Source organism: Martes martes (assembly GCF_963455335.1).
Source record: "Martes martes genome assembly, chromosome: 13".
Taxonomy (NCBI): Eukaryota; Metazoa; Chordata; class Mammalia; order Carnivora; family Mustelidae; genus Martes; species Martes martes.
The window spans coordinates 147161-218238 of NC_137901.1; the positions used below are offsets into that span (position 1 = coordinate 147161).

The 71078-nt window shown below is 52.0% G+C and overlaps 1 protein-coding gene and 1 pseudogene across 5 annotated transcripts; one reads left to right on the forward strand and one right to left on the reverse strand.

Annotated features, from left to right (window-relative positions):
• Positions 1–611: 611 nt before the first annotated feature.
• ADNP2 (ADNP homeobox 2) lies at positions 612–32016 on the reverse strand. 4 transcript variants are annotated; one of them, XM_080821247.1, is made up of 4 exons: positions 31917–32016; positions 23289–23344; positions 9695–9784; positions 612–5256 (listed from the first exon to the last, which is right to left on the reverse strand). In XM_080821247.1, the coding sequence occupies exons 2-4, from the start codon at positions 23328–23330 to the stop codon at positions 2062–2064; spliced, it is 3327 nt and encodes a 1108-aa protein (XP_080677373.1). In that variant the 5' UTR covers positions 23331–23344; positions 31917–32016; the 3' UTR covers positions 612–2061. The 4 variants fall into 4 exon arrangements, with proteins under 4 accessions (XP_080677373.1, XP_080677371.1, XP_080677372.1 ...); XM_080821245.1 differs by having other exon boundaries at positions 23223–23344; XM_080821246.1 differs by lacking the exon at positions 31917–32016 and adding an exon at positions 29456–29483 and having other exon boundaries at positions 23223–23344.
• LOC308354456 (CCA tRNA nucleotidyltransferase 1, mitochondrial-like) lies at positions 15690–16598 on the forward strand (annotated as a pseudogene). The gene has a single exon. The product of its transcript is annotated as a CCA tRNA nucleotidyltransferase 1, mitochondrial-like (transcript).
• Positions 32017–71078: the final 39062 nt, after the last annotated feature.

A 71078-nucleotide genomic window follows, 5' to 3' on the forward strand; every position in this document is an offset into this window, starting at 1 on the left:
CTGCGCCGGCTGCCGGGCCGCCGTGCTCTGGGCCTCCTCCAGCCTCCCGCTACGTTCCAGCCCATGCCTCTGCCCTTCCCAGGCCATCCACCTGCGGCTTTTTGACCAGAACGTTCGTGAGCCTTCAGGTGAGGCTGAGACCCAAGACGTCACGTCCAGATCCCTCAGCTGTGAGAAGCTGCCGTTCCGTGATTACGGGAAACGGACCAATGGGCCTCCCGAGAGGGTCTGACTGGGAGGCGGAGTCCCTGGTGGAGGCGGCATGCTGATGGGGGGGCGGCGGGGGTACGATCAAAGGAGCGTCAACCAGCGGAGCAGCCAGCACGACACCCGGCACACTGACACTACCCGGCGCAGCCTCGACGCAGGCAAGCTCGTGGCTACCCGACATCCGCTTCGACCGCTGGAGGCCAACATTACAGAAGCATCAAGAATCTCTAGCCACGTCTCTTGTGGGGACAGAGGTGACTCACCGGCCCTTTTGGGTTATGCTTTCACAGTGACAAGTAATGTCTTTAGCAAATAAATGTGGTGTCTATTTCCACATTCAGATTACTCTTGAGTCACAGTGACGTACCTGTTGAAAGAATTAAACGGTTCTGTTTGCAGTGGTATAACAAATTTTAATTCAAAATAGACACTCTGAAACAATAGGTTAAAAAAAAAATAAACTTCAACAAGCTCTTTTTGGATTTACAACAGAGCACACCAACAATCACAGACCAGTTTCACAACTGCCTCAAAATGCACATTATAGCAATTACATGCAAGTATTCTATGTTTTAAAATCCATATGGTAACATCATCTTATTTCCCAGAGACTGTCACATCCTCTGAGTATGCTGGACAGGTGCCTCTGCCGGGTGTGACCAGGAATAGGACTTAAGGTCTAACCTGGCTGGTCTCGACTGCTGGTTCCGGTGCTGTGAGTTATTCTGTGTGGGGGAGGGGAAAACCCTGGAGGTTTAACTGCACAGAGGACAGCAACCCAGTGGAGATCCCTAACGACGCCACATCCCATCAAGCCAGACCACTGGGCTACAGGAAAGCCCATTTCTCCAAAACAAATGTGTTTACCTCTAGAAAACGGTCACAAGATTTAATATACCAACACGGAGACAGCTCTCCCTCTACTCACTTCGCTTTGCCCCCTGAAAACCTATGTCTACATTTCAGTTAGTAACCACACTCAGGGGTAAAAATTTGATTCCTGAGTAACATGGTCCTTCCCCTTCACTGGTTTTATCAACTTTCCGGTTAGGAGGAGTTTGTGTGTGTGTTCAGCATTTATGCTAAAGGCACTAAAAATTTATTGTCTTACTTTTGAATGGAAAAATGACTTACGACCGTATAAAAAGGGAGAAAAGTCTACACCAAAAAGCATTTCTGCACCCACCGAATTGCTTTATTTGTAAAATTACTCTTATGAGCTAAATAGCGGGCTTCAGATTCGGCACAATCTTAACAAAGGAAAACATTTGGCTTTCTAGGATTTATAACAAAACAACAGCTGCTAGGACAACCCTGAAGAAATGTAAATCAAAATCATCACCTAGGAAGCTAGTACCTCGCGAAGAAGCAACCAGCGTGAGTTAATGCATCCTCGGGGAACCACACGCATCAGCGGGTGTGAACTCACTTCTCAGCACGGACGCTCACCACTGGCCGCCGCGCGTGAAGCTAACCGAGGGAGCTCAACGCGGTTACGCAAGTTCCTTCAACGAAGACACAGACACAGATATCCGCTTTCATCCTACCACACTGACACTACTGGGAAACAAGACGTGCATGGAAGATCCAAGGATTTAATTTACATGACGGGGAAGAACTAAAAATACTTGTTACAAAATCAAACTGCAGGAAACAATAAATCTGAAAGAACTATTGGCTTCTCTTACGTAGAAGTCTTTCCGAGCACCTGAAATAAACCTACAGAGCAGCATAAAGACCACTGGAGTTGATTAGTTTGACATACAGTGAAGAAAATAACATTTTAAATCTCCATGGAGAAAAACCACTAATTAATTATCTAGTACTTTAGATTGCCTAATTTGTTTTTTTTTACAGGTTTTGTGGCTCATACTCAAAGTTCAACCTGTGTTTAACATTTTTAAGTTCAGACATATCAAAGCCTAAAAGTACGGAAGGCTTGTGATTTTTTATTGCTTTCATGCAAATGTATCTCCTTTTTCCAAAAAATGAAGCCACGTCGATTTTCCACACCCACAAGAGCGAAGAAAGAAGTTCGATTTCCTTTTTACTAGGATACGGTCTCTTGTGGAAATAGTCTCTAAGAAACTGCTTTTTTTCTTCATACGAACGGTCTTCGTACTTCTTAGGGTTTAAAGCTAAAATCTGCAGCGCGTCTTCACTAACGAGCGGCCCCTCTGTCCTCACTTCACTCCTCTGTCTTTTCAAAGGCACCGCACTCGCCACCTTCTCGGGAGCCGGGGCCACGTCGCTGCTGACGACGAGAGGTCGCTCCTCCGCCTCCCTCTGGTCTTCCGCCCCGGAGTGGCCATCGGGCAGCTTTCTCTTCACGGAAAAACTGGAGTCGTGGACCACCTCGCCGTTGACTAAGAGCACTTCGCTGTTCTCGAGGAAGCTGGGCGGCACCTGCAGGTCCGAGCTGCTGTCCTTCGGGGCACTCCGGCAGCGCAGCAGGTGGATGGCGATGGCGGCCAGGGTCATGTTGCCGGTGTAGACCCCACAGCAGTGGATGCACTTGAACGCCGGAGACTTCAGGATGGTGTGGACCGTCGGTGTGATGTGGTGCCTCTCCTTCAGATGCAACTCGTACGCCTCGGTCGTCACCAAGGTACCAAAGCAAAAGGGACAAGTCAGAGCTTGTTTGCCGGGGCTCCCGGGGGCGGCCTCCGTCTGGGGCCTCACTTTGATGTACACGGGCACGAGGGACTTGGAGTGTATCCCAGCCAGCACGGCCAGGTAGACCTCCCGCTCCCCAAGCTCTTCCTTGGGCAATATGGTAATGAAATCGAGATGCGGGAACATCAGGTTGCCGTTAGCATCGAGATCCAACTGGAACCCTTTGTTACTGTAATCCACAGGCAGCTTCTTCTTCCCTCGGTGCACAGTCCGACTGTGCTCGGAAAGGCCTTTGATGTCGTGGAAAGTGCACGGACAGAACAAGCAGCCCAGGCCGTGCATTAGCAAGTGATGGATGAGCTCCTCCTCGGACACCAAGCACTTACAAGAGAGACAGCGGACCGTCTTCTCTCTCATCCACTTCAAAAACGGGGCGCACGCGGCCAGTTTCTCGGGCTCCGGTCTCTCAGCAGCCTTGGACTCGCTGTGCTTGTGAGCCACCTCCATGTGAACCTGGTAGACGTTGGACGGGAAGAGCTCGTTGCACACCGGACAGGTTTTCCACTGCTTCGCCTGTTTGAGAGCCTGGTTCGCTTCCGCCGCCGCCGGAGAGGCCTGAACGAACATATTCTGGGTGGCGCTGACCACCACCGGAGGCGACGGCATGCTGGCCATGGAGCCGGCCATCTGGGCGGCCGTGCCCGACTGCAGGAGCTGGATGGGCACCTGGGGCGGGGGGACAGTGGCAACGCCTCCCGGAGGCACGGGCAAAGTGACAGACACGGGGGCGAGCGTGTACGTGGGAATCCCATTCACCTGTTTCCCTGTAGGAATGAGCTGTCTCAGAATAGAGCCCGACGTGAGGAACGTGGTGTTCTGAGAAGCGCCCGGTCTCACCGGCTGATTTGCGGGCAGAATGCTGGTGCTCACGGACTGGTTAAGCTGCAGGACCCCAGGTCTCACCGGCTGGCCCACAGGGAGCACACCGGACACGACAGGCGGACTAAGCTGAAGAACCCCGGAATTGACACCTGGGCTCACAGGCAAGACACCTGACGAGGCTGTCCGGCTGGGAGAAAGGAGTCCAGGTGAGACCACCTGGCCTGCAGGCAGCACCCTCAGCGGGACCGTCTGGCCAGGAGGGAGAACCCGCGATGGAACCGTCAGCCCAGTGGGGAGAACCCCTGAGGGGGCCGTCTGGCCGATGGGGAGAACCCCTGACTGGACCACCTGGCCAGCAGGAAGAACCCCAGAAGTGGCCGTCTGTCCCGAAGGGATCACGCCAGCAGGGGTCATCTGGCCTGCGGGAAGGACCCCCGACGGGACCGTCCGGCTCACGGAAATCACCCCCGGGGACACTGCCTGAAGCACGCCGGGGGTGACAGACGGATTGACGGGAAGGACGCCGGGCCCAACGGGCTGGCTAAGGGATAAAGCCCCGGGGCGGATGGTCTGGTTTACGGGGAGGACACCAGTTCCAACGGGCTTATTTACAGGTCCCACTGGCTGACTCAAGGGCAACACAGGAGGGTTTGCTGACTGAGGAAGCGGGACTCCACGAGAAAGAAAGACGGGCTGCGGAGCGGGGGGAGGCAGAGGACTGGAGACCAGAGTCACGTGGGGCTGAGCCACGGCGGGCGGAGAATGGGTGAGGCTCGCAGAAGCGCCCGCGGCCACCGTCACCGGCGGGACCGGGCCCTGCACGGGCTGGACCACGGTCTGGCTCTGGCCGCTCTGAGGCAAGGTGAGACGGAAACAAGGGGACGCGGCCGCGAGGCCCGGAGCACTGCTGCTTGGCGGCACAGCCAACGGGGCCGCTGGTTTTGGAGCGATGTGCATTTGCTTCAAAAGTCCAGGCTTCTTAATGTGTTCGGAAATCACGGATCTAAGCTTATTCTCCAAATCCCTGTGTGTGTCCGATGTCAAGATATGGTACATTAAAGCGTCCTGGCTGCTGGCCTTGGCGCTGCATTTCTTACAATAATACTTGTCAGACGGGGGCATCTTCTCGGCAGAAAGGCTGTCCTCAGCGTTGGGCTGCTCGCCCACTTCCTCGGTCCGCAGGCCGAAGTAGGAGCTAATTAAGTAGTGGAAATGAGCGACCAGCACGTGCTTCTTCATGCTGTAGTACAAGGTGTTCGAAAAGTTACATTTTAAACATGTAAAACTTATCACATCACTCCTCGAAGATTTCGTTTCCCCTAAAATATTCACCGTGTAGTTCTGGACTTTCCGAACAGGTGCATGGAACATCCTGAAGTGCCGCCCCACGGTTTTGGGTTGAGAAGAGAAGCCACAGTTCGGGCAGGGGATCACCAGCTCCTGGTCGATGTCATCCTCGTGGCACCGATGTAAATGAGTCTTGAACGAGGCGAGCACTTTCGTGGAGTATTTACAGAGGCTGCAGCAGTACGGCTTCGTGCGGTATCTCTGTTAAAACAAAAGACAGTCAAGCAGACCTCAGTAAAAAAGTCAGGTCCTACACCCTCCAGAGGTCAGAGCCCACAGTTCTTCTTCACTGACTGTGCTGGGTAACGCGACACCATCACCCCTCCGGGAAGAGGGCTTTTGCGAAACCAGGGCAAGCTCTTTCTTCAAGGACCAGGGAGCAAACACTGCCCCTACGCCAACCCCTTGGTGTCGCCATCATGACCCCAAAACTCCCACAGACGACATGCCAATGTAGGAGCATGGCTCTGTGCCAGCAAAACCACAGACACGAATTCCAATTTCATGGAGTTTTCACGTCACAAAACTATTCACTTCTTTCTTCTCGAGCATCTAAAAACGCACCAGCTACTCCCGGCCACCGACCGTACACACAGGACCCGGCCCCCCCGAGCCTGGCTCCGGACCCCCGCCACCCCATCTCCTGAGCCACAGTCTCGTCATCCCAGCACAAGAAATTCACTCAGTTCTCTGGGAGGGAAAGTTCATTTCTCATCCCACTTCCCATGGTTCTGATGCTGTTTTCACTCCAAACTCTAAAACCTTTAGAATTCATCTGCCAATACCCTAACACGCCAGTGGTTAACCCTGTCATTACCTCTACTTCCCTCGTTCCCAGAGAAGGTAAGAGCCAACCACATGCAGGTGCCCAGTAAACTACATGAGAAGTGGGAAGGGGACAGGCTGTACCTAAGGCACCACGACAGCCTTGAGGGAGTTCCAGGCCGGAACACAGACCAACAATGCTGAAGTCCTCTCCAGGGCAAACGGGGGAATTCCACAAGCTTGGGGTATGAGGACACACATCCCTACACGAGCCGGCCAGCCAAGGAATGGGATGTCGAACAGCCAAACATCTGCAGGTTTGTGAAGGTTTGAGAGTCACAAAGGCTTTGGTCTCGAGTCTCCAGACCCCAGAGCTGGTGAACCACAGAATTCCTGGCTCTGGCTTCATGGGACAGAAAGGGAAGACCTGAGCCCACTAAACGCTTCACGTAAGGTCCCGCCATCGGTGGTGGGAAAGACCTCCTGCTACACTGCTTCTTGCTACCGCAGCGGCTCTCCCCTCCCTCCTAAGCCTGTGCTTCGAGTCCCTGCCAGATGTAACTTGGCGGTTTCGGTCACTCTCTTTCCTATTCATGCAGGTTTCCCTCTTGCCGCAAGTCCAGAAATCACCCAAACGTGTTCAAACAACATGGATTTACCATTTCATTCCAGCATTTCTGATGGGGTCTAGAATAAACCTACGGTAACGGCTGGTGCTAGACCACAAACTAAAAAAAACAATAACCCATATTTCACTGTTTCTAAAAGACCTTTTTTCCATATTTTTCCCATATTTTACTATCTCAGAAATCTGAATATACCTTACAACTAATACTTCAGTGTTACCAGAGTAACACAGCTTGAATGAAGTATCGCTTTAGCTTTATCAGAAGTTCATTAGAAAATGGTGTCTCAGAACATGGTCAATAATTTCGTAGTAACGTATGGTAACAGACAGCAATTATACTTATCGTGGAGAGCACTGAGAAATCAAAGTTACTGAATCACAGTTGTAGATCTGAAACTAATACAACACTGTATGTCAACTATACTTGAATTACACATTTTTAAGGATCATTTATTATTTAAGTTATCTCAACACCCAACATGAGGCTCAAATTCACAACCCAGAATGAAGAGTGGCAGGCTCCACCAACCCGGCCAGCCAGGCCCCCATGATACATTTTTCTAAATGGTGTGTTTTATACTCAATGAAATACTACTGTAAAAAACCAGTTAGTCAATGAAAATTACAGAAATTACTGACAGGTGTATGTTACTGTTAACATTGAACAGGTCTCTGGGTTAAGGAAAGATGTTTCAAATATGAAAACATAAACATGATGTACACAAGAAAAAATCGATAAAGTGGGCCTCATCTAAGTAAGAAAGCTTCTACTCTGTGAGAGACACTGTTTAAAAAATAAACAGACAAGCCACCAGCTAGGAGACAGTATTTGCAAACATCACACCTAATAAAGGACTCATATCCAGAATACACGTAGGCACGTTCAAGTCTCAACACGAAAAAAATAACCCGATTTTTGGCAAATGGGCAAACGATCTGAACCTTTTCCCAAGAGGGTCTCTAGAGGCCAAATAAACAGGACAAGATGCTCCAATCCTTAGTCACCAGGGAAACTGACACCAGAGAAGAAGCCACTACATACCTACTAAAATGGAAACTAAGCGGGTGAACCCGTAAGCACCGCAACCCAGCAGAGCCAAGTCCAGCCGGGCCCTGGAGGCAGAGTAACCAGGCCTCCCCCATCGCTGGGGGAGAAGCCAAACGGTAAAGCCGCTCTGGAAAACAGCCGGCAGTTTGTTACGAAGATAAACGTGTACTTATTCACCACAGGCCTTCCGGCGCGTTCAAGCCCAGGCGCTCACCGACGAGAAGCGAAAGCCCGCACTCCCCTAAAAGCGTGCTGGGAAAGCTCGGGGATGAGCGATCGCTCGGGAGCGGGCGGTGCTGGCAACAGAGGAAGAGCAATGAGCGGGCCCGCGGCAGACCAGCAGGCCGAGGGGGACCGGGCGCTGCCAGAAATCCTGCCCGGCTGTCCGGCTCTTCCTCGGGTCCCACACTAACAGAGCTCCACAACCGAGGAGAACCTCAGCAGGTCTGTGTCCCCAGAACCCAAACGTCTAACAAACGTCTGTTCTCTGAGCCCCCGAGGACCCCGCCGCCGTCGCAGCAGCCGCCGCGCACTTCAGCCCGAAGGCGCGCGTCCGCCGATGGGGAACGGAGAGGAAGTGAGGCCCAGTCTCCGCCACACCGGGCAGCGGGCAGCGGTGGTTTTACTGAAGACAGCACCCAATCAACAAATTCAACCTCTACCATTTCAAGCGGTTATTTAACACCTTATGCCTACGCCCTCTTCACCCCAACAAAAACAATCTCCTTAAGCGAACTCCCCGACCTGTACCTATCTGCATCAGGCACTCAGAAAGCTTCACCTACTTTGTAGCAGGTACTCAAAAGGGGTTTCTTGGTGAAAAGCTTATAATCATATATTATACTGCATGTTACTTTATAAGATCTTCTGAGAATTCAGAAGAGAAAAATCAGTGAGACATAAAAGATTCAAGAAGTCAAGGTCTTCAAAGCAAGGCGTAACTAAGCAGCCACGTGCTGAGTCAAGCAGGAGAACAACCGCATCAAAGTGGTTTCGAGACATCTTGTGTCTGACGGTAGAGAGGGGAGTGCTGGGGCAAGGAGCACAGGAGACCGACAGGTGGGACACAACACAGAAGCAGAAAAGTGGAACTCAGGAGGACGGCTGGCAACAGAAATGTTAAAGGGGCGCCTGGGTGGCTCAGCTGGTTAAGCCTCCGCCTTCGGCTCACGTCATGATCTCAGGGTCCTGGGATCGAGCCCCGAGTCCACCTGTCTGCTCAGCGGGAAGCCTGCTTCTCCCTCTGCCCCTCCCCTGCTCATGTTTCCTCTCTGGCTCTGTCAAATAAATAAATAAATAAATAATTTTTTAAGTGTTTTTAAAGAAAACTGTGACACAACAATGACCGACTAGTAACAGGAAAAATTTTTTTAATGCGGAAAGTTCCAAGGCCAACACGGCTTGAACAAACGGAGGGGAGAGGTGAGAGTAACGGTGTGGTGGAGACTGGGACAGTCATGTCAAATCTGGGACATGCTGAGCTTGATACCGAAGGTGCTCATGTTACGGATGGCTGGGTGGTAGCAAAGGTTTTCCAGAAGAAAACACTTTAATAAGGAGAATTTAGCTTCAATCTGCTCAGGTTTGAAGTCTCAAATTATTATAAATTGTGTTCCTCATCTCGAAGATCCATTTTTTTTTAAGATTTTATTTGAAAGGGAGAGAGCGAGCGAGCAAGGAAGCGCATGTGCACGTGAGAGGGGCAGAGGGAGAAGCAGCAGACTCCGCACTGAGCAGGGAGCCCGATGCAGGGCTCGATCCCAGGACCCACAGATCATGACCTGAGCCGAAGGCAGATGCTTAACTGGCTAAGCCCCCCGGGCGCCCCACCAGAGATCCGTATTTTTAATGAGCTTTCTGAAACCAGGATGAACCTCCAACACATATAATGACATGGCAATCCCTTTCACTCAGAACAGTTATGAACCCAAGGCCCTTCTTACATGAGTGGCATCTTACGATCAAGGACAAATAGTAGTTTCACTACATCACATTATTAACTTTATATACAGAAAACTCTCAAAGTAACAATTTTATACTATAAGGCATTTGACTTTGTTTTTCTTTCTCCTTCCCTGAATTACAGGCCTCCCCCTTATTCATCAGTGATCCCAGTATGTGTGATGTTCCTCAGAACTGAAGTGACATGTACCCCCAACTTCTGAGGAAATATAAAAATCAAATATAAAAATACGTACCACTTTCTTTCCAGAAGGTTCCCAAAGAGAAATATCTCCCCACGATGTGTTAAAAAAGTACTTCTCTCCTGGATCAAAGCCTTTAAGGTCCTTTTTAAAAAGGGAGAAAAAGAGAGATCATTAAGCAATTTCAGAAGGTAATATTTAATAACCTGAAGGGATTATTTAGCACCTATGAAATCTGCATGGGAAACTGAAATGAGCGGCGGGGTACCCATAAAGCAAGAGAAAGGAAGAAAAGGCTGAAACAACCCAATTAAAAATTGAAGTTTTAAATTACAGTTAAATATTATGGTTTTATAAGAAATAGAAGAGATTTCCCACCTATAATTTTTATTTATTTTTTTTATTTTTTTTTTAAAGATTTTATTTATTTATTTGACGGACAGAGATCACAAGTAGGCAGAGAGGCAGGCAGAGAGAGAGAGGGGGGAAGGAGGCTCCCAGCTGAGCAGAGAGCCCGATGCGGGGCTCGATCCCAGGACCCTGAGATCATGACCCGAGCCGAAGGCAGAGGCTTAACCCACTGAGCCACCCAGGCACCCCTATTTATTTATTTTTTTTAAAAAAGATTTTATTTATTTGACAGAGAGAGACACCCCGTGAGAGCGGGAACACAAGCAGGGGGAGTGGGAGAGGAAGAAGCAGGCTTCCCAGTGGGCAGGGAGCCCGATGCAGGGCTTGAACGCAGGACCCTGGGATCTTGACTTGAGCCGAAGGTAGATCCTTAAGGACCGAGCCACCCAGGTGCGCCTCCCAACAATAATTTGTAAAAGAGCAAAGCTGCATGAGTGAACACTGTCTTCCATCAGTGGTGAGCACATGGGAAGATTTGCCAGGAGAGTACAAAGTGGGTGGTCCCGGTGTGTGCCTGACTGAGGACACCTGGAGTCAACCCTGCGGAGGACGGGCGTGGACAAGGGTGTGGCTAACACAACAGAAAGGGGGTGAGAAGGGGTGGGGGGTGTTGGACACTGAGAACCGAACAACCAGATGCAACGGGGTTCACACTGAACCCTGGTTAGACAAACCAAGTGTAAGACATCTGGAGGAAATTGGAGATATGAATATGGACTGGGTGTTAGGTAAGAAGGACGAACATTTAATGGACAGAGAAAGATGAAAGTAACTGAAAAGGTAGTAAGAAAGCATGATCGATATGAGCTCACTGTGGAGACCACACACACACACACAAACGCGCGCGCGCAAGCTGTGGCTGAACAAGAAGATGTTAATAGCAGTAATCTCTGAATGGCAGGAACGTGGCTTTTTAAATTTTATTTTCTAAAGAAATGACTACCTGTATTTTCTAACTTTCACAGTTTATATCGCTGTTTAAAGATTTATAATATAAAAAGGAATTAGTTAAGCCAGATAATAATACAACAATTGCCTTCAAATATACCTATGCTAATACACCACTTACCAAGTCAATTCAGAACCAGAGAAAAGTAGAATTATAAGGATTTAATCTGCAAATAATGTATTTTGAGGTTTGTAACATATATAGAAATAAAATGCATGGTAATAATAACACAAAGGCTGGAATGGGAAACAAAAGCCTAGCACTGTAAGGTTTTCTTTTTTTAAAATTTTTATTTATTTTTTAAGTAATCACTACACCCCACATTAGGCCCAAACTCATAACCCCAAGATCAAGAGTCGCACACTCCACCAACTGAGCCAGCCAGGCGCCCCTTGTAAGGGTCTTATATATGAAGCAGTATATTAGAAAGGTAAACAAAAGCAATAGCTAATAAGCCAAAAATGGGGTTAAAATGGAATCATAAAAAATATTCAATATTTTTACGTAGTTTTTAAGTAGAGGAAGAATAAAAAAGAAAAACAGAAAAGACAAGTAAAAACAAACAGCAAGATGGGAGATTTAAACCCAACCATATCAATAACCATTAATTACTATTAAGTACCAGGGGCTGGAAACTCCTAAAGTAACGGCCAGAGAAGAAATATTTAGGGCTTTGCCAGCCGTTCAGGCTCTCACACAACTCAAGGCCACCAGCGTGCATACAAGCAGCCATAAACACTAACAAGCATGGCTACATTCCAAGAAAGTTTATTTACAAAATAGATAGCAAGCCAGGTTTGGCCCACAACCATAGTCTGCCTACCCCTGGTCTAAATATTCAAATTAAGAGGCACAGGCTAGCAAACAAAAACAAGGTCCAACTACATGCTGCCTACAAAACTCTCACTTTAAATATAAAGACAGAAACAGGCGAACGGTAAAAAGACAGAGATGTGTCATGCTATCACTGATCAAAAGAAAGCTGGAGGAATGACATTACCACCACACAAAGTAGATTCGGGGGTGGGGGGCGCCTGGGTGGCTCAGTGGGTTAAGGCCTCTGCCTTCGGCTCGGGTCGTGGTCCCAGGGTCCTGGGATCGAGCCCCACATCGGGCTCTCTGCTCTGCAGGGACCCTGCTTCCTCCTCTCTATCTCTGCCTGCCTTTCTGCCTACTTGTGATTTGTCTGTCAAGTAAATAAGTGAAATCTTTAAAAAAAAAAAAAAAAAAAGTAGATTCCAGGGGTAAAAAAAGAATATTAACATGGACAGAAATTCACTTCCTAATGGTAACAGTGTCCATTCATTAGCAGAACAAAACAATCCAAACATGTATGCACTTTAGAAAGTACATGAGGCAAAAACTGAACTGAAAAGAGAAACAGTCAAATTTAAATTTATAGTTGGAGACGTCAACACACCCTCTTTCAACAAGTGGTAGAACACGCGCACGAAAGTCAGGAAGGATAGAAAGGACCAAACATAATCAACCAACCTGACCCAACACTGACAGACTCTCCACCCAGTAAAAGCAAATACACAGGAAATATTCACGAAGACAGAGCTTAAGCAGAGCCATAAACTAAGTCTCAATAAAGGTACAAGGACTAAATACGGTCTCTAACTAAAGCAAAATCAAACAGAAATCCGTAACTAAAGCTATCTAGAAAATTCCCAAATCCTAGAAATGAAACAACATCTTTCTAATCCCTGGATCAAAGAAGAAATCAGGAGCAAAATCAGACAGTATTTCCAAACTGAATGAAAGTGGAAACATAGGAAATAAAATCTGTGAGACACTTCTAAAGCAATGCATAAGGGAAATTTACAGCATTAACTACTGAGAAAACGAAGACCTAAAAAACAAGATCACCACAGCTCCTATAGAAAAGGAAATAACATGAACTTTATGCAATAAATACTACAACTTAAGTTGAAATGGTTCAATTCCTCAAAAGACAAACTACCAAAGCTCAAAAAAAATTAGGTAACATGATAGCCGATATCTAGTCAAGAAACTGAATTCCTTCTTAAAATCCTCCCACAAAGTAAGACACCTGGGTGGCTCAGTCAGTTAAGTGTCTGACTCTCTATTTCCGCTCAGGTCATGATCTCAGGCTCATGAGATCGAGCCCCCGCATGGGACTCCATGCTCGGCGGGGAATCTGCTTGAGATTCACTCGCTCTCTTACTCTCTGCCCCTCCCCTACCCCCCACCCCAGCCTTGCTCATGTTCTCTCTACATATATAAAACATAAAACTAAAAAAAACAAAAACAAAATCTTCCCACAAAGCAAACAAGAAACATTATCGGGGCGCCTGGGTGGTTCAGCCGTTTAAGCGGCTGCCTTCAGCTCAGGTCAAGATCCCAGGGTCCTGGGATGGAGCCCCGCACCAGGCTCCCTGCTCGGCGGGGAGCCTGCTTCTCCCTCTGCCCACTGCTCCACTTGCTTATATTCTGTCAAATAAATAAATAAAACCTTAAAAAAAATTATCAATTTACAAACTTCCATAAAATAAAGAAGAAACAACTCCCAGTTCATTCCATGAGGCCAGAATTACCCTGACACCAAACCTAGACAAAGATATTACAAAAAATTAAAACGTCAGACTACATCACTCAAGAATACAGATGCAAATATCCCTAATGGAAATTTTACAAATCAATCCAACATATAAAAAGAACCAAGCAGCATTTCTCCCAGAGATACAAACTGGTTTAAGAGTTTATTTTTTAAAAAAGAAAATCAAACCACGTTGTTCACTATATTAGACTTAAAAAAGACAATGATCCTGATACAGAAAAATCACTTTAACAAAATTCAACATCTAGTCATAATTTTTGCTCTCAGCAAGGTAGGAATAAGGGACTTGCTCAATCTGAAAAAGCGTCTGCAGAGAACACACAGCTGGCAATCACACTGTATGGTAACAATGAACATTCTGCTACTGTAATATAGTTTTCAAAAAATTTTTTTAAGATTTTATTTATTTATTTGACAGAGAAAGAGATCACAAGTAGGCAGAGAGGCAGGGAGAGAGAGAAGGGGAAGCAGGCTCCCTCCTGAGCAGAGAGCCCGACGGGGGGCTCGATCCCAGGACCCTGAGAGCATGACCTGAGCCGAAGGCAGACGCTTAACCAAGCCACCCAGGCACCCCGTTATTTCAAAACTTTTTAGAAAACCAATTCCAGGGGCGCCTGGGTGGCTCAGCAGGTTGAGCCTCCGCCTTCGGCTCGGGTCATGATCTCAGGGTCCTGGGATCGCGCCCACATCGGGCTCTCTGCTCAGCAGGAGCCTGCTTCCCTCTCTCTCTCTCTCTCTCGGCCCCTCTGCCTACCTGTGATCTCTGTCTGTCAAATAAATAAATAAAATTAAAAAAAAAAAAAAGAAAAGAAAACCAATTCCACAAATGGTAAGGGTACAACTGAAACCCTTACACAGTACTGACAGGAGTGCAGAATCATACATCAGCCATTTCCTATAAAACTAAACAGATATTCACAAAAATACTTTTATAAGGAGAAACTTATTCATAATAACCAAAAACTGGGAACAGCCAAGGTGTCCACCATCCGAAGAAAGGACCAATAAACTAACCCATCCATGTAACAGAAACACTGTAACCACAGACAATAAGCTTCCACAGGAGCACATGTAATTCCATTTACATAAAACTGTAAAACAGGCAAATCTAATTTATAGCACAAAATTTCAGAACAGTGGTAGCCAGAGGGGTGGGGACAAGGACTGACAAAACAGGGCTTGAGGAAAACTTTCCAAAGCAATGGAACGGTTCTATATCTATTCTTTTTTAAGATTATATTTACTTATTTACTTGATAGAGAGTGAGAGAGCACAAGCAGGAGGGAGAACGAGAAGCAGACCCCCCGCCAAGCAGGGAGCCCAATGTGGGGCTCGACCCCAGGACTCTGCGATCATGACCCAAGACAAAGGCAGACGCTCAACCCAATGAGCCACCCAGGTGCCTAAGAACTGTCCTGTATCTCTACGGGAGACTTGTATTACTGGAGGACACGCACATCAAAAATCATCATTTGGAGAAACTTAAGTGCATTTCACAGCATATAAATGTCTTTCCCCCGGGGCGCCTGGGTGGCTCAGTGGGTTAAGCCTCTGCCTCCCGCTCGGGTCATGATCGCAGGGTCCTGGGATCGAGCCCCGCGTCGGGCTCTCTGCTCAGCAGGGAGCCTGCTTTCCCCCCTCTCTGCCTGCCTCTCTGCCTACTTATGATTTCTCCCTCTCTGTCAAATAAATAAATAAATAAATAAAATCTTTTAAAAAAAAAAAAAGTCAAGAGGCTCCGCAGGAAGGGCGCGGCAGCGACCCCGAGGGTTAGGGCTGCTGCATGGTCAGCGACTCTGTCCCCAGAGGCAGGGACGCCGGTCCCCTGGCACAGGCCGCCTTTCCCAGCGGTTCCCCTACAGAGGAGCAGCGGTCCCGGGTCGCAGCCGCACGGAGTCTGACAGAACCACCCGTCAGAGACCCTTGGGGAGGAGGAGCGGCGGGCGGAGACAGAGTAAGCCCCCAGAGTGGGTTCTGCGACCACTGCTAGCCCCGCTCACAGGAGGGACATGCCTGAGGCCGTCGGTGCTGCAGTGATGAACAGAGAGGAGGAAGGTATGGAAGTTACCGCCAGGCTTCACCAGGAAAACTCTGGAATTCCTGCAATGCGGACTGGCATCGTCTGCCGCAAACAAGCCGACACAGAAGGCACAACCAATCCGCAGAAAGATGCTGGACGCAGACTTCACTATAAACTGATTTTAGGTTCTGGCGATACCTTATTTGACTACTTCAATGGTTATGAAGATTTAAAAAATAAGAAAGTCAGATTTGCTGGGCACGCTAAACGGAGGCTACAAGAACTTTCTCTTCAACTTTTACAATATTCCTGGTTTCATGGGACAATGATGGACAAACCCGGTGACCACAACCCTGAGACTCCGGAAGCAACCGCAGCAAATGCAAAAGGCTTGGCGGGACTGTCGGGAGAGAGGGTTTGGGAGGACCTGGAAGAAATTTACTGGTAACCACGCAGATCGTTCCATTCACCTCATCTATGATCTTGACGTGGCTCCTTACACAAGCTAACCTGCTAATCCAAGTGAGAAGAATTTAACAAAGTTAGGAAAAATGTTGGTTTTTCACCAAAGCCAATGACTCTTCTTGGCTTTGTTATTCAAAGTACAGGATGAGGTCACCAAATTGGATCTGAGGCTGAAGACTTCAAAAGAAGAGAAGAACCTTGGCATATTCGTAGTTAAAAACAGGAAAGACTGAGTTAAAACAACAGACAATTCAGAGCCGCTGAAACCCATCAAGACGTCATCACAGATGCGAGGGAACCTGGCGCAAGGACCCGCACGCACGAGCTCCTGAGGCACCAGGGAGAGCACAGTCTTCTGCAGCAGACACAGCGGTGGCGCATCCCCCCGCTTCCCGCAAGGGGCCATGACATCAGCAACGTGGGCATTTCTCCAGGAAAAGAAACTAAGCCTGTGGCAGCAGTTGCAAGAACTGGGGAAAAAAGCAGCTACCAAATGGAGATGAACCCCAAGTTACATAAGGAAGAGTGAAAACTGACGAGAGCTGCCGCTCAACAGCAGCAAATTTGGGGTACGGCTAGGTTTTCTTCTCTCCCTCTCCGTGAGATTTAAGAGACTTCGATATACAGCGGAACAAAAGCTCGGAAGACCGTCCCAGACCAACAGGGCTCTTCCGTGGTGAGTTTCAGGCAGGAAACTCAAGTCTACCTCCTCTTAATCGCACTGACACACTTGGAACCTTGTGATTCTTCTGGGATATTCTGCTGTGAATGGTCTAATTGGCTTCCCCTGTCTTCATCTGTGTAGGCATCCCCCTACCCATGGCGCAGTGCACTACTGATCTTAAAAAGTGGTAACTGTCTTTAAGAAAATAAAGTGCGCGCCTGGGTGGCTCAGTGCTTCAGCGTCTGCCTCCGGCTCAGGTCAGGATCCCAGACTCCTGGGGTTGAGCCCCATATAGGACTCCCTGCTCTGCGGGAAGCCTGCTTCTCCTTCTCCCTCTCCCACTCCCCCTGCTTGTGTTCCCTCTCTTACTGTGTCTCTGTCTCTCTCTCTCTCTGTCAAATAAATAAATAAAATCTTTAAAAAAAAAAAAAACTGTTTAATGTTTGCAATTGGAAAAAGAAGAAAAAAGAAGTGAAATAAGCCAGACACAAAAAAATTCCACTTACATAAAACACCTATGGTAGGCAAATCCACAGAGCTAGGGTAGACTATAGGTTACCAAGGGCTGGGGTAGAGAGGATAGAGAGTTACTGTCTCATGCTCAGAGGTGATGAAAATGTTGGAAAAACAGTGGACCCTTAAACTACACAGGTTGGAACTGCATAGGTCCACTTAAATATAGATTTTTTTTCTCAAAAAGAAAAAATTACTATAAATGCATTTTCTCTTATGACTGTTTTTTCTCTCATGATTTCTTAACATTTTCTTTTCTCTAGCTTACTTTATTTTAAGAACACAGTATATAATACATATACATTTGTTGACTACTGATGCTGTCAGTAGGATTCTGCGTAACAGAGGACTATTAATAGGTAAGTTTGGGGGGAGTCAAAAGTTATACCCAGATTTGCCTGTGCAAAGGAAGGGGGGGTTGGTGCCCCAAACCACCATAATATTCAGGGTCAACTGTAAATAGAGCAGACAGTTGCAAAACAGTGTGAATATTAACGCTAATGAACTGTGTACTTAAAAATGGGAAAGATGACAAATTCTTTATTATATATATTTTATCATAATAAAAAATATCTTTCAATATGCTTGGAACATTTAAGAAAAAAAAGAGGGCAAAATACTTCATTACTTACTTTATATTGACTGCATACTGAAATATTTTTAATATATGAGGTTAAATGAACTCAATTATTAAATATTTTTAAAAATCTGGCGGCGCCTGGCTGGCTCAGTCGGTTAAGCATCTGCCTTTGGCTGCCTTTGGCTCAGCTCATGATCCCTGGGTTGTGGGTATGAGGAGTCCGCTTATCCCTCTCCCTCTGCCCCTCCCCTGCTCACCGGTCGTCTCTCTCAAACGCACGCACATCCGCACACACCCTCTCAAATAAATAAAATCTTAAAAAAACAAAACAAAACAAAACAGCCTGAGAAGGTCTTAGAAAATACCAGTGAGGGCTTCTCCAGGGGCACTGGACTAGTGATGCCACATAGAGCCCTGTGCTCAGAAAGGCCAGTGCTGGGGTTTAACGTTCTGTTGTCACCATATTGAAATTGTTAATAATTTTAAGTGTGAATTTGTATTTTATAAAAGTAGTCTGATAGGACAATGGGCCCCAGGTCAGGAGCCTGGAGCTTCAGCTCACACGTGGTCCTACCTCCAGTATTCCTGGGAAAGATTCTGCCCCGGCCCTCCATCTCCATTCACCCCAACCTCTCTCTCTCCGCCCTCATCCTGAAACCACTCCCTCTCCCCTGCACCGCGTGCCACAGTCACCGAGCTGCCACATTCCCTCACCACCTCCACTGGAAGCCTAGCGCAGACTGAGGGAGAGAAGAGGTCAAGGTGGGGACCTCGAACCCTGCCTGGATCCAGGTACCACGAGCGCAGCACAGGTACCACGAGCACCCAGCACAGAGGTGCTGTCCCTTGGGAGTCCCCACATGCTGTGGGCTGGGATGGGACAACAGGCCTGCGGGCCAGCCCAGGTCCACATTTTCACTGTGCACAGTGCCATACAAATTACAGAGCCAGTCCCTACTTTAACTGACCAAATGTTAGCTTTCAAAAAACTCAAGAGACTCTAATGAGTAAGCAGGGTTTAAATCTACTTTTAGAAAAGAAGATAAGGTTCTTGGAAGAGTCTGTCTTCCCAAAAGTTCAATTTTTTCTCACATAGGCTTTCAACAAGAACTCTATAGCCTAAAATTTGAGGTCTTAACTCTGGGGACAAATAGAGTCCAGGACACTTTGGAAATTGGAAAAGGCAGAGTGACACCTCACTGAAATTTGACATGCTGGGTAAGGAAGTGGAGAGGACCACGGACAGACATTCCCTCAGCTCCTTCAGTCTCCAGGGAAGACTCTGGAGGCCTCAGGTTTCCAGTAAATTCCCTTTTGCTTAAGTTGGTCTAGTGTTGGTTTCTGTTGCTTGAAACCAAGAAATTCTAAGTACTACGGGGGATTAAGAATAAATGCATCTGATGTGGGAAAGAATTCTTAATGTGAGATTCAGTGAAAAGACAAAACAAAGCTAGTAGAGTATCTCAGTTTAATCTCCCACTTAAAAAAATCTAGAAAGACATACAACAATGTTAACAATGGGTATTTTGGGTAACAGCTTACAAATGAGTCTTCTTGTATCTATGTTTCTGCATATATTTTCTAATTTTTCTAAACTGAACTTCACATTGCTTGAATTTTAAACAATTTTATACAATACAGAACTATAGATTTAAAAAAGCAAAACTTTTCCCCCAAAAGAATCAGTAACATTTAACCCAATAATTAAACTAACTTAATAGTTGTAAACCATTCAAATCTCTCAATTTTCCGTTGAGAAGTATGTACGTATCTGTGTCAGCACAAAGTAAATAAATCTTGAACAAATTCAGATGAATAGACACATCCTTAGGCTGACTAAGGAAGCAGAAGTTAGTGAGGAATATTGCTCTATACAATGTCAAAAACGAAGGCTACCAGGATGAAAACTTTTAGTTATTACTAATGTTTTATCTAAAAATAAAACAAAACGAATTTTGGAACAGAATTCCATTTAAAAAGTCAATTCACCTTCAAAAGAGATGAAAGAAAGAGAGATGACAACTGAAGGCCATGCCTGACCCTAGACTGGGTCCCTCCCAGACAGAGAGGAGAGCTATAAATGATCAGACAAGATAAAAATACCAGCTCACTTCAGCTGATAACCATCCTGTGGTAATGTAAGAGACCATCCTTACTCTTCGAAAACACACACTTGAAGTATCACACACACACACACACACACACGAACACGCAAGTGAGAAAATGTTACAGCAAACAGGATAAAATAAGAATGATTGGTTAGGGGCGCCTGGGTGGCTCAGTGGGTTGAAGCCTCCGCCTTCCGTTCAGGTCATGATCCCAGGGTCCTGGGATCGAGCCCCGCATCGGGCTCTCTGCTCAGCAGGGAGCCTGCTTCCCTCTCTCCCTGCCTGCCTCTCTGCCTACTTGTAATCTCTGTCCGTCAAATAAATAAATAAAATCTTTAAAAAAAAAAAAAAAAAAAAAAAAGAATGATTCGTTAAAGGGTAATGTGTTCCTGAAATCACTCAGCCTCGTTTGATGAGGGTTAACAAACTGGGTTGTGGTTTAAAATTCCATGTTCCTGGAATACCCTTTCTAATTCTTTCTACTGGGTAAACCTACCCATTCTTAAAAACAAACAAAACATGGTTCAAATCTCACCTCCGCAAAGGCTACTCTAGGGGTGCCTGAGTGGCTCTGATGGTTGGGCGTCTGCCTTCAGCCCAGGTCATGATCCCTAGGTCCTGAGATCGAGCCCCATGTCGTCTCGATCCCACTGGGGGGGGGGGGGGCGGTCCCCAGCTCACAGCGGAGTCTGCTTCTCCGTCTCCCTCTGCCTCTCCCCCTGCTTGAGCTCTGTCTCTGTATCTCTCTCAAATGTATAAATTTTTTTTTTAAAAACCTTAAAAAAAAAAAAAAAGGCTACTCTAGCTTCCCCAGCTAGAAGCGATCTTTCCCCATTTCTCACTATTATTAAGTTTGTCTCTCAGCTCCTGCTAAACCGTCATCTCTCTAACCGGCGAGAGGATCCTAGTACCCTAATTCTCTGTATTCCTTCACTGTAATAAGGACACAGGCCCAAAGATTAACTGATTTGTCCAAGAGCACATAATTAGCTACGAGCCAAGATTAAGATAAAAGGCATCTCTTCCCCCTCCCTCCACCCCGTGATCCACGAACATTCTCAGTCTGTCTACTGAAGGGCAGCACTATACCTTCAGGGTTCATTTCTGGAGCATCTACCACACGCCAGGCATCACTGTAGGGGGTTCCCATATATTATCACTTGAAATACCCGGTATCTATATACATACACTTGGGTTCTTAGCTTATTTATATACATATTCTCTACAAATACTACTTAAATACATGTACTTATTGTAAGAAAATGATTTATAAGAAAGTTGTAAGAAATGATTTATTTATAAGGTCATTCAGATGATCAAATATGTATTTCTCAGATAAATTTGGTCTTCATTCACAGTTTCTGAAAATGCTCAAAACCATAAAGGTGCAGTGGAGGTCTTGTTATTTGTGAAGGTGACTTGTAGATCCCACCCAAGAGCGCAACTGGTTCCCAGGAGGACCAATCATGTGATGAGAGGGCTGGAACCTTCAGGCCTACCCCAACTCCTGGGGAGGCGAGGGGGACTGCAGGCTGGATCAGTAAACAACTTAATCAACCTTGACTATGTACGGAAAGCCCCATAAGAATTTTATTCCCCACTTTGGAGAACTCCCACACACAGGAAACCAGAACACCTCATGTGGTGTCAGAACTGGGTCCAGGAGCTTTCCAAGAGTTAGCTATTACTAACGGACTATGTCTGTACCCACCTGCCCAATCTTATCTCCAAATAACTACCTTGCTTTCATCCTCACGCATCAACTAGGACTTCTAAACAGACGCAAAGAACTCTGCGGTTCTTTTGCTTCAAGACTGTTCCTGAGCAGGAGTGTCTACCAAGAGCTTCCACTCCGGGATCTCCCCCACCCTTTTATTTGCAAAGGACTTTCAGTAATAGTCTGTTATTAAAAGTACTGCTCTAGGGAACCTGGGTGGCTCAGTGAGTTAAAGCCTCTGCCTTCGGCTCAGGTCATGATCTCGGGGTCCTGGGATCGAGCCCCGCATCGGGCTCTCTGCTCAACAGGGAGCCTGCTTCCTCCTCTCTCTCTCTGCCTGCCTCTCTGCCTACTTGTGATCTCTGTCTGTCAAATAAATAAATAAAATCTTAAAAAGAAAAAAAAGTATTGCTCTACTTGGGTTTCTACTTTTGTTCATTCATTCAAAACTCACCTGTTAAAAAATATATATATATTTAATGCAAATATTAAAATATTGATATACATATATATATTGCATATCTATGTGCCAGACCACAGCTCTGATCACAGGTAATACAGTGGATTAACAAAATAAAGAGGTCCTTGTCTTCTTACATTCGGGGGGGGGGGGCGGTTTGGAGACAGAAAATAAATAATGTCAGGTACTATGAGAGCTTTGAAGCAAAACATAGTAGTTAAGACAACAGAGAACAGAGAAGGCAGCATTTCAGAAGGAAGAGCTCTCTGAGGTTTTTGGCAGTGTCTGAACAGAGAATTACCTAGGGTCCTTCAGACAGAAACTGGTACTTGTCTACTTGAGTGCAAAAATCAATCCTGGCCATTAGTGAGGACCGTGGTAATTACTAGTCTTTCAGTATTAGACCACCTCTTTATAAATAAAATCAATCTGGATGAAAGTCTGATATTTGAAAATTAAGAAACTGAACCCTTCCCAGGCCAATACTATGAACTGAATTGTTCACAAGTCTAAAAAAAATTTCAAAGTAGACATGATCCTAAACATGTATAGAATCACCAATGGCTTTAAAAATGCACACCAAGCCTTACATAACAATTTCTGTCTCTTTACTATAGATGCCAGCCATATATTCTCAAGTTATAAGAAGGGAAAAAATTATGAGAACACAACTTATCAGACTATGTGAGTGTGAACTTAATTTTTAAACTTTTGTTAAAACTGCACATATTAAGTTCACAAGTCACACCACATGTGCACCCCCACGGGGTAATTACTCCCAACAACCCAGGGGGTCACGTTAGGGTCTTCTTTTGCCAAGATAACAAATAATTCAACACATTCTCTTTGAAGATCAAAAACAAATATATTTGATAACTAAGAACTATAAAAAGACCCACGTAAAAGTAACTTTAAAAATTTGAACAGCTTAAAATAGCTCACTTAAGTCAGAAAGACATAAATAAGAACTAATTATGCTCTCATGCAGTCATTTGAAATATTAGCAATTTCCACCTTGAGGAACACTCCCAGTTCAGATCTCACCTCCATAAAGCCAACCCTGCGTCTCCAGTGTCACTGTCTTCTCTTCATCTCACACCTGTATTCTTACCTTCAGCAACTCCTTGCAGCTGTCAAGCCCAATATCCACAAGAATGCCTTTCACCTTTTTTCGTACCTTCCTGATGTTGTCAAGATTTTCCACAGGAATCTGAAACATTTTTGAATTTTTTCCTGAAAAAAAAGAAAAAAGAAAACAAAACTGAGTATCTACACTGACCTCTAAATATTTAGCTGAGCAGGTAAAACACTAAGAACAGAGTAATCTTCAGGGCGCCTAGGTGGCACAGTCAGTTGGGCATCTGACTTCGTTCCAGCTCAGGTCATCATCCTGGGGCCATGAGATCAAGTCCATCACACTCCACACGGGGTCTGCTTGAGACTCTCTCTCCCTCTCCCTCTGCCCCTCCCCACCTCCCACTAGCCCTCGAATAAATAAATCTTAAAAAAAAAAAAAGAGAGAGAGAGAGAGAGAACAGAGTAATTTCCAACAAATTATGCTAGGACGACTATATATCAACATGCCAAAGAATGAAGTTAGACTCTTTCCTTCCATCACACACAAAAAATAACTCAAATTGGATCATACATCTCTCTACGTAAGAGCTTAAACTTTTAATCTCTTAAAAGGAAACAGACATAAATCTTCATGACCTTGGATTTGGCAATGGACCCTTAGATAAGACACCAAAAATCACTAACAACTAAAGAAAAAGAGAACTGGAGTTCACCAAAATAAAACTTCTTAATATTTTTATTTATTTACTTGAGGGAGAGAGAGCACAGAAAGCGAGCGCGCGTGCGCACGAGGAGGGGGAGCAGCAGCAGGAGAGGGAGAAGCAGGAGCCCAATGCGGGGCTCAATCCCAGGACCCCGGGATCGTGACCTGAGTTGAAGGCAGACGCTTAACCAACTGAGCCACCCAGGCACCTCCAATAAAATACTTTTATGCTTCAAAGGAAATCATCAAAAAAGCAAAAAGAGAATCCACAAAATGGGAGGAAACATGTGCAAATCACATTTTTAATAAGGAACTAATATCCAGAATATATAAAGAAAAGAACTCTTGTAACTCAATAATTAAAAGACAAATAACCCAACTTAAAAATGGGCAAAAGAGAGGTGCCTGGGTACACAGCCTGTCAGCTGTCCAACTCGTGGTATCCACTCAGGTCATGATCTCAGGGTCATGGGATCTAGCCCCACATCAGGCTGGGCTCTGCACTCAGGGCAGAGTCTGCGTGAGAGTCTCTCTCCCTCTTCCTCTGCCCCTCCTGCTCAAGCTCATTCTGAAAAATAATACATCTTTAAAAAAAAAAAAGAAGAGAAAAAAAATGGGAAAAAGATCTGAATTTCTCCAAAGATAATATTCAAATGGCCATTAAGCACCTGATTAGATGCTAAGCAACATTAGCTGTGGGGAAATGAAACAAAACCACAATGAAATATGTAACTTTATGCTTACTAAGATGACCATAATGAAAGAAAGAAAGAAAGAAAGAAAGAAAGAAAGAAAGAAAGAAAGAAAGAAAGAAAAAACGCAAGTGTTGGAAAGGATGTGGAGCGACTGGATCTCTCACACATTGTGGTAATAATGTACAATGGTGCAGTCACTTTGGAAAAAAGTCTGGCAGTTCCTCAAAAGATGAAACATACAGGTACCATATGAATCATCAATTTCACCCAAGAGAAATGAAAAACATGCACCCAAACAAAAACCTGTTCACAGTGTTCACAGCAGCATTACTCACAAAAGCCAAAAGGTAGAAACAAGCCACATGGCCACCAACTGATGAATGGGTAAATGAACTGTGGAATGTCCACACGATCAACGTTTGGCCATAAAGGAAGCAAAGTACTGACAGGTGCTATGATGTGGGCTACCCCAGAGGGGCACTATGCTAGGTCGAAGGAGCCAGACGTGCAGGACCACACGTCGTGGACTCCACTCACAAAAACTTCCAGAACAGACAAATTTACAAAGATAGAAAGTAGAATATTAGTTGCCTGGGGCTGTGGAGGAATGAACGGGATGGCTAAGGGGAACAGGATTTCTTTTTGAAACAATCGCAATGTTCTAAAAGTCAAGTGTGGTGATGTTTGCACAACTCTGTGAATATACTAAACACCAGTGAACTATACACTTTAAATAGGTGAATTGAATGGTACGTAAATTACATCTCCAAAAAGCTGTTTTTAAAATACCTAAAAACGCATAAAATTAAACTAAACCCTGTGGCACCTGACCAGAATAGGAGGTACAGGTATGACCTCACTGTTTTTCATACATACATATATATATAAAAAACACAGTTGCAAATGTCCGTGTATATATTCCATAGCTTTGTTCACTAAGAGAGTCCCAAAGCACTTACACAACCCAACAGCAGGGAGCACTCCTGAGGCCCAAATCTTTCTTTCTTTTCTTTCTTTTTTTTATTTACTTATTTATTTGAGAGAGAGAATGAGAGCAAGTGGGCTGCGAGGAGGGACAAAGGGAGAGTCTCAAGCAGCCTCTGCACTGGGTGCAGAGCCTAACACAGGGCTCAATCTCATGACACTGAGATCACGACCTGAGCCGAAACCCAGAGCTAGATGCCTAACTGACTGCACCACCCAGGCACCCCCCAAATCTTACTTTTTAAATCACCTTCCATTAAAAAGAACCAGGGCTCCTCACAAAAATGGCTGATTCTAGGGCTGGAGCATGGAAAAGGCAAAACCTGACAACAGTGTCCTGTACCGGAAAATAAGAAAGAGTGGCTCAAAGAATGGTGAGTCATGTCAAAAGGACTCCTAAGAAACCAACTTAAACAAATTGCCGCAACCCAAACACGGGGCAATTCGGGCATCAAATAAATGACAGTAATAGATTACAACCTGTGGCACTGAATTTTCCAAACACAATGCCACAGTACCTCCCGCCCCCCAAGCTCTTTTATAGTATGATCTTGGGGCACCTGGGTGGCTCAGTCATGATCACAGGGTCATGAGATCAAGCCCCATGTCAGTGCCACACTGGGCATGGAGTCTCCTTAACATTCTCTCTCCCTCCCCTCCACATATGCTCTATTAAATAAATAAATCTTTTTGATCTAATAAATAATCTATATGATCTTGACCTCAAGATAATCTATATGATTATCTTGACCTCAAGATAATCTATATGATCTTGACTTTGTCCTCCCCCAAAGTCAGGCATTTATGCCCTATCCCCTGAACCTGGGCAGAACTTTGTGGCTGCCTCAACCAACAAAGTATGGCAGAAATAATACCACGTGACTTCCAAGACTACAGCATGAAAATGCTACTTGCTTCTGCCTGTTCTCTGGGGACCAACATTCTTAGAATCCAGGCACCATGTCATAAGGAAGTTCAACTAGGCCACATGAAAAGACCACATGAAGATGTTCCAACATCAATCACCAGACATGTGAGTGAAGGTACTTCCAGACCCCTGGTTGTCAAGTCACCCCAGCCTTTGACTCTTCCCAGATGAGGAACAGAAACAGGCCATCTCCCCTGCTCTGGTCTGAACTCCAGATTCAAAGAATTACTGAGTTTTAATCCAGTGTTTTAGTCTATGAAGTTCTAGGGTGATTTGGTATACATCAACAGTAACTAAAATATAACCCAACAGAATATAAACTTAAGTCCATGGGGACATACATAATTAAATACACTGAAAATCTGACAAAGAACAGAATATGTACGTGATTTCCAAGCACCTCCCTAAAAATTACTTAATAATAACCAAAGGAAAGGGGAGCCTGGGTGGCTCAGCCCGTTAAGCACCCAACTCATGATTTGGGCTCCGGTATTGATCTCAAGGTCATGAGATCGAGCCTAGTGTCATGCTCCACACTGGGCACCGAGTCTGCTTCAGATTCTCTTTCCCTCTCCCTCTGTCCCTCCCCACCCACCCTCTAAATAAATAAATAAATAATCGAAAGAAAAAGTAATTCACAGAAGTCTGGTAGACTTCTTAGCCTAAATTAATAGACACTCTACAAAATAACTAGCCTATAACATTCAAGGGTCCAGACCATACAAGGTAGCACTATCCATAACAGCCAAAACATGGAAACAATGTAAATGTCCTTCAAATGGTAGATGGATAAACAAACATGGTATACCCATACAAAAGAACACTACTTGGCATTAAAAAGGAGGTAGTGGGGCACCTGGGTGGCTCAGTGGGTTAAAGCCTCTGCCTTCGGCTCAGGTCAGATCCCAGGGTCCTGGGATCGAGCCCCACATCGGGCTCTCTGCTCAGCGAGGAGCCTGCTTCCTCTCTCTCTCTCTCTCTGCCTGCCTCTCTGCCTACTTGTGATCTCTGCCTATCAAATAAATAAATAAAATCTTAAAAAAAAAAAAAAACGAGGTAGTGATGCACGCCACAACACAAATGAAGCTCAAAAACATCATGCTGTGCGAAAGAAACCAGATGCAGCAGCTCTCACACTCTCTGACTCCATGTATGTGAGATGCTCAGGAGAGACAACTCTACAGACACAGAAGCTAGGTTAGCAGTTGGCTGGGAGTGGAAACAGGTTTTTTGGAGTGTGCCAGAAATGTTCTATCATTAGACTGTGGTGATGGCTATACAACTCTACATGAATTACACACTTTTAAAAAAAGATCATGGAAGGAAAACTAAGGAACTATTTCCCACTGAAAGAGACTAAAATAAATACCATGTGAAATTTTAAGTTCGCTCTTTCACCAGAAGTGTTATTGGAGCACTGGCAAAACTTCAGTGGGACCTGAGGATTTGACGATAGTAACGTATTGATTTCCTGATTCTGATAACTGCATTCTGGATATGTGGGTGAACGCTCTTATCGTTGGAAACAGGCAATATTTGGGGTAATGTGGCATCTTGTTTGGCAAGTTACTTTCAGATGTTTCAGGGGGAAAGTTCTTCCCATTATACTTGCAATTTCTATGAATCTGCAACTATTTCAAAGTTTTTTAACGTGTAAGCTATCAAAGCTACAAAACAGGCAAATCAGATTAAAGAACACCAGGTTAAAATAACCACGCCAACCTTTTATTATCAGAATGATAACTTTTAAAGATTGATCATCACTGGCAGTGAAACTAAGTAGAAAAATCATAATTTCTACATGCATAGAGGGCAATTTAGCCATATCTCCCCAGATTTTAAATGACAACATCTATGAGTCAGCAATTTCATTTCTGCAGCCCTCTTGTGACCCCTCCTCCCCCAGCATATACCTGGTGCCCCTCCCAGTTTATGCTTCTTGCATGGCACTGTGTTACAATGATCTATTTATGTATCTAGTCCTATTAGATGTAACCCTTTTAGGGCAGGAATCATGTTTTCTTTGCACGTCTGGGACCTATCACAGAGTGTAATATACAGCAAGTGTTCACAACAAGGGAACGAAAGAGATAAAATAAAACAGGGCAGGAATCATAAGACATGCAGAAAGTGATGGGGCGCCTGGGTGGCTCAGTCATTAAGCATCTGCCTTCAGCTCAGGTCATGATCCCAGGGTACTGGGATCGAGCCCCACATCAGGCTCTCTGCTCAGCGGGAAGCCTGCTTCTCCCTCTCCCACTCGCCCTGCTTGTGTTCCCTCTCCCGCTGTCTCTCTCTCGGTCAAATAAATAAATATTTTTTTAAAAAGTGCTAAAAGGGGGGCACCTGGGTGGCTCAGTGGGTTAAGCCTCTGCCTTTGGCTAGGGTCGTGGTCTCAGGGTTCTGGGATCGAGCCCCGCATCGGGCTCTCTGCTCAGCAGGGAGCCTGCTTCCTCCTCTCTCTCTGCCTACTTGTGATCTCTCTCTCTGTCAAATAAATAAAATATTTTTTTTTAAAAAGTGCTAAAAGGTTCAAAAGACTATGGGACCATTAGAGTTGGAGCCCAAAACAGTCTAGGCAAACAGATCAGCATCAAAAAATTACTGAGGTAAAGGAAAAGTCTCACTATATTTGGCCAAAAGTAAGTAAAACCAAAAAAGGTATAACGGAATCAAATGGGTGGGATTGGGGGAGGAAGGGTTAACAGGTGAGAGAGAGGAATTCCCAGTGGGTACAAAGGAAACACAAAATTTCTGAGAAGCTCATTTGGAATGAGTTTTCCAAATCTCATTATCTATGTCAAAGCAGATCTTGGGTTCAGTAGGAGGAGAGGCTGAAGGGCCATTTAGCATGTGATAACTGAAGAATATTAAATCCTAGGAAATAAAGTAAAAAGTTAATAAAATTACTAAAAGTGAAATGCACTGAATTGGGTTCTAGCCTTCAAAAGCCCCACCTAGCGGGCCCTGGGTGCCTCAGTCGGTTGGGCCTCTGACTCTTGATCTCAGCTCAGGTCTTGACACAGGGTCAGGAGTTCAAGCCCCAAAGCCTCACCTAACAGAGGCGCTGTCAGGACCCTCGTGAGGGCGTTCCTAAAAACGACACACAAGGTCACTTTCAAGCTCACACTGGCTTCTCCGGCCAGAGAAAGCCTCGATAAAAATTACTGTTCGATGCTTTCCACTCAACTGGGTCAGACTTGCTTTCACCTCCTCCTCAAAGCCCCATGACCCTCTCTGCGCTCCGGGTTCCTCCTTCCCCAGGGCGGGCGCTTAAACACAACTGTCCAAGGTCACGACCATCCCCCTCCTGCCTCCGCAAAAAGGGGCTGCGTCCGCGGCTTGCAGAGGACAACGGCGGTGCGGGGTGAGCCGGGCTCTCGGACCGCGACCTGAGCGGCGGGGCACGCGGGGACCCGAGCACGTGCAACGCAGCAGGTCGGGGCGGGCTGCCGGTCGGGGCGGGCTCCCGGGGCTGCTGCAGGCCGGCCGGCTCTCAGGAGGACACGGACCGGAGCCGTCCGGGAGCGGCAAGTGGTAAGCGGCCCGCAGTTACTCGTTCAAGGCTTGCGACAGGGCCAAGGAAAGGTCAGTCTTCTCTCCTGAATCCGGAGAACGGGAACTTCTTGCTCTCAGGCGTGAGCACGCGCACCTCCTCGCCACGCTACTGCGGCCAACACGCGCCCGTGCGGGAGCGCTCGGACACAGCAGGCGGGCGCGGCCGCCCTCGTCTACCAGCCTCGGTTCACAGTCCACGACCCCACGCCCGCGGCGGCTCACGCGGACCCGCCGAAAACGCCGCTCCTGCGCGCGCGCACGACTCCCACGGCACCGCGCCGTGCACCGACGCCCCCTTCCGGAAACGCGACCCGCACAGCGAGGGCTCCGCTCCGGTGGGAGCCACAGCTTCGAGCGCCCGCGAAATCTCAGCCGCCCCAGGGGCTCCCGCGCGCCAACGCCGCGCCACGCTCTCAGCAGGAAAGGGTCTGGGACGGCCCCTCCCGGGGTCTCGTCCGCCCCACAGCGTCCGGGCCGCGCACCCTCTGGCAGGTCAGTCCCGGCCGCGGGGGCCTGCGAGCCGCGGGGGCCTGCGAGCCGCGGGGCGGGGGCAGAGCGCGCGTGCAGAGCGGCCCGGCGGTGCCCGAAGAGCGCTCCGACTCCGACCTCGGGAAACGTCCCGACCCAGGCCCGGAGTTCAGCAGCGGAACAACACCCAGTGCTCGCGGCGTCGACGCGCGTCCCGCACCTTCACCGAGCCACGCGCCTCGGGCCTGTCGCGAGCGCCAGCGGCGCGGACACGCGTGACAGGCAGCGCGGAGGGGCCGCCCGCACGAACGCGCGCCGCAAGCCTGGGTACAAGGCGCCCCGGGATCTCACGCGGTTCCTGCCCCAAGTCCGCCTTCGCCGCCCGGAGCCGGCCAACCGCTGACCCGACGCAGCTCTGGGTCACACAGCCTGACAGGTGCCCGGGGTCCCCTGCGGCCCCCAGGACGGCACCGCGTCCGCTTCTGCGCGCGGGAAGACCCCGGCCCCAGCCCAACGACCCGCGTCGGGCCGCCGGGCCGCCCCGGGCGGTGACGCGCGCGTCCCCGACCTCCGACCCGGGACGACCGGCACTTCCACAGCCGGACGCGCGGCGGGCCCCCGAGGCCAGCCGCGCCGCCGCCCCCCGCGCTCCCGGACGCCGCGCCCCCAGTGCCCCCCGCGCCCCCCGCACCCCGTGCCCCCGCGCGCTCGGTGACAGCGCGCCGCCCGCGCCCCGAGAAAGCCCTCAGACGGCCGCCCGGCGAGGGGCGCGCCCGCCGACCCGCAGCTCCCGCCGACCCGCAGCTCCCGCCGACCCGCAGCGCCCGCCGCTGACGGTCCAGCGGCAACCGCGAGCGGAGGCGCCGCCAACAGCCGGTCAGGGGCGGCCGGCGGCGCCCGGCGAGAAGTTAGCCGGCGTCGGCGTGTGCACACCCCCGGGCCCGCGCGCGCGGAGCGGCCGCCCCTGCCCGAGCCCCCGCCCGAGCCCCCGCCCGAGCCCCCGCCGCAGCCCCGCGCCCGCGGACCGCGCGGCCGGCGTCGGCGGCCACTCCCGGCTGCTCCCCGCACAGGCTCCGGGCGCCCGGCTGCGGGGAGACGCGCCCGGGGGGCCGCCCAGGCCACCGCCCGCCCCGCGCCGCCCCTCTGCGCGCGGCCCGCCCCCCGCCCCCCGCCCCGGCGACCACCCCCGACGCCCACGTGACGCGGACGGGGACGGGCGCCGGCCGGGCCGCCCACCCCGCGCCGGGAGAGCGTCGCGGGCTTCGCGAGGCGGCCGCGGGCCGCGGGCTGTGGGCGGGGCGGGGCGGGGCGGGGCCGCCGTCGGGACTCCGCGGGCCTGGGCCGGGCAGGGCCGGGGGCGTCACCGCGGGACTGGGCCGGGGTCGTACCTACCGCTGGGCGCCCGGAGCGCCGCCGCCGCGTCCCCCGCCGCCTCTCGCCGCGCCGCTGCGGCCCGCCGGGGCCCCGCGCCTGCGCCCGCCTCCGCCCCGCTCGGCGGGACCCCCGCCTCGGCGCGCGCCCACCCCCGCGCGACCCCGTCCCCTCCTCCCAGCACGGCCAGAAAGAGAAAATGGCGCTCGATTTGCCTCCGGAAGTGACGCGCGCCCTCATTTGCATGCCAGTACAGCCAGCCAATGGGGGGAGAGGGTGCATGGGCCCCCCCCCCCCGGGCAGTGCCCCACAGGACCCTTGGGGCCCCTGTCTGAAGCTGCACTGGAGGCTCTGGAGTGGGAGGGGGGGGGGCCCTGTTGTAGACCCCGCCCCTAACCCCCTTCCTGCCACAGTGGGCTGGGCTGCCAGCCTCTCCCTTGCATCCCTGCAAACTCTCGAGAGAGTTTGAGTAGGTGATGACGTCACTGGAAGGGGCGGGGCAAGGGGCCGTTAACCACGTGACCAGTCACGTGGGCTCACCAGCGCTTTGCCTTCATTTGCATGGCATGGGGCGGGGCCGGTGGCCGTGGCAGGAAAGGGTGGCCCCGCCCACATCTCAGAGCCAATAGGAAGCCGGCTGCGAGGAGAATCCCGCGCTGCCATTGGAGAACACAGCTTGGGCTCCTGGAGGCGGGACCAGCGCGCCCTCGGAATTGACACCTCTTGGGGGGCGGCCTGGATGGGGGCTCGCGACCTCCGCGCCCTCGTCTGAGAGCCCTGCCCCCCTCTCCCGAGAAGTCTGGTGTCCGGGGCGGCCCGTGTCCGTCGCGGGGAGGAGGCGCACCGCGCGCCGGACCCTCCACCGGCCGCGGGCGCGTCGCGCAGGACCGGCCGAGCGAGGGGCGCCCCCTTCCCGCGACGGGCGCACGTGGCCGGGGCCCTCCCGCGGGGTCGGGCTCGCGCGGGACGAGGCCTCGTGCACCGAGACGAGGCCAGGCTGCGGCCCCTCCTCCTCCTCCGGCCCCTGCGCTCCGCGGGGACCGGCCCGGCCACGCCCGCCCTCCTCGGCCCCTCGCAGCCCCGGAGCCTCCTGCCCCCGAGCGCCGCGGACTCGGGCTTCCCGCCTCGCGGCGCGCCGGGCACCCCCGCGTCCGCAGCTGCCGCGCGGACCTTGGAGCCGGTTTAGGGCACGCGGCGCCCGTGCTGCCCCCGGCGCGTCCTCGCCTGGGCCCGCCCCCCTCGCCGGCCCCTCGTGGCCGCCCGGATGACCGCGTCCGCCGCCCCCCGTGGCGGCCCGTCCCTCGCTCCCGGGACCACCTCCCCAGCGCGGCCCAGAGGCCGGAGCGCAGCAGGCGCTGAAGCGCGGGACGAACCGGCACCGCGTCGCCCCCGCGTCCTGACGCTGCACCACGGCGGGGCAGCAGCGCGAGTCGCCGTCGGGGGGACCGCGATCCCCGCCCGGGTCGCGCTGGGGCCCGGCGCGGGGACGAATCGCGGAGCCGCGTGGGTGCGGGGCCCCGGTGCGCCCTCTTGGAATCGCGGGTGTGCTTCACGGTCCGGCCTCGGGGTCCAGACCGAGGTGCTCAAGGAGAGCCTCTGGCCACACTCTCCGCGCCGCCTGGACTTCCCGGACCCGCCAGCCTCGTGCTCTCCGGCCATGGCCCTCACCACGCGCTAGAAACTCCCGCGTCACCAGCGACCCCACAACTGGTAGACCCGAGAACAGAGGGGCGTCCTCCCCCTTCGTCTGGGGTCCCGCTCCCGTCCCTGGCCGCGCCCAGACGTGCCCCTTCACCTCCGAGCTCCGGCGGCGCTGCCCTTCACCAGCTTCTCTCCCGCAGCCCATCCTGGACTGGGGTCTCCGGCATGACGCCCGCTTTCATTCCTTTTCAACACATATTCTTGACCCACGTCCTACGTGCCGGGCACTGCGCTGGGTACTGGAAACCCCACCCCCCCACCGCATTACTCTGCACGCTCTCCCTTCTTAACATCAGTTGTAGATTCAAATTGCAATACTTCGATCCCAAACCAATGTGTGCACCTCTCTTGTAAGCTTCACTTTTATCTTTCTGGCTGCCAACGGGGCAGCCCCACTTGCCTTTCCCACAGGCACCTCAGATGTAAAATGTTCCAGACAGCCCATCAGCCGTCTTTGTAATTACAGTAAGCGGTGGGCATAACTGTCCTTCATTTTCCCATCTCCGGTGTTCCAATGTTACATCCTAAACATTCCTCAAATCTGTTGTCTGACCAGCACCTCGGAATTCTGGTCGCCCCTGATGAACACCAACATGAGCGTCCACCTTATCTCCAGCGTCGGCTCCTCGGGTACATTCTCTAGGCAGCCATCCCAGAGACGTAGCCAGACAAACGGAAGCCCGCCCTTGCCCTTCCTATCTTCAGCCATTCCACATCCTCCCAGGATCAAGCCCAGTGGTCAGCATGGCACACAAGCTCTCCAAGCTTGACCAGTCCCTGCCCATCTCCTGCCATCAGAAACACCACACAGGGTCCATGGAGTGCCTGCCCTCCCCAACACGTGAACCAATTTTCATTCCACTGCCATTCGAAGCCGAGTTCTGCTGCCCTCTCTTCCAGGAAGATCCCCCTGACCACCACCACGCCACACAGAAACATCAGAAAATGTGCCAGGCACTTCTCCTTGGTGTTCCAGAACATTCTGTGTGTCTGTCGCTGTCCTCACTGGGTTGTCCCATCACCAGCTGCTAACGTGTTTGTCTCTCAGGAAGTACTCTGGCGGCAGGAACCGTGTCTTCTTCTTCGCCATTGTACTCCTGATGCCTAGGTTACTTGAAGAAATAACATAAGTAAATATTTTAATACATACAAGACAACTTTAATAAATGTTGAATAAAAGTTTTTACCAGCTTATTATTAAAAATTTTAAACATATTGAAAAGTTGAAATAATTATACAGTGAGTACCATCACCAAGATCTTATCATGAACATTTTGCTCTATTTGCTTTACTATGCAGCTACGCACCTCTTGATCCAGCCTCTCTTTTCTTATATATACGTTCAAAAAAAATTGCCGACATCAGTCCACCGCATCCCGAAATACCTCAACATGGGTATATAATGAACGATGTTTCAAACTACAGTCCACAGCTCTGAGGTTGAGAGGACTGTCCCTCCCCACTACAGAAGGAATGGGCAACGGGACCCAGCGGGACTGGTCGAGATTATGCCCAAAGAGTCAGGAAAGTGCCCGGCGGAGATGTCAGCAACTCATGTCCCAGCACACGCGTGTTTGCTCTGCTTTTCCTTCACCCACTTGCCGTCGGTACAAGGACAGATGCTCTGATTTTAGTTCTTTAAAAGTGAAGATGCTATGCTGAGTCCTTCCTACTCTGTCATCTTGTTCACCCCGTAATCCAAATCAGCATTTGTGATATAATTGTCCCGCATGACGAGAGCAATCTGGGTAACCACAGAAGAGAGGAAAATCGTGAACTAGCCCCAGAGCCTGTGCTATCCTTGTGCACATTTAGAAGCAGGGAAGTCCTTGGGTCTTGTGCTGCCCAGAAGGCCCTAACCTCGGGACAGAAGTGTCATTATAAAGTGGCTTTGAATGTAAAGAGAGGACAGAAAGCATCCTTTCCTCTGAGACACAGACCCGGGTGAAGACAGTGGGCTTGATCTCAGCCGCACCCGCTCCCGCGGCGGCTTGTCCCCACGTGGAGTCCGCACAGTGCACAACCATATCTGGCAGCACTGGCTGATCTACGAACACACTGTAGACAAGCTCATCTACGATAAAATATATCGCTGTGGTTCGTCCAAAACCACTGGAATTTCTACGGAAAAGAGAGAAAGTTACTCTTTGTGAACAACTTACATCTAATCATGCCTTTCTTGCCTATGTTCTATATATACTTTTTGTGTGTCTACTGGGTGCCAAGGAGACAGTGATGAGCAGAAAACAAAAGCTTGGAATCCCGTGGAGGAGAACATCACTAGTGAAATAGCTACAGAGTGAGACTCTAATTATAAACTGAGGGTGGGGCGCCTGCGGGGCTCAGTCGTTTAAGCGTCTGCTTCAGCTCAGGTCACAATTCCAGGGTCCTGGGACCGAGCCCCCCATCGGGCTCCCTGCTCAGCGGGAAGCCTGCTTCTCCCTCTCCCACACCCCCTGCTTGTGTTGTCTCTCTCGCTGTCTCTCTCTCTCTGTCAAATAAGTAAATAAAATCTTTTAAAAAATAAGATAAAATAAGCAGAGGTAAACACTCCTGCAGCACGTGAGCTCTCCACGAGTCTGCGATGCAGAAACCCGACCTAGAGCAGCGGCCTTGCGGGAGCAACAACCCGAGGTCAGAAGGACAAGAAAACACCAGTGGATCAAGGCAGCGAGACAGGGTGAGGGGAGGCGACTCCAGCAGCAGGGACCGCCCCTGCAGAGGCCCTGGGCCCGGAGACAGCGCGCCCTAGGCCCGGAGACAGCTCGCCCCAGGCGTGCTGATGCAGGAAATCAGAACGGCCAAAGTGCAGAGCATGGGAAGAAAAACACTGCGAGAGTAGGTGAGGGACCAGATCATGCAGCCACTGGTCCTAAGACCACGGAGAAGCCCAGTAAGTGCTTCCACCGGGTGGGCTGATGGAACTAGATTTGTATCTGAAAAGTACAGGTGGCTACAGCGGGGAGGAAAGACTCGAGATGGGAGGAGGGAAGGTGTGGGGGCGAGAGCCCGGGACTTGCTGGACTGGCCCAGGTGGGAGAGCTGGGATTAGGGGAGGAGCTGGGAGGACGAAGAGAAGCAGACAGCTGGGAGAGATATTTAGGAGGCGAAGTGAGGAAGACACGGTGATAGTTCGGACCCTGCTGTGAGTGAAGAGTCAGGAAGGATAGCACTGAATAGCTTCACACTAATCAGCCTGACCGAATATGGGCAGAGAACCTGACCAGACATTTCTCCCAAGAAGACATCGCAATGGCCAACAGACACACGAAAAGAAGTTCAACGTCACGAATAATCAGGGAAATGCAAATCAAAACCACAAGGAGATATCACCTCACAGCTGTCAGAATGGCTAGAATCAAAAAGACAAAAAATAACCAGTGTTGGTGAAGACATGGGGAGAGGGGAACCCCCGGGCACCGCCGGCGGGAATGCAGACTGGTGCGGCCACTGTGGAGAACGGCACGGAGGGTCCTCAAAGTATAAAAATTAGAAATACCACATGACCCAGTAATTCTACTGCTGGGTATTTACCCAAAGAAAACAAAAACACGAACTTAAAAAGATACGTGCACCCCTGTGTTTACAGCAGCATTATCTACCGTAGCCAAGATCTGGAAGGAGCCCAGAGCCCGTCCGCCGATGAACGGGCAGAGAACATGCGGTGCAGATCTGCCGTGCAGCAGTAGTCAGCATGAGAAGGAATGAGATGGTGCCGTCTGAAACACGGACGGACCTAGAGGGTATGCTCAGGGAAATAAGTCAGACAGAGAAACACAAATACTTTATGGTTTCACTTACACCTGAATCTAAAAAGCAAAACAAATGAACACATCCATAAATACAGATCACAAACCAATGGTTGCCAGAGGGAAGGAGGAGAGGGAAATGAGCAAAATGGGTGAAGGGGAGAGGAGGCACAGGGTTTCCAGTAGGGAATGAAAAAACCACAGGAGTAGAAGGTACGGCACAGGGAATATGGTCAGTGCGTCATAGCGCCGCACGGTCACAGACGGTAGCTATTCCTGCAGCGGGCACAGCCCACTGGAGAGATGGTCCATCACTACCGCACACCCGAAACTAAGCCGTGTGCCAACTGTGCTCAAATAAGATAAATAAGTACATATTTTTTAACACAAAACCTCCAAAAAGCGGGAAGCAGACCGTGGAAACAGGAAAGAGAATGAGGGGTCACAGATTTGGTCTCGACCACGTTGGGTATGGCTGTGAAGACCTCAAGGCGTCTGGATCTGAAAGTCTGGGGGAGAAATGTACATTTAAGGTCACCATAATGCAGATGATAATTAAGCTAGAAACGTGGAAGAGGAGAGCGAAGAACTGAGCACAGAGGTTCTAGTCCGGAAAAAGGCACTGGATGAAGTTGCTTCTTGGAGCCGCGTCTACCCTGTGATTCTGTATTTTAACACAATAATGAAGTTAAAATACAAATCACTTTGTAGACACCGCCTTCCCAGGTTTATTATGACAATATAACAATAGGATAAGCTTATAAGTTACATGGTTGGTGTTGGTGGGGTTTCGGGGGGTGAAAAATCAGGATTTAGGGTTAGATTTAGCTGGATGGACTCAGTTTGGATGATCCCAATTTTGTTGGCAATATGCAAAGCTTCATAGTCAGGAGCCAGGGGACATCTGCCTTCTGCTCTTCATCAGCCCTGACGGGGTGCTGACCTTGGCCATGTCAGTGTCACAGAGCCTGTCCGATGGGGGGCTTGTTGGCCTTGACGTCTGTCCGATGGGGGGCTTGTTGGCCTTGATGTCCGCAGTGAACACCAGGGTGTTGTGGTTTCCGATTTTCTTCACGGCTGACTCAGTAGGGTGTAGTGACCCAGCTTGGTTCTCACGTGGGCTCTTTTGAGGACATCTGGGCTGCTTTCAGAGATGCTACTTGGGTCGTGGGAATGTAGGGAACGTGCAGATCTTGTGTGTGTGTGTGACTGCGGACGCCTCTCAGCAGCGAGTCTTTGGACTTCAAAGCTCCTTTGCTTTGGCTCTGGCTTTGGAAGGGGCAGGGGATTCCTCCTTCGCCTGCCATGCCGTCTTCCTGAAAGGCTGATGTTGGTGTTATTGTGCAAGAGGTAAAGCATTAGATCCCACGCCAATGGAAAGTCATCCCATCATAATTATTTCTAGAAATCATTTCTTCCAAAGAAAGTTTTCAGATATGTTAATATAAATTATCTACATGAACTGTTGTAACCCTACAGGGAGGGTTGACAGAGTCAAGACTGGTGTGGTGCATGACCAGTATGATTCAGCCTCCAGTGGTCTGGAAAACATAACCGAGTAATCAACGGGGTAATAACCGGTGGAACGGTGCTGCGGCCTGGTAACAGCAGGACGAGCAACTTGCCCAGGCGGCGTTGGGAGGAGCTGGAGGGGAAGTCGTGTCTATACTGAAGACGCCATCAGGTGAGGAGAGAAACAGATTATTCCGAGTAGAAGAAATGGCCTGTCCCAAAGCCCAAGAGGAAAAGAGAGCAAGACGTGTTCCAAAAAATGAAAAAAGGTCCGTTTGGTTACAATGCCAGAGAGAGAAGGCCAGAAGACAAATCCGGGGCAGCTTATGTCCAGTTCCAAAGAGCAGATTTATGCCAAGGGCAGTGGGGAGCCATGGAAGGTTTTAAAGCAAGGGGGTGATCTAAACAAGCGTAAGCTCTGGGAGGTCACTCCGGTTTCAGGTTTTAGCACCCGTTGGTCGCACACGCTCTCACAATCTACATAAATCCAGTTTGCCATGCGACATAAATGAAGGTCTCCCAAGTGAGAACGCACAGCTGCCATCTACCCAGATCCTCCGCTAACGAGCGAGTCCACCACCATCGCTTGCGTTGGGTAGAAACTCGGTAGTGGGCAGGAAAGGATGCTCCGGTTGGAGGCTGTTGGCGCAGGGAAGCCGGAAGTGGCTACGCAGAGCTGTGACGACGTCTGTCCGGGGGCGTACAGGCGTGGGGAGTGTACTTTCTCGGGTGGCCCTAATTCGGAAGGGGAGAAAACAGGGGAGGAGCCATTGACCAGGTCCTGCTCCTTCTGGGCTGATGGCTGCAGAGACGATTTTAAGTGTCCATGTGTATGTTCAGTCTCCCAGCTCCCCTGCCCCCTGGGTCCTTCTGACACCTGTGAGAGGCTGACCAGTTCATGGGAGGCTGGGGACCTTCACAGCTTGGGGACTGTCTCAGAACCTCCACAGCCAGTCATACCATGAGACGCGCGCTCTCTGCCGCTGTGTCCTCACGGCAACCGTCTGACCTGAGAGAGCCGCTGCCCAGAATCGTTCAAGACCAGACAGGGTGCGACAGATCAGCATCATGACCACCATGACAAAGACAAGAACAATTCATTGCCTTTTTTGCCTTTTTTTTAAAAGGCAGTGGAGCGACAGAAGGAGAGGGACAGAGAGAATCTCAAGTAGTCTCCACACCCAGCATGAGCCGGACACGGGGCTCAATCCCATGACCCCAAGATCGTGACGTGAGCTGAAATCAAGAGTCAGACAGTTAACTGACTGAGCCCCCAGGCGCCCCCAATTCATGGTCTTGTAGGGTACTTTGGAGCTAGGATCCCCATGTGCCCAAGCCAGACAAGAGAAAAAAATCCCATAGGCCATGAGGATTAACGTTGAAGAGACAAATGGCCTTTCCTTATGGCAAGGCACGGTCTGTCCTGCTTCACACACTTCAGTGATGCCGGTAGAGCACGGAGGACCGGCGGTGCACAGACACCGCCCTGGCCAGCCGGCAAGGACGCTAGAGCGAGCCCCACCACCCGGCACCACTTATGCCAGTCTGCGACTCTTCAGGACAATGGTGGTCACAGCTCCTCTAGAGGAAACAGTAGCCCTCCTTCTCTTTGTAGAGTTCCCACGTCCGGGAAGACCGCTCTGGTTGTTGGCGTCACAGTGGGTCAGAAAGCCGTGCAGGAAAAGTGCCTTGAGTAGTCAAGGCACTCGATTAAGTGCCTCATTTGGATAAAGCCTCACTTTGGAGCTCCTGTCTGAGTTAGGGTTTCCAGCCTGGTGGTCTCTAAAATTAGGGCCTCTGTGCACAGACAAACCCCAGAGTACTTTTCCTAAAGTGAATGAGTTATTAGCTTGAGGAAAGCAACACCAACTGTCCTGGACACCCCCAAAAAGTAGTATCCAACCAGGGCACATGGAGATCGAGGGGCAGAGGGCTTGCCCGTGACGTGGGGGGTCCAGGGGCAGAGGGCTTGCCCGTGACGTGGGGGGTCCAGGGGCAGAGGGCTTGCCCGTGACGTGGGGGGTCCAGGGGCAGAGGGCTTGCCCGTGACGTGGGGGGTCCAGGGGCAGAGGGCTTGCCCGTGACGTGGGGGGTCCAGGGGCAGAGGGCTTGCCCGTGACGTGGGGGGTCCAGGGGCAGAGGGCTTGCCCGTGACGTGGGGGGTCCAGGGGCAGAGGGTTTGCCCGTGACGTGGGGGGTCCAGGGGCAGAGGGCTTGCCCGTGACGTGGGGGGTCCAGGGGCAGAGGGCTTGCCCGTGACGTGGGGGGTCCAGGGGCAGTGGGCTTGCCCGTGACCTGGGGGGTCCAGGGGCAGAGGGCTTGCCCATGACTTGGGGGCTGTGTACTTGGATCTCCGTTGTTCTCTTTCGGGTGGCAGGTATTTTGCCCATTGCTCTAGGAAGGCTCCTGAATGAAAATTTCGAATTAGCTGGAATTTGATCAACAGAGTTTAAATGATTCTTTATCTGGGCGAGAGGGACATGGGCAAAGTCACAGGCTAGGATGATTTATGATGAGGAACTAACTGGTTCTCACCATTAAGGAAGCTGAGAAGTCCCCAGTCTGTTGAGTGAGCTGAAGACCCAGAAAGCCAGCAGTGCAATGCCAGTCCACATTCTGTTGGTAGGAATCCTGGTCTAAGGCCGGAGAAGACTGTCCAGCTCACACAGGCAGGCAGGAAGGAAAAGGAGCTAATCTTCCCTTCCTTTTGCTCTACTCAGACCCTCAGCTCCCTGGATGATGCTCACCCGTCCTGGGGAGGGCATTCTGCTTTACAGAGCACACGAGTTCAGAAGCTAATCTTATCTGGAAGTACACTCACAGACACACACAGAAATCATGCTTGGTCTGCATACCCCAGAATCTCCGGACAAAACTAATCATCGCCTTGGGACATCATCTGGAACCAAAGCCTCAAGAGCCTTGTAGACATCTTCAGTGGGTTTTATCTGGCTTCCACTCTCTACGGGATCCGAATATGTTTTAGTTATTATATGCGTATTTGCAGAATGGGTGGAACTGTTTCCTTGCCGAGAAGTTGTAGCCCTTTACAGTCGCTAAAAACGTTGATTTTGTTTCCAACCAGGGGCATCCCAACTTTTATATCAAGTGATCAAGGCACACACCATAGGAACCATCATGAAAGAGCTCTGTAAAGAGATACTACTTGCTCAAAAACTATATGGTCTCTGCCATCCACAGTATTCTGGAAAGGCTGAAAGAGTCAAAGTCATCCTTAAGTTAAAACTAGCAAAATTGTTGAAGCCCTGAGTGCCTTTGGTCAAAAGCATCCCACTAGTCCTTACAGCCACACGGGTTAGTCCCTCGAGGACATATCTGTCACCCTATGACCTGGCAATAGGGAAAGCCCACGCGGTCAGGGTCTTCGCCTCTCACACCAAGTCCTGCCCTGCTCCACACACACACGGGACAATAGTGCAAGGGGCCCACACACCGGCGCTTCTGTCACCGGCAGGTGAAGGATGCCTTCCCACCAAATCATTCTCAACAGCGTCTTCATGACCCTGAACCCAGAGGTTCTGTGCATGGGAAGACACATCGAGAAAACTGTTCCTGAACTTCCCTGGGGCGCCCTCCCCATCGGTCACTAACAGCAAATCCAGCAGTAAAACTCAAGAGAGTCGGATTTCACAACTTGGTTCATGATTCACAGCTAAAGAAGCCATCCAGAATTCCATCCAGCTAGAAGACTCTTTCGGTAAGGGACCTTGAACTTCACAGATTCCCTAGAAGCAGCCTATTTTCAGAAGCAGGCAGCGGACCAGAAACCATCAGAGCGAGCTGATGACTTCACAGAGTGGACGGCTTCCACCCAAGGCTGTAGTAAGTGGTGGGCTTTGCTGGAAGTTGAGGTAAGACACCAGTGGCTTGTCCGGGTGGCTCTTCTACAAAGGGAGGGTGGGGGTTTCATAGCCAGGGACGCCAGGGAACGAGGCTGGTGAAGAACCTCCCTCGGGTTCCAGAACGCCTGATCGTTTTTAAGCTCTAGAAGAAAAGGTCCCTCAGTCCCTCCCTGAGAACGTAGTCAATTCACAAAGGAGGCATCACAATATCAGATAAAAAAGACTCCCATTGTCTGTCATATCCAGTGACACCTGGAAATCCTCCCAAATGTCATTTCGTGAGGGGCCTGCATTAAGATCGGCTAGTCTTTAGTCTAGCAGAAGAGTGTCTTTTCCCTCCTGAGACAGGTCATGCTCTAAATAATGGACTCTGTTTTTCCAAATTTTAATTTATCTTTTGAAACTTTATGTCCCTTTTCTCCCAGGGCCTTTGGGAGAAGGAGCAGAGGAGAACGGAGGCCTTTTCACGGGCTTTGTTCTCTGAGCAAATGTAGATGATCATCTACATATAGTGTCAGCACTGACTCATGAGAGTGACTTAGGTCCTGTAAGTCTTGATCAAGGGCCTGAGCCCACTAGGAGGAAGGCCGATGAGGCCCCGAGGCATAACCGTCCAGGGTGCTGCTGTGCCCCCAGGTAAAAGTGAGAGGCACGGCACGTCTTCATCAAGGGGCGCACTGGAAAGGGCAAAGAGCCGCCACATTGGACAAGTGGCTTCAGGAGGAACTGACAGCAGGATGGTATTTGGGTTGGTGGGAAGGGGAAATGACAACTTTATTGATGCCCGAAAGCCTTGAGCATGTTGATATCCTCACCCATTTTGTTCCTTTACTGAAGGAACAGGAGTATACTCGGGCAAGTGTTTGGCACCAGAAGCCCATGGATGAGAGGCCTTCAGCAAGAGGCAGGATATTTCCTTAGCTTCCGGCTTCAAGGAATATGAGGGAAGTTCAGATAATGGTTCTAGTCAAGGTAGGAACTAGTTGAACTTTAATAGGTTCCGGTCCAATTATTTTTCCATGTCCATGTCCATGGGATCTTCATACTTGTCAGGTACAGCATCAAAATCCTTCTCAGGGTCTGCATCAGATATCATGGAGAAGGCAGACACAACTTAGTGTTGAAGACAAGAGTTGTCTGGGATTCAAGGAACAGTCCCTATAGTGTGCATTTATGGTCCAATCAATTTTTACAGGAAATGTTTCAAGTATGGCTTTTAGGAGATGTCAACCTACTTTGCTGACTATCTTTGGACTGGTTTATCATGTAAAGGGGGATCCTGTAGGTCCCTTTCCAGGTCAGTCCCATTGGCTTTTGCTATCTAGGGTTTAGAATATGAAATTCTGTTGATATAGGTCAGATAACCCTGGGTCATACGGATCAAAAAGAATTCTAAATCCTATGAATATTTGCTGGTCTTACCTGGGTTCAGAGAAATCCTTAATTACAGTTTTTCACTTGTCTTAGGTCCAAGGATTAATCCCACAGTTTCCTACATATCTGGCTTATGGAAGGAAAAATCTCTAGAGGCAACTGGTAACTTGGGGTTGTAAGAGAATTGTTGGGAAAGAGTAGGGGATCTGGATAACAGGAGGAAGAGGGCAGGGCCAGTGGAGATGCAAATGGAGAGCAACCAGGGACAAGAGGGGACCTGGGCATAGGAGGTACTCCCCAGGGTGACAAATCAGCTGGTTGTTGCTAAAGTGTGTCAAGTTGTTCATTAGCTTTGGTTAGATAATCTTCTAGTGAAATAATTTTCTATTCAAAATATAATTTGGAGGGCACTGCATACTAATCAAGCAAGGCCGCCCATTTGGGCCTAAGGAACGTTACCTCTTTTATTTTCTAAATACTTCTCAAATGCACAATTTTTTTTCAAGCCATATGTTCCTCAGGCTGCCCCAAATCATCCTTGGTGAAGTTACATCATTGAGAAAGACAGGCACAAGCGTTCAGGTTATAAACAAGAGTACCTATAAGAAGTGGGAGTTGTCCTGGAGGAGAGGCTCTAGACTCAGCACCTGAGAGCTGGTGAAGGCTGGTAGGTATGAGACAGTCGTGCACCTTGAGTCTCAGCCCCCAACCTAACCGTTGACCTGGCAGGTAGAAAACCAGAGAAAACGTTCTCTGAATCAAAGCCAGGCTCTCAGGACACAAGGTTGGCAGAAGATCAACCTCATTCGGTTTCACTGGTGACCCACAGCAGTCTATCCAAGAAGACACCAGTCCATGGGAACTACAGATCAGTGTGGTCAGTGAGGCTGGCTCAGACCACAGGCTCACGGGCCCACGCTGGAGTTCCACTCTGCAATTCTTATCATTACGACCAAAACACTTTTAGGCAGCACAACACAAAGCCAGAATGCAGGGGCACATGGCCGGCTCAAATAGGCGAGCACCTAACTCTTGATCTCTGCGTTGTGAGTTCGAGCCCCATTTTGGGTGTAGAGCTTACTTAAAAATATGATCTTTAAAAAAGAAAAAAGAAAAATGCAAAGACAACAAAAGGGAAGGAAAAGAATTGTCTGACCCCACCAAGGATGTTACACAAACAGGAACACATAACAAGGTCTGGGGAGAAACATGAGACTAGCTTAGAAATCCCAGTCAAAGATCGCAGAGTCCAGACCCTCCGCCAGCTCACCACAGGGGCCTCTGTGGGGACTACACCTGGTCAGAGGTGGGGACTGCAGTGACAGTCAGGGCAGACTAGACGCTGGCAGAGCCTGCGTAACTGTGGAAGTAAATGGAGACCAGGTGAATGGGAACATGCAGAGGTTATTTATTCAAAGCTTGCTATGGCCAAGGGGTCAACCACCATCACTTGGTTTATCAGAGACTCAGTGTGGAACAAAGGACATCCTGATGGAGGCTGTGGACCTGGGGATGCTGTAAGTGGCTTCTGGGAGTGGGGCATCCAGTGTCGTGGGCTCGGGGAGGAAATCTGGCTTTCTCGGAGCCAGAAGCAGGGCTGGAAAATGGGGCATCTGTAGTCACTGACCAAGTCCTATTGTCATATATGCTCTGGCCACCATCATTTGTGTGTATCGTCTCTCAGTCAGGATCTACAGCCATTGCTTCTGTTGATGTTGTTGTTGTTGTTGTTAAGGATTTTATTTATTTATTTGAGAGAGAGAGAGAGAGCATGAGCAGGAGGGAGGGGCAGAGGTAGAGGGAGAAGCAGAATCCCCACTGAGCAAGGAGCTGATGTGGGACTTGATTCTAGGACCCTGGGATCATGACCTGAGCCAAAGGCAGATGCTAAACCGACTGAGCCACCCAGGTGCCCTACAGCCACTGTTAAAAGGACAAAATAAGCAATTTCTCAGAAGCACATAGGATCTCAGCAGCATGTGTGAGGAGGATACAGAATAATGTAAAGCAAATGAAGCTGTTGGAGCACATGCCCACCCCTTCCTCTCTCAAAGGCCCTCAAGTCCACGGGCTCCTTCCCACACCGCCACCACCATCCATCTCACTCCTGATCTTTTCTCTCCCCTAAGCTGGGCTCAGGTAGCAGAGGGTGAGTGAGAGTGAGTGAGAGTGACCCAGGTATTAGTTAATCACACTTCTCCTTGAGGTCTTCACACTCGAACCCAGGGAAGTCTCTAAGACAAAAAGAATGAAGTGATAATGGCAGTCTTAATAGCTTGAGATCTGCTCGTCTGAGATAAGGGGTTATATCTCCTGCCCTCTAAGGCGGTTGCAACCTTCCTGACTGCTCACTAACATCCAGGAGCCCAGGCAGCACTGTGCCTCTTCGGTCATGGACCTGAGCTGGGCAGTAACCGCTTGTGAGCTTGTGACTGCCATGTGCCAACCCTGCATCCTAGAGAGGGAGCAGCGGAAGGCTTGGCACACCTGCCATTACACAGAACCCAAGGAGAACCTCTTCTCAAGTGATGGACCCACAGATGTAGAAGTTACTAATGCCAGTGCATTTCCCACAATCGAAGAGGACTCGACGGTAAAACAAAGTTTTTGTCAGTAAAAAAAACTTTGTCAATAAAAACAAACAAACAAAAAACAGTAAAACTGACAAGTGTGTTACCTTGAATATTTTCAACCATTATAATTTGCCTTTTGGTCTGAAGTCTCATTATTGATTATAACCTTAATAAAAGAGAAAGAGAAAATGCTGGGTTTTATAGATATTATCTTAACATGGGAAAGTCCCAGCTTCACTCATATTAAAATGATGGCATTGACACATATGGCCTGACTTAACAGATAAATCATCCTTGGTGATACAGTGACGGGTAGAGCTCCAAGGAACTCGCTAGAATGACAGTACATAAGACAAGGAACACAGGCCTTGAGGTCATGCAAAGCTCAGTCTTTTTTTTTTTTTTTAAGATTTTATTTATTTATTTGAGAGAGAGAGAGATCACGCGTAGGCAGAGAGAAAGGGAGAAGCAGGCCCCCTGCTGAGAAGAGAGCCCAGTGCTGGGCTCGATCCCAGGACCCTGAGATCATGACCTGAGCTGAAGGCAGAGGCTCAACCCACTGAGCCACCCAGGTGCCCCATGTGTTTCCCTTCTTGAGGAACCCCCGAACTATTTACAATAGCAGCTGCACTGATTTACAGCAATATATGAAAGTTCTGATTTATTCATATCCTGGCCAATGCTTGTTATTTTTCATTGCAATAATAATAATAATAATAATAACAACCCATAGCAATATTCTAAATGTCCAGTACCAGTTTTTGATGGAAATTTACAAAGCATACAAAGAAACAAGAATATATAATACATTCAGAGAGGAAAAAAAAGGAATTGACAGTAAACATCCCTGAGGAAACCAAGGCACTAGATTTACGACACATAGACTTTAATTGTCTTAAATGGGCTCAGGGAGCTTAAGGAAACCATGAACAAGGAACTAAGGGCGATCAGGAGAGTGATGCACGAACAGGAGGGAATAGCAGGAGAGTGATGCATGAACAGGAGGGAATATCAATAAAGGGATAGAAAGTGTAAAAGGAACCAAATAGAAATTCTGGATCTGAAAATATAGTAGCTCAAATTTAGAAAACTCACTAGCAAAGTCCAGCAGCAGATTGGTTCAGATCCTTCTGAAAGGAGCAGCATACTTGCCTACAGGGCAATTGAAATGACCCAGTCAGAGGAACAGAAAGAAAAAAAGAATGAAGAAAAATGAACACAGTCTAACAAACTTATAAGACATTATCAGTTGTACCAAGATACAAATTATGGGCATTCCAAAGAGCAGAAAGAGATAGGGAGCAGAAAATATTGGAAGAAATAATGGCCCAAAACTTCCCAGATGTGATGAAAGACATGAATCTATACATCCAAGAAGTTCAATGAACTCCAAGCAGTACAAACTAAGAAACATACAATGGAACATGTTATAAACTATTAAAAGACAGAGAGAATCTTGAAAGCAGCATGAGAGAAACAAACCACAACATACACGTGGTCTTCATTAAGACTAACACCCAATTTCTCATCAGACACCATGGAAGCCCCAAGGCAGTGGGATAACATGTTTAAATAATGTCAACTAAGAACTTTATATCCAGCAAACTTACCCTTCAAGAATGAAAGAGAAATAATGGGGCGCCTGGGTGGCTCCGTGGGTTAAGCCTCTGCCTTCGGCTCGGGTCATGGTCTCAGGGTCCTGGGATCGAGCCCCACGTCGGGCTCTCTGCTTGGCGGGGAGCCTGCTTCCTCCTCTCTCCCTCTCTGCCTGCCTCTCTGCCTACTTGTGATCTGTCTGTCAAATAAATAAAAATCTTTAAAAAAAAAAAAAGAAAAGAAAGAAAAGGACCACTTAATTTAAAAAAAAGAAGAAGAGAAATTAAGACATTCCCAAATAAACAAAAGCTAAGTGAATTCATTAGTTGCAGACCTGTCCTACAAGGGACGCTACAAGGAATTCAGGGTGAAACGAAAGGAGCCAGGGCAGCGACACAAACCCATTCAAGGGAATAGAGATCTCTGGTAAACATACAAATAAATGTAAAAGCTAGCACACTTGTACTGCTGGGTTATAACACCTCTTCTTGTTTCCTATATGATTTAGAACCCACAATCATAAAACAATAATTACATATCTATGTTAACGGATACACAACATATAAAGATGTAATTAGTGCCGAAAACAGCATAAAGGGTGAACCGGTGCTTGACAGGAGCAGAGTTGGCGTGCGCCACTGAAACGCAGTTTATTCCTACTCAATCTAGAGTCATATAAATTCAGGATTTAACTCTAATCCCCATTTCACTAAAAAAATAACCAAAAAATTACAGAAAAATAGGTGAAATAAAGATCAATCAAATATAGAAGGAGGCAGTATTGAATTTTTAAAAACACAAAGAACAGGGGCACCTGGGTGGCTCAGTTGACTAAGCATCTGACTTTGGCTCAGGTCACAGTCCCGGAGTCCTGGGATGGAGTCCCATGTCCGACTCCTTGCTCAGCGGGGAGCCTGCTTCTCCCTCTGCCTGCTGCTCCCCCCGCTTGCACACTCAGGCTCTCTCACTCTCTCTCTCTGACAAATAAAATCTTTAAAAAAAATTGTTACGAGAAAGAAAAAATGGCATTACATATTGATAAAAGGGTCAATTCATCAAGAAGATATAATAGTTACAAACACATATGCACTAAATAGAGGGAGCCAAAGACATACATAAACATTGAGAGAGTCGGAGGGAAAATGACTCCACATTAACAGTTAAAGACTTCAAATCTCCACTTCAGTAATAGAACATCTAGACAAAAGACCGACAAGGAAACAGAATTTGAACAGCATTTAAAAATGAATTAAAGAACAGGTACAGAGAACACTCCACTCACCAACAGCAGAATACACATTCTGACGTGTATGTGGAGCATTAAATTTTCAACCAACAATAAATGTTTGTTCTTTTGATCAGTTGGCTATCGGTAAGAAAAAAAAAACAGAATTGCTTATTTGGGTCTTTGGAGCCACGTGCAGTCCTTATTTCTAATACTTCCAATGTGCTTTGAAGACTCGGCATTCAGTAGACTGTTAAGCACAAACAAGCATTTCCTTGGGTCTACAGTTTCTTGATGTGCATGAAACCCATGTAGAATGATTGTTAAGTAGAAAATTACATTTGAACTAAAATTACATTGCTGTTTTCCCAGCTGCCAACTTTCCAGGGGGAGAGGTACACTTCTCACATCTGGGATGGGAAAAGTCAGTCTTTGACAAATCCACTCTCTTGACTGATACCAGCATATTGAAGCAGCTCAATGTGATATACTTTCCCACTGCTCATCAATGTTCTCCACAAGAGCAAATGTCGATTTTGATATGACTATATTTATTCAGTCTACATTACTAGAAAGTAGGTCACAGGAGGAAAGCAGATTAGAAGATTTAAAATGGAACAAAATAGCAGCTCTGGTATTCCTTTTTCTCTTTTCATCACCTTTGCAGTCATCCCTGTTTATTAGTTTCCAATAAACTGTGAAATATATTTCAGATACTTCACATCTGAATCTGTTACCAAAAGAGTAAAACAAACCAAAAAATCCACCATTTGCTGAAATATTCACCTTTTTGTAATTGAGAGTTTGTTATATCTCATTAAGCATCCAGAACACAATTACTGCGCACCAGTAGCCCTTGTCTTTGAGAAGGATGTCAGTGGGAAGGAGAGTCAAGAGAATCCATGTTGACAACACACAATGATAATATGCTGATAAATGTTTATAGTGTATCTTCTGGGAGAAGGGAGGTGTAGGAAAACTTCCTGGAGACTATGAGATCTGACTCAAATCTAGAAAATAAATGAAGGTTTAGACCACCACCACCAAACAGGAGGGTAAAAGCCTTCTAGGTAAAGGCTTAGCATGTGCAAAGATGGAAGGAGGCATGCTGCTTATCTGTAACCACACACAGGTACACACATACACATGCTATCACCATGGTGTCAATTCTCTAGATTTTTGAGTTCACCTACATCTCAAGAAAACCTTAATTTTTCTCCTTTTCATGTGTGCAGAAAAGCCTTACCACCTTTTTTGGTTATATCCAAAATGAGCATCTTCTCCAGGATTTCTGGTACCCAAGGACAAAGCAGTAACTAGGCTTGACTCTGGAATGCTGGATCAGGGATGCCCACCTCAGGACCACAGTCAGGCTGGGCAAGAGAGGCACCAAATTGGACATGCCCAGTAGCATTCCGCTACCAAGTAGAAAATGGTTTATATGAGTTCTTCAAGGAGACTAGTGTTCCTTTTTTTTTTTAAGATTTTATTTATTTATTTGATAGACAGAGATGACAAATAGGCAGAGAAGCACATAGAGAGAGAGGAAGGGAAGCAGGCTCCCCACTGAGCAGAGAGCCCGATGCGGGGCTCGATCCCAGGACCCTGGGATCATGACCTGAGCCAAAGGCAGAGGCTTTAACCCACTGAGCTATCCAGCCGCCCCGTGTTCCTTTCATTAATATATTTCTCCATACTTTGGTAAAAAGAATGTCTCAGTGCCCTCTTAGCAGAACCAAGTGAGAAAATGCATGAGGGATATCACTCCATTCCATTATTATCATAAATCTATCCCATCATTTCTAACTTCTTAAGCGTAGAGATTCCTTCCTTTACATTAAATCAAGGAAGTTATGGATCTCAGATTCATTTAATGTGGACACCAACCACTCCAGCTGTTAGTCAACCAACAAAGCAAACTGTTTGAGTCACAATCCACTGCTCATGCTAACAATGAATCCCAAATACTTGCTAAGTACATCTGTATCAGTAAATTCAGCTCAAGCCAACACTCTACTCCTCCTTGTATAATGTCAATAAAATCACTTCCAAACGTTTAATCCAGGATTCTTCTGAAGAAAGAAAGAAGAAGAAAATCTTTGTCTATGCCTCTTTACCCAGTTTAGATTCTGTCCTCATCTCCCATGGTGCGCGGGGAAGGGGTCTGGAGGCAGCAGAAGGTGGGTGGGGTGGGCCTTGAGAACAGCATTCTCTTGCAAGCTAATTGCTTCGATTAGAACATTGCAAAGCCTTCAGCAACGGAGGCTGACTTCAGGTGGGGAACGAGCACTGGATTCTAACAGAGAGAGAGGTGCAGTGGAATTGGAAGTTAGGGCTCTCATATTCATCAGAATCCTCTCAAAGATCCCCACTCCAGTTCTCAGGGCTCCACGCTTCCCCAGTCAATATCTTCACTTTTGGTAAAAAGCCTGGAGAGACTGTGGTGTCAACTCGTGTCGTTCTTCAACAACTTGAAAGATAAGATTTGGGTCGGACACCAGCAGCTTGGGGTCCAGTCCACTTGCTTTTGACTATAAATTAGAACAGCTTATGAAGGTGTCATCAGCTTGGTGTCGTTGGGCCTCTGCGCACGGGAAAGCCCTGCCCGGGCTGCAGAGCCCCTTACCCCTTGGCACTTGCACGGCTCTGCCTGCCCAGCTCGGGTTCCCTTTCGGCCCCTTTCGGCAACCCCTGCTTTTATTACACTGAGCCTCTCGATCTGAACTCTCCTTTCTCGGTCGTTCACCTTGTTTATGTCCTCCCTACGCCGTCTCCACCGTACCAGAGAGTCACCTGAGACAAACCTGAAGTTCCCTCACCCTCGAGGGGGGTCCTCATGGGGCTTCTCTTAGAGGTGTGTAAAGAGTTTCTCTCAGAAGCTCAGAGAAAACACACCTTTTAATGTCAGTTGAAGTGTTATTTGATTTGCTTTGTTTGATTTCAAAAGCCAGAGTAAAGGTCTGACCCTTTTGGGAAGTGAGATAGTAAACAAATTAGAAAAGGGGGGGAATTATGCTTCCTTTTAAAAGGAATTACAGAGCCATTCAGAGGAAAGAGGGAGCAGAGAGGTTCCAACGTGGTCCGGTGTTTCCGCCAACAGCAGCGACGCGGGCCGGGGGGCCGCTGAGCACCAGGTGGGCTCGTAGCTCGGGGACCGGGCAGCTCGGGGACGGGGCAGCTCAGGGACGCGGCAGCTCGGGGACGCGGCAGCTCGGGGACGCGGCGCAGGAGGTCGGCTCCTGCCTCACAGTCGCAGCGAAGCTGAGCTGGGGCGCGCGCGGTAACGTTCTTTTTTTTTTAAGGTTTTATTTATTTATTTGACAGACCGAGATCACACGTAGGCAGAGAGGCAGGCGGAGAGGTGGGGGGGGGCGGAGCAGGCTCCCCGCTGAGCAGAGAGCCCGACGCGGGGCTCGGTCCCAGGACCCCGAGACCATGACCCGAGCCGAAGGCAGAGGCCTCACCCGCGGAGCCCCCGGCGCCCCGGCTGTAACCTCCTTGACGAGCACAGCGCTGAGCCCGGTGTGGAGCAGCCGCAGAGCTGGAGAGGGGCGCGCCCCCGGCCCCGCGCAGCCCGGCTTGCGTGGGTCCGAACAGGAGCCGAAACCTGCCGCGTCCGCACAGGCCGTTCCGCAGTGAGGCAGGGCGCGCTCGGGAAGCGGCAGCCGGGGGAGCAGCGGCCCGGGTGTGCCCGAGGGGGTAGCCGGCTCCGGCCGTCCAGCCCGCCGGCTTCACCCCTCGGCTCACAGGGGCGCGCTTCTCGGTGCCCCCCGGCCCCGCGCCCGCGCCCTCGGCCCCGCGCCCCCCGCCCCGCGCCCGCGCCCCCCGCCCCGCGCCCCCGCCCCGCGCCAGCGCCCCCCATCCCGCGCCCGCGCCCCCGCCCCGCGCCAGCGCCCCCCGCCCCGCGCCCCCCGCCCCGCGCCCCCCGCCCCCCGTCCCGCGCCCCAGCCCCGCGCCCGCGCCCCCCGCCCCGCGCCCCCGCCCCGCGCCAGCGCCCCCCATCCCGCGCCCGCGCCCCCGCCCCGCGCCAGCGCCCCCCATCCCGCGCCCGCGCCCCGGCCCCGCGCCAGCGCCCCCCATCCCGCGCCCGCGCCCCCGCCCCGCGCCAGCGCCCCCCATCCCGCGCCCGCGCCCCGGCCCCGCGCCAGCGCCCCCCATCCCGCGCCCGCGCCCCCGCCCCGCGCCCGCGCCCCCCATCCCGCGCCCGCGCCCCCGCCCCGCGCCCGCGCCCCCCATCCCGCGCCCGCGCCCCCGCCCCGCGCCCGCGCCCCCCATCCCGCGCCCGCGCCCCCGCCCCGCGCCCGCGCCCCCCATCCCGCGCCCGCGCCCCGGCCCCGCGCCCGCGCCCCCCATCCCGCGCCCGCGCCCCGGCCCCGCGCCAGCGCCCCCCATCCCGCGCCCGCGCCCCGGCCCCGCGCCAGCGCCCCCCATCCCGCGCCCGCGCCCCCGCCCCGCGCCAGCGCCCCCCATCCCGCGCCCCCGCCCCGCGCCCGCGCCCCCCATCCCGCGCCCGCGCCCCCGCCCCGCGCCCGCGCCCCCCATCCCGCGCCCGCGCCCCCGCCCCGCGCCCGCGCCCCCCATCCCGCGCCCGCGCCCCCGCCCCGCGCCCGCGCCCCCCATCCCGCGCCCGCGCCCCGGCCCCGCGGGCGGAGCAGGCGGGCTCTGCGTTGCTGGTCCAGCCGCGCCGCGCCCTCCCTGAGCTCGGTTCAGAGCGTGTTTCTTGCTGCTGCTGTCACGGCATCTTTGTGCCTCTTCGTGGCGTTTTCGGCGTCTGGAGAGTCCCCAGGTGAGCGCAGGAAGCCGGGCCCTGCGCAGAGCGTGTGCGTTAGGCGGGCTCGGCCGGGTCAGAGCCCTGCTGGCCGCGAGTCCGGCGTGGACGGACGGACGACACCTACTACTCCGGGCGCCTCCGAACAAACCACCAGGAGACGGAGCCGCGCGCGCGAGAACCGGGGGTCTGCGTCCCCTCGTCCGTCTCCAAACGACGCCTCCCCTCGGGCGGGGGAGACAGAAGCCGGCGGCCGGCCGCGGGGCGAGCCGGGCTTCACGGAGGCGCAGGGCCTCGCCGGGCTGTCGCCGCGCTTTCCCGGTGGTCCCAGCCGCTCCTCCCGGGGCCCGTCTGCGCGGCCGCCCGAGGTCCGTCTCCCGAGCGCCGCGGACGGAAAAAGAGCGAACCCGCTGGAATGGCCGCCCGTGGTCGTCTTAGGGTTTCCTTAGAAGAGGGACACAAATGTTTTCAGGAGAAGAAAGTCGTCGTCTGAAAATTGGTTCAGAGCCTCTCAATTACGGAAACACTGAGGGTGCGGGAGGGTGGGGTGGGGGGTGGGGGACGGGGGGACGGGGGGACGGGCATCGCGGAGGGCCCACGACGTCGCGAGCCCTGGGAGGTGTAGTGACTCGTCTACCTCTGAAACTAGTAATACACCGTATGTTAATTAATTGAATTTAAATAAAAAATAAAAACTGGTTTATACTTGGGTTGTCCGGATGGCTCCACGGGTCAAATGACCTTCGGCTCGGGTCACGATCCCGGGGTCCTGGGTTCAAGCCCCGCATCCGGCTCCCCGCTCAGCGGGCGCTGGCCCCTTCCTCTGTCCAACCGCCCCAGCCCCGCTCGTGCTTTCTCCCTCTCTAATAAATGCAGAAAATCTTCTTACAAATCGGTTTGCACTCCACAGATGCCTGATTCCCAAAATAAAAAACAAACACACATTTGTCGTATAGTGTAGAGAAAGCAGAAGGAATTAACATTTAATTCTCAAAATCCAAGCTCAGAGACGTTCCTGTCTGATTTTGCAGGGGGGGGGAGCGCGCCTCCGACCCGGCCGCAGGAGGTCCGCGCCCGCAGCAGCCCGCACAGACAGGCCCTCTGCCCCACGGCCGCGGGCTTCCCACGTTACCCCAAGCATCGCCCTTCCCGCCGGCCTTCGGCTCCGAACAGGGCCCGGCGCGGCAGGGAGCCCCCAGGACTCCGGACCGGCCACGCGCACGGCGCCGAAGCAGCAGCCACCCCGCACCGCAGTGCCCACGGGCTCACGTCAAACACGCGGTCTCAGTTTATCGTCGTCGTCCTCCTCCGTGTCTAGCAGCGCCTCATTTCCTGGGGTTTGTGCACGTTCCCAGCCGCTACTGGATGACACTGGGACTTTGTCACCAGGCCCGGGGCTCTCTTCCTCCCTGCCGCGCGCAGCTTTACATCACGGTGCGGCCTCCCGACCCCACTGGGATCTCAAGAACCTCCAGCTTCCTGCACACCCCTCCCCTCTGCTCCGCCTGCCTCACCCCTTTCCCTTCCTTCTGTCAAACGCTGGCCCCACGCAGCTGAAACGGGGGTGATTTCTGTCCATTCACATATGACACACTTTGAGTTTGTTTTTAAACAAAAACAAGAAAACTGACTTCTGAATGATTTAGGGGGAAAGTTTATGATTTCATTTTAAAATTAAATATAGGGGAGGTTCACTTTGAGAACTTGGGCTCTGAACCTCAGCTAACGGTGTGCTTTCCACACGACACCATCCCAGCTGCATCCACACCCACCTCTGTCCTGCAGCGTGCACACGAGACGTAGAGGACAAGGAACTTCAGGAACCCGGGAAATTAGTCATAGTTTGTATAGAAAACTCTACAATACCTAATTCATTTATCCCTTATTTATCCTTTATTTTGTCTTTTATTATAATTGCCATGTTTCAATCAATTTTACTCCTTTTCCTATAAGAGCAGAATGCTCACTGTACTTCAAACAGGCACCAAGCTTAAAACCTAGCCTTTAAGATGAAAACAACTTCCCCACATCAGTCCCCAGCATTGCATATTTCACACACAAGCTCGTCTGCACTATTCATTTATTATTTATTTATGTAGACAGCGCGAGCGGGGGAGGAGCAGAGAGAGCGGGATAAGCAGTCTCCGTGGGAAGTGTGGAGCCCAGCGTGGGGCTGGATCTCATGACCCCAAACTCAGGACCTGAGCGGAAATCAAGAGTCGAGTGCTTAAATGACAGAGCCACCCAGATGCCCCTCAACGCAATATAATTTTATGTAGAAGTCTGTTCATCTCCTTTTGATTTCCATGATCTTATCCTGGTCTTCTCTTTGGGCTTTACTGTCCTTTATCTAATTACAAAATTAGAAGTGAGAATCTACCCTGGCCTTGTCCTGGTGCACAGCTAGTGCTCAAAAATAACCAGTATGAACAGACACTGTCCACCCCTTGTAAGGTTAAGGTTTGTAGCCCGATTCTCGGTCACTTGGGAATACAGGTGCAGACCCACGGGCCGCTCACGTTGGGGAAGGAGCAGGCCGTCCCTCGAGGGTGTGGCTGAGAGGAGCCGACAGCGTGAGGAACCACCGCCGGTCCTGTGTGAGGTCATCCGATGAGGCCGCTGAACGGACAGACGGCACCGGACCAAAATCATGTACTACAGAGAAGCCCGGGGCTTGCTTTCTCCCTACCACAAGCCAACAGGACCCATGCGTAGAGCGACAATGTAAATAACGTGAGAGCCTTGCCCGGTGCTGTCGGAAGAGCTGGTCTTGCCCTGCACGTTGACTCTGTCCACTCTGCAGACACAGAGCAGCTCGACGAGGATGGTGTGAGAAGACACGGGACGTGGGGCAGGGTCGGAGGGACGCCTGCCTCTGGTCGGACGGTCCCTCCTCGCCGCGCTTGGGGCACGCAGGACACCCACCCGCGTCTATTTGTCCCGCCCTCTCAACCCTGCCCTGCAAGCCAGGAGTGGGAATAAGGCGGAGTCTCCTGGAGGCGCCTGCCAGACAGACGTGTCCCGTTTCCAAGGGCGCGTGCAGAAGCCAGGCCTTCCTATCGCCGTCGGTGTGGCCGAGGGTGGACAGGGCACGCGCAGGGCTCAGCCAGGGACGAGCGCTGCGGCCTCGGTGCCAACGAGAACCCTCGTATGTTCACCTGACCTACTCTGCGTCCTCTGACGACATCGACTGGGGCGTGGTGGGGGCGTGGGGAGGAGGACCTCCCTTACTCTCTGGGGCATAAGGAGCAGTACATGTCCTGTGGGAAACTCCTCCGCCGTGACCAAGAGGGTCCCGCATCCACCTCTCGGGCGGCTCCTGCCGTCTGAAACCTCATTTCCCTGCCAGGTGGACTCTGCTCCAGGCCTTGCTCTAAGGGTTCGCCGGGCCAGGGAGGCCGGATGTAGACCGGGGTGGGGGGTGCCCCCATGGCCTGGACTTCACTGCGGCCCAAAGTATGTCCCTGTGAAAGCCTTCCTTCCAATGGTAAAGGCCACTCACAAGGGAGCCACTGAGTCCTCGATGTACATTAACCGGAAATAAGGGGAAAAATGCGTTCCGTGCCGCCTGCAATTCCAAGAGAGGCTACTGCATCAGGAAAACCCCATGAACAAGACAAACTCTGGGTCATCAAGAAAAATGCTGAAAATCTAGGGAAAGCCAAATATTCCAGTGTTTCCTAAGAGACCTCTTCCCAATGTAGATCGGAATGTCTCAAAGGCAATGGTTTGTGTCAAAAGACGTGCACTTTGGGGCGCCTGGCCGGCTCAGTCAGAGGAACATGGGTCTCGGGGTGTCCGTTCGAGCCACACGCTGGGCGCGGAGCCTACTTACAATACAGGAAAGACAACAAACGATAAAATGGCACGTGCCCAAGCGTGACCGACTCAGCCAAGGAATAATTCCTACGGACGTCCCTCTCACACAGCCCTCCTCCGGAAGACCGGCCCCGGGTCCCACGATCACGAGGCGTGCAGGGCTGAGCCCACGCCGCCGACCTGGCGGAGCGCGGACGTGGGCAGCCGCTGCGTACAGAGCAGCAGAGGCCCACGTCCGGGGCCCGGGGGGAGGGCAGCAAAGGCCTTCCCCATGCGCGGAGCCCACCTGACGACAGGTGCGGCCGGGACGGAAGGGACAAACCCGTGTGACGGTCACGCTGCGCTGACTGCATCGTGGGAAGACAGGCACGGCACGTCCCTGCGGACACGGCGGGTCTGTGACGCCCTCCCCCCGCAGTCAGACGCGAGATCCCCAATCATACTCATGTCATCCCTGCCTCCTGATTTGAATGAGCACATTTCACTCAGAAATCCCAAAACTCAACCCTCACGTGATTCTCCCCGGAGAACGTTCCAAGCAGCTCTCGGATCTGCGGGGCGCTGAGAACACAGAACGCGGCCTACCCCAAAGCTCCCCACACCTCTGCCGTCAGCCTGGCCCCTCCGGCGTCGGGAGGATCACGGCAGCTGCCCTCTCGCCTCCAGCCCATCCTGAGGGGCGTGGGGCGGGGGGACTAGACCGCGGACTGGAGGCTGCGAGCTCGGTAGAGGCGCCGGTGAGGACCCCGCGCCCGGGTTTGCGCAGCTGCAGGTCACGGGCACCGCCGAGGGGAGAACGCGTCCCAGGAAAACATCAGCCTCTGAGTAGGAGTGTGGAGCTCAACCGCCCGGTCTCCGGCGGCCTCGGGCCCGCGTCCCCAGATGCCGGACCTCAGAACCCTGACCCTCGGGGGCACGTACGGTCTATTTCCACAGGCTTCAGACCAGACTTCTGGCTTTTCCGTTTAAACCGAAGACCTAGGGGCGCCCGGGAGGCTCAGGAGGCTCGGTCGGCTCGGCGTCTGGCTCTCGGTTTCCACTCAGGTCGTGATCTCAGGGTCGTGAGATCGAGCCCCATGTCGGGCTCCAGGCTCAGCGCGGACTCTGCTGGAGAGTCTCTCCTTCTGCCCCTCCCCCACTGGCACGCGCTCTCTCAAAAACAAATTAAAATCTTTAAAAAATTAAAAAACACATTTAGGAGTTAGGGCACTCACAACATCGCAAGACAAAGTTCTAGTCTTGTGAGAGTCTACCGGCTTCAGAGCGACCCTTGGGAAGCACTTCAGCTCACGTGTTCACGATGGTGGGCTCGGCTCCCCGGTCGCGGGCGGAGAGCGTCGCGCGTCTGTGGTAGGAAACGCTTCCACACGCTTCGCCCTCCGGACCCGGAGGCGCCCTGAGCCGCAGACACGCGCGCGGCTCGGCCGGCCGGCGGCTGACTCCTGACTGGACACGGGGCGGGCGCGCTCCAAGAGGAAAGCCTGATTTCAAAACGCAAAATCGCTTTTGAGGTTTTGACAGTTTTTCTCTGAGGCCAAGATTAGGGAAAAAGTGCTTGTTCAGCTTACCTAGTAGGCCCCCAATTTCCTGATACTCCCGATAATTTTTTAAAAATTCATCTGCTCATTCACACAGCAGCATTTTGCTCACTTTGTATTAGAAAACCAAGAGAAGCAGAAACTTTTCTGATCACACACACATTTTTGGAGAATGCACGTGGAACTCCCCACCACCCCTCCAGCCGTGATTCCAAGTTGTTTTTATGAAACGACCCATTTTCCTTTATTTATTGAACTACGGCCAAACAAAAACTCCAACGGTGTTCTCGTTACGTTTTCCTCACGTCGAACGGACTCCTGATGGGGGACGCCCGGCGCGCGAGGAGCCGGTGACGATCACCCGCTCCGCCTGCCCCTCGAGTCCTGGCAGACGGGGCCACTGGCTCTTCCTCCACTTCAGAAAGACACAGGGGAGGGGGCGGCCGGGACCCCACGGCCCTGGCCCAGAGGCCCCACCAGATGCCTTCGTGCGTGTGGCCTCGCTGCCCGCAGACTCCTCTCCACCGACATTCGGCTTCACAACTTGAGAGCACAGTATCTCTCGTTTAAGAAACGCAAGCCCCCTGGAAGAAAAAGCTCTTCTGGGAGTTTTCTGTACTGCGTCCGTCAGCCCACAGGACACAAGCAAGTCCTATGAGGGCCGCAGGATTCAGCCCTGCCTGGGTATTAGCTCTAATACCAGTTTCAGACTTGACTCTTTGTTTTTTTATTATTATTTTGTTTAGAGAAAGAGACTGTGCAAGCTGCGGGCAGGGAAAAGGGGAGAGAGAATCCCAAGCGGACGCCGCACCCCGTGTGGAACCCGACACGGGGCTCGACCCCGAGATCAGGACCTAAGCCTCTTCAGGGCAGATGCCCACGTGCCAGGTGGGAGTCACGGAGACGGCATCTGTGACCCCAGCAGACACTGGCAAGCTGCTCCCACAAGGACGCCCACCTGCTCCCCACCGCCTCCTCCGGGTGGGAGAACACATCCCCAACAAAGGTGCTTTCACACATTTTAGTTGATTTTAATCCAGTTAATTTAATTGACTGTAATTGATTTAAAATCAGTTCATTGCCACTCTGTGCATTCCTAGTTTCGGAGGCAGAGCTCAGGGATTCATGCGTCGTGACGGACGCCCAGCGCTGGCTACATTACCTGCGCTCCCTGCGCCTGTCCCCTCCACCCCCCCCCCCACAGCAACCCTCAGTTTGTCCCCTAGAATTGAGAGTCTCTTACGGTTCGTCTCCTCTCTGATTCCGTATGATTTTATTTCTCCTTCCCTTCCACTATGATTCTGTTTTGATTCTGAAATTCGACAGGAATGAAATCACAGGATATTTGTCTCTCTCTGATTTGCACACATTTGCATTTTGCCTGTCCAACGGGAGAAAAATCATTCCGTTTCCTTTTCTTTAACTATGTCACCTCCTGAAGCTTTTACTAGTTAGACCAGGCCCACCACCGGCACTTGAGAGGCGCTTGGGCTGCCTGTCCTAAGCAAGCATCACCCGGACCTGCCTAGGGGGCTCATCCCAGCCAGCACGGGCAGGTCCAAGGGTAGGGCCACCCCACAGGCTCCAGCGAGCCTCCGACGCGGACAAGGACACAGGGAGGCAGAAAGTCAGCCCACGAAGACAGTGACCACTTTGGAACTGGGGGAAAGGTCAGGCCGGTGCAGAGGAGAACCTCCACCTGTGGTTCCCATGGTGACTACAGAGAGCAAAACACACTCCTGATTTCAGCGTCCCCGCAACCACACTAAGGAGGGGACCGTCATGTCCTTGATGATCGTGTGAAGGGGTAACATGGTGGGTCTTTTTGAATGGTATGTTTTGATAGGAGGAAAACATTTTAAATATTTGGTTTCAGTTAAATGAATATGTATTTGATCTAAAAACACAAATGTCCCACCAGCGTTTCATCCCTCAGACGGAACTCGTTTACACGAAGAAAACAACACTTGACTGAAAAACCAGACCCTTTCGAGCCGACGGTAGAAGGTGACGCTCCTCTTCCCCACCCCTTGTACAATCTCCCCCTCCAGAAACAGCGCCCTCGGGGCTTCCCGCATCCGCCTCCAGACCCTCTTGTCTCCAAGGGAAACAGCTCTTGCTGTGTCCTAGTCGGAGCCAGTCTCCTCCCCTTCCACCTTCCCGCCCCCACCCCCGCCCGCAGACCTACACACCGGGAGCTGTCGCAGGTCAGCAGGAGGCGCTGACCCCCCCGCCCCCACCCCAGAGGCCAGCACGTGTTTCCATTACGGGAAACCCGGGTTTCTCATTCCCAGGTCCCAGGATATACAGTGGCAAAAGAGATTTCAAATAAATAATAAAAGGGAAGAAAAAGAAACTATCATCTCCCATCATAAAGGGATTATATTAAAAAAAAAAAAGTTGGTCTTTAAAATGCTGACTTTCAGAACTCAGCCTGAGCAAAAACCAAACCGATTTCCACATGTTAGCAAGCCTGCGGGCGCCACCGGCCAGAGAGGGGCTGCCTGACTCAGTGGGTCCTGCCTCTGGCCGCAGGTCCCGGGTGCCCCTCGTGGTCCGCACTCCTCCAGTCCGGCCCTGGCTGCCCTTCCCAAGGGGCACCTGCCGGCTCCGCCAGGGGTTGTCTGCGGAGCGCAGAGCTCCAGACCCGCCCTCCCCCGCTCCAGACAGCCTCCCCCACGGTCGTGTTCTGCGCGGACTGCAGGGCTCAGCACTTGGGGCTGGCAGCCTCATCAGAGGCGGCTGGGCCGACCCCCTCCTGCATTCCCGCGGCCCCCATGTGCACCTGTGCAGCTGAACCCACACCAGTGCCGTGACTGACCCCTGGACTGTGTTGCTGGGGCAGGAACAACGCTCGTCTCGCAGCCGGTCCTTCCTGTCCAGCCCCACGGGGGGTGCCCGCGATGGCCCAGTGTTCGGTGTCCGCACGTTCTCCAGCTTCCAAAGCAGTGGGGGTCATCATGCAAAACAAGAGAAACAAGAGAAGGCGCGCCTGGCTGGCTCAGTCGTGAAGCCTCTGCCTTCGGCTCAGGCCATGATCCTGGGTCCTGGGATCGAGCCCCGCATCTCAGCAGGGAGCCTGCTTCGGTCCCTGTCCCCTGCTTCTGTTCCCTCTCTCACTGTCTCTCTCTCTCTGTCAAATAAATAAATAAAATCTTAAAAACACTGATCGCACGTGATCAGGTACCGCAGTGAACTGTGATGGGACCCAGGTAGGACGGGGCCGGTGGGCTAGGGTAATGCGTGAGTCAATCACAGAGTCCTCTGAAAACACAGCCACGGGGCACCTGGGGGCTCAGTCAGTTAAGGATCCCACCCTTGACCTCGGCTCAGGTCACGATCTCAGGGTGGGGAGACTGAGCTCCCCATGGGGCGTGGAGTCTGCTTGAGAGTCCCTGCCTCTCGCTCCCTCAAGAACAACCACACGCGCGCGCACACACACACACGCATGCACGCACGCACGCACATACACGCACACAGAGAAAACCCAGGCAGGGCTGCCGTGAGCGAGGACGAAGCCTGGGGAGCCGGCCAGCCCTCACTCCCGGGAGGTTCAGGCACTCTGCCAGCCCGGCCCAAGGCTCTCCATGAGCACAGACACCTCAGGGACCCCAGGTCAGTGCCCTCTGTCCTCTGGGTCACCCCCTCCAGTGTTGTCCGCTCCAAAGTAACTTTCTATAGATTTAAATCATTTTAAAAACAACACTTACTAGAAGCATCATCCTGGGTAAAGGCCAAATATAAAATATCACTTCCTCAACCAGTGCCACGAACCCGCCCGGGATCCGAATTCCCCGGGGAGGACTGACTCCTGACCACCGGCGAGGACTCCGGACCCAGGAGAGGACTCCCGACCACTGTAACCCCCGTCAGAGTTCCCGTTGTGCGGTGCCGCTCGGTGGCACGTTGGTCACGGCCGCGGTACCCCCAGCACCTGCAGGCGGGGTGGGGATCGCGGCGTCCCCCCGCAGCTCGGAGGGCGCAGCAGGTGAGTCCTTCCACAGCCTGGGCCCTCCGTCCTCCCCGTGCCCCTCGCACCCCGCTGTGCTCTGTCAGGGGTCCCACCAGCTCCACCTGCCGCAACACCCAGAATCCGACCCCCCACCGCCTGCGCGGCCCGGCCGCGCTCCCTCCCGGGTCTGACCTCCTCCCCGCGGAGCACGCGCACCACCCCCGGCCCCCACCTCTGCCTCGCTCCACCGGCCAGGGCTCCGCTGCGATCCCACCTCAGGGCCTTTGTGGTCGCGACCCCGTCTGCCCGGGACACCCCAACACCGGCCTTCGCCGCCGTGACCTCGGGGCGGCCCCCTCCCGCGCACAGCACGACCGTGGACCCGGCGGCCGGGCCTCCACGCCGTCTCGCTCTCCTCCACGCACGGTGCCCAGGGGTGCCCACGGCTCCGCTCCACCCCCGGGACAGGTGGTCCCAGGCAGGCCAGCGGCTCGTGGCGGGCGGCACCTGTGGGCACCAGCGCTCCGGATGGGAGCGAGCCTCGGTCGGAGTTGGGGCCGGAGCTCACCACCGGGGGCGAGAGCGAGTCTGGGGGGCGAGGGGCCTTCCCACGGGGAGCCCCGCGCTGCAGCCCCACGGGGAGCCCCGCGCTGCAGCCCCACGGGGACCGGCATCTATGCACACCTGCCAGCCGCCTTCCGGGGACCGCCACTGCTCCTCGGAACTGCCCTCGGCCCTGGGACAAACAGGCCACCCGCGTCTGCAGCACACGAGAGGAGGGAAACCCCACTTCGTTTTCCAGGAGCTGCGTGGCCACGGGAAGGCTGGCCAGAGGCAGGGAAACAGCTTCTGGACGATGATTTCCTCTGAGAGCCTGCTCCCTCCCACCCCTGCACTCCTGCGACCCTGTCAGGACCCACCTGGCTTCACCCCCTGCCTCTTGGCCTGGCCCTCCGGGTCCAGGAACCCCGAAGCTGGGGGTTTATGGGAATTTTTGGAGGCGCAGATGCCAGCTCCCAAGGCACTCCCGAGGGGCTAGAACTCTGCAGATCCACCCAGAACGGGTGGGCAGAGGCCGCGGTTGGGAGCCCTGGGGTGCGGCCTCCCGCTCCCACACCCCCACGACAGGAGAGGGAGCTCAGCTCTCTCCCAAACTCCCAACAATCCCTTTCCTCCTCCTTTACACTCTGAACCCTGCATGGCCCCAGCCCAGAGCCTCACAGAGCAGAAGGCTGGAGCCCTCTGCCCCAGTCCCTCCTCCAGGGAGGGGAGGGGCCCGGAGATGGAGACGGAGGCCCGGCCTGGGGCGCAGGGCGGCCCACCCCAACTCCACGGGGCAGCAGCTCCCCTGAGCGGGACCCCAGGTGGCTCTCCGTCTGGCCGTTCATCTGTCTGTCACGCTCTTTATCATGTAATAAGCCAGTAAAGGTAAGTATGTGTGGGGCAGCCGTAGCCAAGGGTGGGACCCCAGGAGCAGGTGGTGGGAACCCCGATTCACAGCTGGTCGGTCACCCGTAGGGAAGACAAGCCAGGACGCCCATCCCGTGACCGAGGGGCAGTCTGTGCGTGGGCACTGATTCTAGAAACCCACATCAGACCCGAAGTCAATGGCAAGTCTCCCAGATGGGTCAGAGAGTTGCAGGACTGGTTGGTGGGAGAAAACTCCAGACATTTGTTGTCAGAAGAGCTACAAGTGGAGGAAACGGTGTGCCACCCCCCCACTCCCCCACTCTCACCTGGGTTCCTGGAACAACCTCAGACCGCATTCTGCTGTGCCCACGCCTGCACCGGGTGGCTCTCCCCGTCTTCCGGTCAGATGGAAAGATTGTTCAAAATAAAAATGTGCACGGACACAACCCTGTCCTTCTGTGTTCTACAAAGGCCTTCCTTTTGTCAGAACCTACCCAGAGGCTCCAACACGTCCCAGATGGAGGGTTCTAGACATGGCCTTGGGGGAGGGGGTGCCCCTCTCCCTGGGGAAGGGCCCAGGCCATAAGCTACTTCAGTAGTTTGAGGGAAGGAAAGGCCAGTCCCTCCCAGGGGTTAACGTCCCCAGATGCTGGGTAGGAAAGAAGACACGTCAGGGAGTGCGTCCTGCTGGGCTTATCTGGCCTGGTGCTACCTACGCCTGCCGTGGTGAGCCCTGAGCTCCAGCCTGGAAGGGACCACAGAAACCTCGGGGTGTGCAGAAGCCAGGGCTCTTGAACAGAAAAGCTGCTCTCAGGGAAGCTGAAGAAAACAGACTCCAGAGCGTCCCCACAAACCTTCCGTAGCTGGAAAGGGCCCCGAAGGAGCAAGACGGGATTGTGGGTTCTTGAGGCCAAAGTGCAGACCCACAGACCTGAGGCGCGTCCCAAGCCCTGGGGGCCGGCTCCGATGCGGCGGGAGCGGGGCCCCCTCTCACGAGTGCCTGAGGGCTGAGCAGGGCGCTTCGCTTCAAGACCCCCAGTCGGACGGGCTTTGTCAGGGTAGAGAGACAGGATGAGGAAAGTAAGGTTCTCAGAAGGTGGCGATTCGACAGCGTTACCCAGGCCCAGCGGGAAATCCTGGGGAGTTTTAAGAAGGATGCTCTGGGGAGAAATCGTTCAAGCTGACAATCGTGTTGCTTCCCACTTTTTCATTTAACTAGGGAATCGTGTCATGGGTGCCAGGGCTCGGGAAATCTTAATGACTTTCCCAAAGCAGTGGTGGCCCCCAGCGGAGCCAGTGCCCTGTCTGCTGGGGGTGACCAGGCTCCCAAGGACTAGGGAGAGCTGCCGGGCGGTGGGCGGATTGGGGAGCCCGGGTCCCCCCTTGTTTCTGTTTGTCTGGTGCACCTACCTTGGTGTCTGGGGGCTGGGACCCTACATGTTAAAATGTTGCCAGGTTAACAGCTGATGAGTCCCGGCGGCCTCTAAGACAAGGAACGCAAATGCTATCCCTCATCCCTTAGAAACACACAAAACAAAACATACCACCAGCACCACAATTTTCCCAAACTAACAAAAATAAGGATTGAGTTTAGTAGGCTTGGTGTTATCTCCTCGCACTTGTCCCAGCCCTCCCCACGCCCGCCCGCCCCAGGGGCCAGGTCAGGCTCCCGTCCGCACCACCCAAACCCACACCTGCACTTGTGCTAAGTGGCAGCAGGAAGGAAGGAGGAGGCCCCCGCACAGCGGCTCCGCGCGGAGAGCGGCCGGCTTCTTCCTGTCCGCGTCAGGGTGCTGCCAACACACGCGGCCCCGCGGGCCCTGGCTCGCTCCTCCCCAGGACCCTCGGCCAGCTTACCTCGTGTCTGTCAGGAGAGCAGACTGTTCAAGGACCTGACGCCAACGGCACGCTTATGGGCGCGCTCAAAAGAGAGGGCTGCTTCCCTCTTCTCTAGCAGGTTACAGGAACCGCAGAGCAGCGGCCCGGCGGGCACTGACTCGCCAGAAGCCAGGGGCCCCGGGCCCGGCACGGGAATCGCGGGGGGAGCGCGGTCCAGAGGGCGCTCAGGCAGCGTGGGCAGCAGGGGCGGGCCTGGAAGAAGAGGTTCCACTGCTCGCCAGTGCTAAGGAGCTGGAAGACAGACACGAAACTGAATGCGGAGCCACTGATGGAGACGTTCTGGAACACAGCGGGCGTCTGTGATCTTTCTAAAGAACGTTTCCGATTCTTCAGAATCAGAAAGAATTCTGGTTGGGTGGCTGAGGCTCGCATTCAGGAGACTTGTCTAGAGCAAACCTGGAAACCAGAAATGAAGGCCCTCTATTTGAGGGATGCACTGCTGCTCTCGGGGTCCCTAATCCACAATCCCAAACTGCAAACAGCACAGGAAGCCCAAAGTCCTTAACTGAGAGTAAGACATGCCCGGTGCAACCCCTGTGCTGTTACTGACACGTTCGTGTTGTGCTGCAGACGCTGTAGCACACTCGGTAACGGGTATGCGTGGGGCCGGCGATGGGATGGGCACGATGTTGTTTTTAAAGATTTTATTTATTTGCCCAAGAGGGAGAGAGACCGCAAGCAGGGGGGAGCAGCAGGCAGAGGGAGAAGCAGGCTCCCAGCCAAGCAAGGAGCCCGATGTGGGGCTCGACCCCAGGACCCTGGGATCATGACCCGAGCTGAAGGCAGAGGCTTCACCGACACAGCCCCCCGAGTGTCCTGCACGACACTGTTTTACAGCCCAAAACATTCTAAAGTCTAAAACACATCTGGGTCGTGGGCTCCAGGTGAGGGAGGGTGGGTCACCTTTATATGGAGGGGCTGAGAATTCCATTAGGAGGCCAGAAAAATCGCTGGTGAGGTCTATAGGATGCCTATGTCCCTCCAACTTCCAACAACCACACAGACAGAAATACCACCTCAGGCAGGAATCCCCTTAAAACATCCCTGAAGCAGGCACGAGGGCCTGAGACCAGGGTGCTGGCCCAGCCTTACGGGCTCACATAAAGTAAGCTGCTCTTGGGACGTCTGGGGGGCTCAGTCAGTTAAGTGTCTGACTCTTGGTTTCGGCCCAGGTCACAATCTCAGGGTCATGAGATCGAGCCCGCACTGGGCCCTGTGCGCAGCGTGGAGTCTGCTTGGGATTCACTCCCTCGGCTCCCTCCCCGGCTCTCACTCGCAGGCTCTCTCTCTAAAATAAATGAATGCTGTCCTTGCTGTTAAGAATAATGCTATTCACTGCAAGAATGGGGCTGTCACTTATTCCAGGGAGGGACTGAGAGATAACGGGGGACATGCTGATGTCGGGCTCCCTATTCGTACCCTCGGGAAAGGTCCTCCTGGAGCACTAGGGAAGCCTTTTTCAACCATCAGCTAAAATTTTAATAAAAGCTGTAATGATGCTATAATCCAAAAAGGCTTTCTTGTATTAGCGAAACCACCTACTACCCCTGCTGGTGTTCCCACTTCTGAAGACAAAGTAACAGAAAGAAACGCCAGGCCGCCGCCTTCTAAGTAAGAGAACACAGGCTCACCAGACATGCACTTGTGCCCACACCCCCAAAGTCAGACACAGACTGGGTCTGCTCACCCTTAAAGCAACAGTCCAACACCAAGTAGCGCAGTAAAAATGCAAAAAAGGCAAATTATTGAACTGTGAAATAAACTCATCTAGGGGCGCCTGGGTGGCGCAGTAAGTTAGGCGGCTGCCTTCAGCTCAGGTCAGGACCCCAGGGTCCTGGGACTGAGTCCCTCGCCGGGCTCCCTGCTCAGTGGGGAGTTCGCTCCTCCCTTTGCCTCTCCCACTGCTCGTGCTCTCCTGTTCTCTGTCAAATAAATACATAAAATCTTAAAACAAGACACACCTCAAGCTGACCACCTTCCCTCCCCACCTCCACGGGGACCCCCCAAGCAAACCCCTTGCTGTCTGTCGGACGTACATTAGAAACACCCTGCCGTGGGCTGAGGGACGCCGCTCCTAAACCCTGAGCACTCAGCTGAGAGAGAAGCAGCACACTCAGACTGTGGGGTCACTTCTCCCCTCCCTGATGGCCACGTCTAAGGGCTCCTGAAGTCCTCGGAAACTTGCAACAATTCACGGTCAAGCCTCTGGACACCGGCCGTTTGGGGAGCAGTGAGGAGGTCTGTGCCCACCCTCTCAGACCGACACCAGTTTCTGCATGTGGACAGCCCCTGACACACCGCCAGAGATTCGGGGGCAGGGAGGTGGCGGCAGAGCCACCCAAGCACATTCCAGAGAGAGCAGAAGCAGGACGAGCTGCCGCACAAATACCCAGGACAGTAAAATTTTGACTGGTTAAGGGCAAAGTTCCTAACAGACACCCGGGTTAGTCCTGCTATATTTTAGGTGTTAAAAAGGCTGTGTGGTTCGGGGTAAATGCTATGGGAAAGATGAAGACATTTTCTATCAAAAGTATTTTCTGGGGGCACCTGGGTGGCTCAGTGGGTTAAAGCCTCTGCCTTCAGCTCGGGTCATGATCCCAGAGTCCTGGGATTGGGCCCCGCATTGGGCTCTCTGCGCGGTAGGGAGTCTGCTTCCTCCTCTCTCTGTGCCTGCCTCTCTGCCTCCTTGTGATCTCTGTCTGTCAAATAAATAAATAAAAACTTTAAAAAAAAAAAGTATTTTCTGGGGGCACCTGGGTGGCTCAGTGGGTTAAGCCTCTGCCTCCCGCTCAGGTCATGATCTCAGGGTCCTGGGATCGAGCCCCGCATCGGGCTCTCTGCTCGGCAGGGAACCTGCTTCCTCCTCCCTCTCTCTGCCTGCCCCTCTGCCTACTTGTGATCTCTGTCAAATAAATAAGTAAATAAAGATATTTTCCATATAATTTAGATGATGTTTTCTGGAAGTTTCTATCTCAATGTGAGGGTCCCAACTGCAACTCTTCGGGTGTATTTTAATCTCCAATAGAGGGTGAGGGGAGGGAGGTGGGGGTGGCAGATGGAACAAGATGGAAAAAACCTGAGTTTACTCAGTTCGCTCCCCGGCAGGCCTCAGCAGAAGTTCAGACACCGGTCGGGGAGCTGGAAGGTTAAACCCTGCTGGACAGATACAGGTCCCTCTGCAGAATGTCGGAGCCCGGATCCATGAGCTGGACCCCACCTTGTGGCCAGGGCAAGACCCCCGAGATGCTAACAGAGATCAGCCTCCCATGCACAGAGGTGACCTGAGCCAAGAGACGCCTCCCACCCACCAGCGCAGCGAAGCTCGCCTTTCCCCTTTAGGCGCCCGCCCCAAGGGCTCAGTGTGGACGCGCGCTGGGGGTCCAGGGCCACCGCCAGGGGACAGACGCACCTGTGATCTGAGCAGGCTCAGGGCTTAGCGAGCCCCGTTCCCTTGCAAACCTGCATCTCTCGCCAGTGTCGCGGGGACAACTCCAGGCCAGCGCTGGCCCCGCACAGCTGAGGCGTCCCTGGTAGCAGTAGCCGAGGAAGAGCTCGCACCGCGCCGCAGCCCCGGGGCTCCCGGCACGCCCGGCCCCGCACGCTGCCCGCGCACACCTGCGGCCCCGCTGCCCGCGCACACCTGCGGCCCCGCCCGCTGCCCGCGCACACCTGCGGCCCCGCCCGCTGCCCGCGCACACCTGCGGCCCCGCCCGCTGCCCGCGCACACCTGCGGCCCGCAGGCCCCGCCCCTCCGGCCACCCTCGAGGACCCCGCCCCGGAGCCCTAGCCTCGCCGCGCACCCACGCCCAGGCCCTTCCCGCCCCGTCCGCGCCCGGGCCCGGATCACTCCGCCACTTCGCAGCCGCGGCCGGAACCGCAGCCACACCTGCTCCGCCGCGGGCGGGAAGCGCGTCGGCCGCCGCGACCCCCGCCCTTCCCTCGGGCCCCTCCCCGCCCGCAGCGCCCACCCCAGGCTCTGGCGGTTTCCCTGCGGCGGCGGCCGCGGCCCGCACCTGCCCCGCCCCGAGCCCGCGCGCGGACTCCAGCGGGACGCCCCGGTCGGGAGTGAGTCTTCTCAGGCCCCAGGACCGGGAGGGCAGCCGGGGGGGCCTGCGTCCGAATGTCCCGGCCGCGGGCCGCAGTCCCCCGGCTCCGGGCACTCCGCGTCCGTGAAGCAGAACGTGCGAGGTTGTTGGAAAACGCG

Bases quoted from the DNA above. Each gene is read 5' to 3' on its own strand.
- ADNP2 (XM_080821245.1), bottom strand. From the start codon at position 23,330: ATGTTTCAGATTCCTGTGGAAAATCTTGACAACATCAGGAAGGTACGA. The intron at 9,785-23,222 runs GTAAGAATACAG...CTTTTTAAAAAG, and splicing joins GCTGCAAGGAGTTGCTGAAG to GACCTTAAAGGCTTTGATCC. The intron at 5,257-9,694 runs GTACGTATTTTT...TTGTTTTAACAG, and splicing joins AACCTTCTGGAAAGAAAGTG to AGATACCGCACGAAGCCGTA.